This window comes from Manihot esculenta, chromosome 1, assembly GCF_001659605.2.
Source record: "Manihot esculenta cultivar AM560-2 chromosome 1, M.esculenta_v8, whole genome shotgun sequence".
Taxonomy (NCBI): Eukaryota; Viridiplantae; Streptophyta; class Magnoliopsida; order Malpighiales; family Euphorbiaceae; genus Manihot; species Manihot esculenta.
In genome coordinates this window covers 21,089,489-21,161,577 of record NC_035161.2, presented here as the reverse complement: position 1 = coordinate 21,161,577, position 72,089 = coordinate 21,089,489, and the positions used below count along the sequence as shown (strand labels likewise).

At 39.2% G+C, this 72,089-nt stretch overlaps 1 protein-coding gene and 1 long non-coding RNA gene across 3 annotated transcripts in view; one reads left to right on the top strand and one right to left on the bottom strand.

Moving 5' to 3' along the window:
- The window catches only part of LOC110623264, a 2,684-nt gene extending 2,515 nt beyond the window's left edge, over positions 1-169 (top strand). For both annotated transcript variants that reach the window (XR_002489249.2, XR_002489248.2), the window contains exon 2: positions 1-169. This exon is cut by the window's left edge. This is a non-coding gene — a long non-coding RNA (uncharacterized LOC110623264).
- A 35,459-nt stretch (positions 170-35,628) lies between these two features.
- LOC110600598 (methyltransferase-like protein 17, mitochondrial) lies at positions 35,629-41,699 on the bottom strand. Its single transcript, XM_021737466.2, has 12 exons — positions 41,476-41,699; positions 41,133-41,398; positions 40,975-41,048; positions 40,765-40,859; positions 40,107-40,204; positions 39,873-39,956; positions 39,555-39,635; positions 39,328-39,411; positions 39,115-39,210; positions 36,516-36,595; positions 36,264-36,352; positions 35,629-36,083 (listed from the first exon to the last, which is right to left on the bottom strand). Exons 1-12 carry the CDS (start codon positions 41,606-41,608, stop codon positions 35,743-35,745), a joined length of 1,521 nt encoding a protein of 506 aa, XP_021593158.1. The 5' UTR covers positions 41,609-41,699; the 3' UTR covers positions 35,629-35,742.
- Positions 41,700-72,089: the final 30,390 nt, after the last annotated feature.

The window sequence follows — 72,089 nt, the reverse complement described above, 5'->3', positions numbered from 1 at the left end:
AAAAGATACATTTTAAATTGTTCTTTTTTTTTGTGAGATTTTAAATTGTTCTTTAATAGTTCGAAAAGTAGAATCAACTTATGAATATTTGCAAATTATTTTAGAATACGAAATTACTCCTCGGATATATAAACAATCATATAATATAAGATCTGTAATTTATCTGGAAAATTGTATTCCTCTCAATTTTTTTTTTTAAAAAAAGAAAGTATCTTAATCTAGCAGTAAAAGTGTGATATACGAGTGGACGCAATATTTTGAATCTAACTAATTAGTATTTATAAAAAAAAAAAAAAAAAAAAAAAAAAACACATAAGAAATGCATAGATTTCATATGCATGTATGTATTGTACATTTGAAAAATAGCTCCAAAAGTTGAGAGAATGCTTGGATAATAAATTTATAGACTTTTTTCTGGTTGAAACCGAATATAAAAATGACACTGACATAAATTATCAAGGTAATATTTCCATATATATACACATCATAAGATATCTAAAAATTTATCTATTCGACTAATTTAGATTCACGTCACGCAGACTCATTAAGAGAGTAAAAAACATTCTCTTCTAAGTTTTAAAGGTACTCCATATCTAGGGTTCAAACTTGAGATATTTAATTAAGAAAGAGTGGACTAAACTAGAGATGCCACATGTTGCAGCAAAAGATTGTTTATTAGGTTAATTAACTAATCACTATTAATCTTGTTTAGAAAGTATATATCTAAAATTTTTAAATAAAAAACTCACAAAGTTTTTCCTATTTAGTTGATATCCTAATACATATTGAAAAACACTTCTATGAAATTTCACCTCAAACTCCACAACTACTTTTGACACATTTGGTTCGCAAACACTTTAAAAAGTATCAACTCTTAACTCATTATACCACATGCTACTTGCTTTGCAAAAAAACAAAAAAAAAAAAAAAAAATTTAAAAAAGCATACATGCATGAAATATAAACTACCCCTTTGTGTAGCTTTTACATTCACTAATGCTTAAATGCACATGCCAACTCAAAGACTCAATTCCCACCAACTATGAAGTAAATCGACATTATAAGAGTTATGTGTATCACATCAAAATGATGTAATACAGGCATATCTAAGAGTGAGCAGTATTCAGTTCAAATTGAAAAAATCGATCAAATCGAATTAATTTGAAATTTTGGTTCGTTTTTTTATTCATTTCGGTTCGATTCTGTTTTTAATTTTAAAAATTTCAGTTATTTCATTTCGGTTCAATTTTGATCAGAAAAAAATTGAAAAAACCGAACCGAACCGATTAGTGATAATAATATAGAGAAATTAGATCATATTAAGATCAAAATATTTTAATTAAATTTTAAAATACTAAAAATAAAGTGTAAAAAATAAAAATAAAATTCTTAAAAATTAAAATCAATCAAACCGAACTGAATCGAATCGAATCAGACCGGTTCAGTTCGATTCGGTTTCTGACCAAAATCAATTCGATTTGATTTTCATAAATACTGAAATTTCGATTTTCAATTTATTCGGTCGATTCGATTTTGAACCGAACCGATCGAATGCTAAACCCTGGGCATATCTATGTATATTCAAGTGCATATGAAATAAGTTTTCATCGTTTTTTATTATATATGCATAGCCGGTGCTTCACGATTTGTAACATATTCTTGTATTCATATGCATAAATAATAGCTCTATGAACATATATGAAAAATTCATTAATTAATTTTTAAAACTTTTAATTAAATCACAGTGTTGTGGAGGCTAAATGAAAATGTTTTATATATATTTTATGATGGTACAGAAGAACTCCTTATATACACTTGTAAATGAGCTAACGGATCAATCATAATGCTAAGATAAAGGAATCAAAATATATGTTGAAATAAAAATTGATTTTATTCAATTTATGTTTTAAATAGTTCTAGAGTTTTGGTAACAAGAAATATTGCCACTCCATTTCCACACGCTTTCAATGGAGAAGATTTTGATTATTGGAGCAGCAGATTCAAAATTTGGTCGAAAGCATTCGACTTATGGAGTATAGTTGAAACAGGGTTCATTGAACCCGAAAATGAAGGAGCATTAAGTAATGTTGAAAAAAAGATTGTGTCTGAAAATCGAAAAAAGGATACCGATGCTCTAAATCAAATTAATTTCGCAATTGAAAAGGTGGTGTATGAGAAAATTCATAAAGCAACAACATTAAACAAGGATGGGAGATTCTGCAGAAAGCTTACGAAGGAGATGAGCAAGTTAAAAATGTTCGGCTTCAAATTCTGAGATTAGAATTTGAAAAAATAGAGATGAAAGAAAATGAAAGTGTTGCTGATTATTTTACAAAAGTTGGTTCTGTTGTGAAAGCCAACAAAATAACAACCATAAGAACTCAAATTCCAAGCATCAACAAAAAGAAAGGGGTCGAGGATGAGGTTATATTGAGTACAACTATTGTCACAAGCCTAGACATAAAGTTGTAGAGTGCTGGCACAAGCAAAGAGAACAAAAGAAGTGTGGATATATTGAATGTCACTATTGTCACAAGCCTGGACATAAAATTGTAGAATGCTATCATAAGCAAAGAGATGAGAAGAAAATTGAAGCAGGATTAATTCATCAAAGTAATTGTGAAGAAACTTTGTTGATCGCTTCTCATGGCAGCAACGTTAATGAAGTATGGTACCTTGATAGTGGCCCTAGTAAGCATATGACAGGTAATAAAAATTTATTCTGCAATTTATCTAGAGTTGATCATGGTGAAGTAATGATTGGTTATGCCAATACTCATAAAATTGAAGCAGTTGGTGAGATCTCTTTTAAAACAAAATCAGCTGTAAAACAAAATCAGGAGTTATTGAAAAAATATCTAAAGTTTATTTTGTTCCTGGTTTAAAGAGTAATTTACTCAGCGTCGGTCACCTCATAAAGAAAGGTTACAATTTATATATGCATAGTGATGCATGCACTATATCAAAAGGAAATCAAGTTATTACACAGATTGTTGTTGCATCAAATAACTTATTTCCTCTCAATCTTGAGACCATGAAGTTATCTTGTTTTGCTGCTGCTGATCAAAATATTGCCAAGTTGTGGCATGATAGGTTTGGGCATTTGAATTATGAAAGTTTGAAGTTGTTATCAACAAAAAAGATGGTTAAAGGGCTACCCAAAATTGACAAAGTTGAAGAGGTTTTGTGAACCATGTCAACTTGGAAAGCAACACAGGGGTCCATTTCCAAAAAAATCATGTTGAAGAACAAATAGACCACTTGAATTAATTCATTCAAATATTTGTGGGAAAATGCCTATTAAGTCCCTTGGTGGCAGTTGGTATTTTATTACTTTCATCGACGATTTCACCAGAAAATTGTGGATTTATTTCTTCAAAGGAAAATCATAAGCATTTCAGGCTTTCAGAGATTTTAAAGCTGAGGTGGAGAATTATACTGAGCTTCATATTAAAACTTTGAGAACGGATCAGGGTGGTGAATATATTGCAAATGAAGTAGAGAATTATTTCAGAGAACAAGGCATAAGGCATGAGTTGACAACTCATTTTACACTACAACAAAATAGTATAAGTGAAAGAAAAAATAGAAGCATTGTTAAAAGTATGAGATGTTTGTTGAAAAGAAAAAAATTTAAAAATGAGTTTTGGGCAGAGGCAGTTTCTTGTGCAGGCTATCTTATTAATCGTTCTCCAACAAAGTACCTGAATAATTGTACACCACATGAAGCATACTATGGAAGAAAGCTTGACATTCAACATTTAAAGGTGTTTGGAAGTGTTGCTTATTCACTTATTTCACAGCAAAAGAGAAACAAATTTGATGACAAATCAAAAAAATGTATCCTTGTTTGATACAGTGAAAGAAGCAAAGCATACAAGTTGGACAATCACAAAACAAAGAAAATTGTGATAAGTAGAGATGTTTGTTTTGATGAAGCTCAAAACTTCAATGATGAGAAGGTCAAAGAAATGGACATTTCTTCAAATGATCATGAAATATTGGAAGAAGAAAGTCAACTAGGATCTCCATCAACAACTCCTCCAAGAAAAATGAGAAACATGCAAGAGCTGTTAGACTCAACAGAGCCTATTAAGTATGATGATATTCTAATTTTTTGCTTTATTTGCAGGAGAAGATCCAATTTCTTTTGATGAAGCAAATAAGGAAGAGGTATGGAGAAAAGCAATGAAAAAGGAGATCAATGCCATTGAAAAAAAATAATAAATTTGGGTACTTACTCAGCTTCCATCATAGAAGAAATTCATTGGTGTTAAGTGGGTGTACAAGACAAAAATAAATGCAGACAGTTCTATTAACAAGCATAAAGCGAGGCTTGTAGCTAAGAGATACAAGCAAAAAAGAAGGGCAAGGTTTCACTGAAGTGTTTGCTCCTGCATCAAGACTCGATACTGTTCGTTTAATGATTTCTCTTGCAGCACAAAATAATTGGAAGATTTTTCAAATGGACGTAAAATCTGCATTCTTGAATGGTGTACTTAAGGAGGAAGTCTACCTTGATCAACCACCCGGTTTTGTCAAGAAAAGAGAAGAAGATAAAGTCTACAGATTGAGAAAAGCTTTGTACAGGTTAAAATAGTTTCCGAGAGCTTGGTACGATTGCATAAATTCTTACATTGAGAAAAATTAATTTCAAAAATGTCCATTGGAACATACACCCTACACCAAATTCAATGCGGGAGGAGGCTTCATTTTTGTAAGTCTTTATATTGATGATCTGATTTTTACTGGTAATGATTTAAAGTTGCTGAATGATTTCAAGCTTTTGATGAAGAATGAATTTGAAATGACTGATTTCGGTGAATTACATCATTTTCTTGAGATTGAAGTTATTAGATTCAAGAATGGAATTTTTATCATCCAAGAGAGTTATGCAAGAGAAATTTAAAAAAAAAAATTGGAATGGAGAATGCAAATCCCTTTTCAACTCCTTGCATTACAGGATTGAAATTGAGCAAAAAGGGTGAAAGGAAATTATTTGACTCAACTATTTTTTGAAGGTTAGTTGGAGACTTGATGTATTTGATAGTGACGAGGCCTGATATAATGTATGGTGTAAGTCTGATGAGCATGTTCATGAAGAAACCATTTTCAAATCATTGGGAGGCTGCCAAAAGAATTCTCAAATATGTGAAAGGAACACTTGATTATGGTGTTTTTAATCAAGCAGATGTTTCTATTGATCTTATGGGTTATACTGACAGTGATTTAGCAGGCAGTGTTGATGATAGTAAAAGCACCTCTGATTACATTTTTAGTTTGGGATCTAGAGCAATAGCATGGAGTTTGAAGAAGCAACCTACTATTGCACTCTCTACCATTGAATCAGAATACATTGCTGCTTCTTTTACAGGAAGTCACTTACTCTGGTTATGCGGTATTTTAGAGAATCTCAAGCGTTTGAAAAGTGGTCCAACTACCCTGTTTTGTGATAATAGTTCAGCCATCTCAATATCAAAAGATCCAGTACTCCATGGAAAGACCAAGCATATTATATCAAGTACCATTTTTTGAGAGAGCTGGTGAATGAAGGTGCTGTACACATTAAGTATTACATAATAAATGAACAAAAAGTGGATGTATTCACCAAACCACTTGGTGGGACTGTATTCACAAAAATTATTGCTAGCATTAGAGTAAAGAGCAAGTTTGGTTTAGGAGAGACATTGTTGAAATACTAAACCAAAATTGGTTTTATTCAGTTTATGTTTTAAATAGTTTATCATCTAGAGTTAGATTTTGTGATTCATTGAACTGTCTGGTTCATTGAACTTGTTATGTTATTGGCTATATAAGCCATATTTTTCTTTATAAGTAATATATCATATCAAATTTTTTTCATCTTCAAATATATTTTTTTTATGTACCATCAATATCAACATAAATCAATTTGTTACAACAAAATGGATTTGAGATAATATCTTAGTCTAACACTCCATGGAAAGCTGAAGGCGAATGAGAAAGGAGTCGAAGCTTGTCATGATGTTGAGCAAAGAGACGAAACCCTAATGATTTTGTTAAGATATCGGCAATTTGATCTACACTGGATGTAAAGCGAACTTGAATAGCTTTGGACTGAACCTGCTCTCTAGTGAAATAATAGTCTAGGGCAACATGCTTTGTACGTGGATGGAAAACTGGATTTGAACTCAAGTAAATGGCCCCAACATTGTCACACCATATCATGGCAAGTCAGGAAAAAGAAAAACCAAGCTCATATAACAAAGAGCGAAGCCATAATAGTTTAGTCACTGTATTTGCCAAAGATCGATACTCACTTTTTGTGAAAGATCGCACACCCGTGTGTTGCTTGTTAAAGGACCAGGAGATGAGATTATCACCAAGATAAAAAAACATATGCCAATATGGAACGGTGATCATCTAGACACTCAGCCTAATCGCTATCAGTGAAGCACTGAAGAATGAATAGAGAAGTGTTTGAAATAAATAACGCCATATATGAAGCGCCTTTCAAATATTATTGTAAAATGAGTTTAGCAGCTTTCCAATTTTCTTGTGTTGGTGAATGCATAAATTGCTAAATTTTATTAACAAAAAAAGCAACATCCAGTCATGTGAGTGCAATATATTGTAAAGAACCAACAACCTACCAATATTTTACACCATTTGAAATAGGTGCACCTGAATGCTTGGACAAGGGTGAATGTGAGGCCAAAGGATGGAGCATGCATGGATTAGAATCCAACATATTAGTTACATTTAAAAGTTCAAGAATATATTTGGATTGAGAAAACAATAATCCAGTTGGCAGACATTTAACCTCAACTCCCAAGAAATAATATAAGGGCCTAAGATCACGAATAAGAAACTGTATCTTCAACTTATTTAAAAAAACATTCAAGCTTTTTTGAATCAAAATAAGTAAGTGATAGACCATATTTTAGTCCATTTTATCATTATGTTCTTGATGTTTATTTACATCTTTTCTGTCTAATTTTGTGGTATTAATCATGTTTTGCAGATATTAGGTGTAAAGAGACAATCTGGAGAAAATGCTCTTAAAACTGCCAAAAAGTGTCAAATATGGAAAGTTTTCAGAAAATGAAAGTTTTCAAATAAGGAAAGTTTTCAGAAAAGGAAAGTTTTCAAATAAGGAAAGTTTTCAAATAAGGAAAGTTTTCAAATAAGGAAAGTTTTCAAATAAGGAAAGTGCAGAAGCAAAAGCAAATAAGGAAAGCTCAATCAGAAGATTATTTGAAATTCAAAATGCAGATCTTTCTTTCCTTGTTCAATGATGTGCACACACTGCAATAGTCATATCTTCCTATTTAGGCATCAAGGTTTCAAGAAGATGCACTTGCCTCTTCTGCATTCAGCATTCAAAATTCAAACGAAGGCTCCACCTAAAAAGGAAAGACTGGACAGATATCTTTCTTCTTCTGCAGAGCATCCGCGTGCACCCCACCTTCCCACTGAAAAGCATCCGCGCAGCCACCTTCCTTCTGCAGTGCATGCCACACACCTCTTTCCTTATGAATAATTTGCAACGTGATTCTTTCCTTTTCAAACACAACTTGGACAGCAAGTACCTCTAGGGCAGCAAGGTCAGCCTCTAATCCTATTTAAGAAGCTCTTGACCAGCCGAATGACACTTCTTCCATCTTCAAAACATCTTCACGCCTCACCTTGCACAAGGTCGACGCTCCACCTCTCCTTCTTCTTCTACCTTTCTTCTTTTCTTTTATTTTTGGTTTTGGTTCAGCCATGAGTGGCTAAAACCTTTTATTCTAGTTGAAAATTGGTTGAAACTAAAGTTGTTTAATAGATTGTGAGATCTGAACATAAACTATTTGTCTTTGGTTTGTTCAATATTCATACAATTTGATGCTTGAATCTATTATTGCTTTGTTGTTTCGATCAAATTGGCCACTTGATTCTTGATTGCAAGGTAATATATTATTAGTTTGGATAATTTTAAGTTTGTAATTGCTTGGATTGTTTAAACATAAGAACACTTGGTGTAAAAACTAAGGAAATTGTATGATCTAGCAACATCTCATGCGTTTGAGTAGCTAGGATTGGATCTCTCTATCTCTTCATGCAATTAACAATTGTTTTGATGCCTAAGGCCTAAGGACATTCCTTGGCAATTTGTTAATTAGTAATTAATTAGAGGACGTTCCCTAATTGGTTTAATCATAAGGAGAGACATAGTGGTGAGAAGCGTTTTCCATCTCCATAACTAATCTATTGAATCAATTAAAAGAACATAAGTTTCAATGATCAATCCAAACAACTGAAGTGGATCCAACTCTTCAACTAGACCTTTCTCATTATTGATTTCCCTTTTATTTTATTATTCGCTTATTTAATTGCTTTCAGTAGTGCTTAATCAAATCAATCTCAAAACCCCCCATTTTACTTTTACTGCACTTTATTTTCATTCTGCTTTCAGTTGCTTGCTTTCAGTTTCTCATTCAGATTAGTCTTTTGATCTTGTTAAGAAAAATAGATAAGTTTTCAATTCTTTGTGGATACGATCCTTTGCCATTATCTACAGTATTAATATTGTTGATAATCGGAAATGTTATTTTTTACCGGCTTTGACAACCGCAAGTCAGTAAGATATCATCCATATAAATTAAGATATAAAATCTTAAAGTGCCTGATCTCAAAATAAAAAGAGAAGAGTATGCTTTGGAAGCTTAGAATCCAAGACCAAGAATTTAGTTAGCCATTGAAACCAAGCCTATGGGGCTTGCTTGAGACTGCAAAGAGATTTGGCAAGTTTACACACATAACTAGGATAAGAACTATCAACATAACCAACTGGTTGTTCCATGTATATTTCTGCATCAAGGAAACCATGTAAAAATGCATTGGAAATGATAATTTGCCTTATTGGCCATTTAGAGGTTGTGGGTATGGAAAGAACTGTTCTAATGGTTGTTGCTTTAATAGCTAAGCTATGGGTCTTACAATAATCAACTTTAAGTTGCTGAGAATATCCCTTAGCAACCAAACGTGCCTTATAGTACTCAATTTCACTAGAAGGCCTCATTTTGATTCCACTTATTGCCATTAATATTTTCATCCTTTGGTCTTAGCACCAAAGACAAGGTCTGATTTTCAAGTAAGGTATTTAATTTGAACCAAGGTCTGATTTTCAAGTAAGGTATTTAATTTGAATTCCATAGTTGATCTCCATTGAGGAAAAGGATGAGCTTGTTTAAAAGTGTGTGGCTTGTTCAATTTGCAAATAGTTAATGGATTTTTTTACAAGAAGGGCTTGACTAGTCATTGCGAGTTTAGAAGGTTGAAATTTATGAACTCTATCTTCACTTGGACCTCGCATTAGAATCATCTTTGTTACCTGATTCTTAACAACAAAAAAAGATGGTCAAAATTCAAAGAAACAATTATTATCTTTTGTGAATTTTTAAACAGAAAGAAGATTTTTAATAATATCAGGAATGCAGAGAGTATGATTTAAATGAAAAGGACCAGAAGGAGAGGAAAAAAACGTCTTATCAACATGAGTTATATCCAAGCAATTACCATTACCAACATGAAGATGATCCACACCTTGATATTCATTTGTAATGCTTACAGTGGAAAGATGAGATGTACTATAGTAATTAGTGGGAGTATCAAGATACCAAGCCATAGGAGCATGTTATGAGAATAATTTGCAACAAAAGTCGATGGAGTAGATGGTGCAGCTGATGAAAAATTTGCAACAGAGGGCAAAAATTGCTCAGTTATTTGGTGGAGGACTAGGTCTAGAAAATTTTGTATATTTCTTCTACACTTGTTAGTAGTGTGATTTTTCAATCCACATATTTGACATGGTCCATGAAATTTGTATTTTTAAGGAAAGAAATTATTGGTGGGGTCGAAAATAAAGGTGCAGAAGAAGTTTGGCGAGCAATAAAGCTTGCTTGAGGTAATTTACTAATGTAGTGTTTACATGAGTAGAAGTAAAGTACATATTTAATATAATTATGCTAAACTAATTATAATTTAATTAAATATTAATTTATAAAAGGATAATTCTAATTTATTAAATTTGAAATTATTAAATTTTCATTTAATTCGACTAATAAAATATTAATTCTTTTTAAATGAGAGGGCTAAACATAGTGATGCAGCTAAAAATTATGTTATTGGTTAAACTTGCAAGAGAGAGAACGTGAGGTGGTTGGCGTCTACGACAACCACTCTGACGCTTAAGTCAGTAAACTAAAAAATAGGGCGAATGTAGAACTTGAGAGTGGTTGTGTAAGATAATTAAATACATTTGTCTCTGTGATTGTTAACTTTTATATTGTAAGAAAATGAAGTTAGTATGGTATTTTCTGAAAATCCGACGATGATGTGGCCAGCCATCTGATAAGGAATTTCACCAGCTAACGGGTCAGTGATCCCGCAATTATAGGTGTAATGGAGATACGCTGGCTTGTGCCTGTTAACAGTAACTTTATGTCTATGCTCGACCTCTTTAGGGGAGGATGAGTCTTAGTGAAGAATCGGGTGTAACGGTGTTCGGGTCTTCCTAGGACCGTGTACTAGCTCGTCAAATCTTTGCCATGTAGCTCTATTTTGTGGTGACAATTCATGACTCACTTTGGGCAATTCTTGTGTCGCTTCAGAGGTCTCCGCTGCTCTTGAATTCTTCAGATTTGAAAGTGACTATTATATTCGGCCCATTAAAAAGAAAAAAAAAAAAAAGGGAAAGTCAATAAATTTATATAAAAAATTATTAAAATAAAATTAAAAAATATAAATAAAAATAAAAATAAGAAAAATATAATATTAAAAGCTTCCTCCAAAGAAAACAGCGCTTTACTCTATTATTTATAACATCAAAAATTTTCCTTTTTAATCTAAATCTTCTCCTCCTCAACCCAATCAACCTATAAATTTTCAAAATTCTTAGCTAGATTCTTATTTAAACCAATATCTTAACCAGAAATTTAATAATTTTTTCAAAAGTTTCAATATTTAGATAGGTGAGTTTGATCCCTTTTATTCGGATTATTACGATATAATTTATTTTCTTTACCATTAAATAGTGATTTTTATTATTTGAGAATTAAAAGAAGATAAGTTTTAGTTAGATCAATTAAAGAGATTCTATTTTTTTGAATTAGTAATTTTCATATGTTGATCCAATAAAATTTATAGTTTATTGAGTGTTTTTTTTTTTTTTGAGCCTGTATAATTTTGAGATGTTTAATCATGTCAAAAAATTATCGAATTTTTCTTTAAAAAATATATATATATATATGTATTTAATATTTAAAATTCGGCATTTCACATTTTATATTTTCATCCTAGAATATTTATTTATCACTTGATACATTATTTTTCTTCTTAATTTTAGGAGAGGATCCATCTTCTAGTATAAATAATAGGGGTGTTCCTGTAATCTAAATTTATTTTATCATCAGTACAGGTGAGTAGATAAATATATAACATTGATATTTTTCTTAAATATATATTTATATATATGTTATTTTATTTATTTAAAATGGGAATGGATAAAATGAATTCGTATTTCTTAAACTAATAAAAATTGAATTTAAAGTATAGCTGAATAAATAGCCAATTATGCTCTGTATATGCACCGAACAGATAATACCCTGATGACAAGTGATTTATTTTCAGCTTAGCATATATTTATACTATTTTTGGAATAGCGCTTGATATACAGACAGCTTTTGGGACGTATGTCATGTGGTCACCTTTTAGGGGTAGCTCTACACATGTGTATGACCAGTATTTTATTAGCTCTTGGGCCAATATTGTCATCATAGATCCTAAGATGCCAGCATTGCTCTCAGACTGTCATTATTTTATTTTATCACACCTGAGATGCCAGCATTATCCAGAGGGAGCATTTATGAGTGTATGTGGATTTCATTTATCACATTTATAATTTTGGATTCATTATTCGAGCAGTGATATCTTAGCAATTTTTACTCATCTTAATTTATATTAATTGAATTAAATTGTATTTATTCAGCGTACTTATTTTAGCTAAATATTTAATACTATTAAGTATCTAAATTTTATCTTTTCTCCTTTGTTATTTATTTATCCACTCACTGAATAAATTGTACTCACCTTTATACTTTTAATATTATAGATTATTTTTGGTGATCCACTCCTACCAGTCTATATCTTCTAGTTTTGTCCTTTCTTCCACTTCGTCCACTTCAGAGTCTAGTGGAGGTCGAGTCAATTCTAAGTGCTTCGTAACTTTTTATAATTTTGGAGGATAATATATAAATTGTATGTTCAAGTGCTGGATGTATTTTATTTGGTGTAAATATATTATGAATTAACTAGACCAGCTATCAGTCCTCTCTTTCATATTTTAATATTTTAAAATTATAGCAGGTTATATGTATTCATTATATATAAATTCAGGGGAAATTCTATCAATTTTTTGAATCATATCCGTCTCTACAGGTTAGAGAATGGGTGTAACAATTTTTAGTATCAAAGCTTAGGTTTGTAGATTCTGTAAACTTTTCTTAAATTAGTATTCTTAATTATATTCTGATAATTCTTTTAGTATTTTCATTTGTAGGACAATGTCGCCTAGAGTAGATAACAGAAGTCGAGGTCGTGGTGTTTGTGTTGACCTCATAGGGATCCTACAATTGTGTCTTCTAGAAGGGGTGGCAGATCATATTTTACCTGAGAGCGAATAAGGGCATAGAGATTCTGTTTCTCATGGTGTTGAATCAAGGGCATATCCGGTTGCACCACCACCTCCCTCGGCACCCGTAGTTGCACCTCTTGTCGCACCTACAACTCCACCTCTTGTTCCACCTGTAGCACTAGCCATTCCTTTTCAGATAAATACAGACCTAGGTGCTTTTGTGGCACAAGTAGTTACAGTAGCTGTTACAGCTAAACCTAGAGATCCGTGGAAGATAGTGGATCGTACTAAGCGTTTAGGGGCTTATGATTTTGAGGGTTCTTTTGATGCTGATATTGCAAATAAATTGTTAAAGAAAGTGATAAAAGTGTTTGAATTAATGAAGCTGACTGATGTAGATAAGGTAGATAATGTAAATGGATTGTTTCAAGATAAGGCTGATGGTTGGTTTAATGGCATACGTTGCAGACATGGAGTCAGATTGACTTGGAATCAATTTATATACGAATTTCTCCAGGAGTATTTGTCAGAAAGTTACAGGAAGGGAAAACAGGATGCCTTTTTCAGGTTGTTTCAAGGAAGCCTCTCAATAAGAGAGTATATTGACAAGTTTGAGGACCTCTATTGCTTTATTGAAAAGTTTGAGGACCTCTATTGCTTTATTTCAAACATACTGCCTTCTGAGGAAGCTAAATGTGATATATTCAAACAAGGTCTACATGTCAATATCAAATCATCTATGACTTGATTCAGAGGTAATAATTTTAGAGAGTTAATGGAAGCAACATTGAACGTTGAAAAAGTTAAGCAAGAAGAGAAAGAGTATGAGCAGAAGATGAGTAGAAAGTATATGTATGGTTCACAGGGGTTTAGAAAGAGACCAACTAAGAGAGGGGGCAGTTCATTTCAGTCTAAAACTGAATACAGTGGTAGTGGTAGAGGTTCTTTTATCAATATAGAGCAACAAGTTACTCGATCATAATTTAGTCAGAGTTTAGTAGCACAACCAGTGGGTAGTTCCTTTGGGGCACAGAAAAATGGGCAAGGGCAAGGATATAATTTTGGGTTTGAATAAAAGAAGAGACATTTTCCTCAATGTGCTGCTTATGGTAGATATCATATTGGAGAGTGCAGAAAATTTGATAAGGGTTGTTTTGAATGTGGTTCTTTAGGACATTTTAAAAAAGATTGTCCATTGCTAATGGCTAGAGACAGTGGTTATCAGGAAGGATCAGTTGCACCTCAGAATCTAAAGTATGGTATAACACCATCACAGGGTGTACCTACAGCACAAGCTGGCCCTAATGCAACAAAGACAATGGAGCTACTTCATCTTCTCAGTCTAGACCAATGACACAACCTAGTAGACCTCTCACTCAGGCCAGAGTCTTTACTGTGACACAACATGAGGCACGAGCATCTCCAGAAGTGGTGACTGGCATGTTAACTATTTTTGATAAAGATGCACACATTTTTATAAATCCTGGTTCCACTCACTCTTTCATATCTCAATCATTCTCTGTGCATGTTGATAGAGAATTGAAACTGATATGGATCCAATAGAGCATATTTCTAACAATAGTGTGGAGCAAACTTATATCATTCAAATGGATCTAAAAGGAGTTCAAAATCATATCCATATCATCCATATGCATTTGGGGTATGTTTCAACTCATATGGGGCAAATTTGGTGCAACACTTACAATCATAGGCTTAGGGAGCCTAATAAAACCTATGGGCCAAAACTACACAAAGGGAAGCCTAAAGTGAAGATCAAGAAAGGCTTTTGTGAAGATTCAGTTTTGTTATGATGGGCTTGCTATATTTTATTATTTAAACACTTGTTTTATTTTAGTTTTGTTTGGGCTTGCATTCTGGCCATATTTTATCTTTTTAAGTTTTAGAGTGTTGGGCTATGTTTTGGGCTTATGTTTTAATACTTATGTGTTTGATATGTTATTTTAGTGTGTGATTGGGCTTGGGCCTTATATGTGTTTCGACCAGGCCTAAGTAGAGTGTCTTAGGGTTTTATTTGTTTCTCCTTACTCCTTAGATTGTGGATTAGCTATGGGTACTCCAGTTGGGGATTCTGTTGTATGTGAACATGTGTATAGGAATTGTGTTGTTAAGTTGGGCAATCATGAGTTATTAGTGGATTTGATTCCTTTGTATCTACAAGATCTTAGTGTTATCCTAGGTATAGATTGGTTATCCCGTCATCATGCAACAATAGATTGCTTTGAGAAATCAGTGATATTTAATAGTTCAGAAGAATCCAAGTTCACCTTTTTTTGGGAAGAGGCATTTACTCCCTTCTTATGTGATTTTCGCCATGACCACTAGGAAGATGCTTCGGAAGGGTTGTCAAGCATACCTAGCCTATGTGATGGACAGTAGCCTAGAAGGACCTAAATTGGAAGATATACCAGTAGTAAGCGAGTCTCCTAATGTATTCCCTGAAAAGCTTCCCGAGTTGCCTCCAGATAGAGAAATTGAATTCTTTATTGATTTAAATCCATGTACAGCTCCTATTTCTATGGCACCATACAGAATGGCTATAGCAGAATTAAAGGAGTTAAAAGTACAATTGCAAGAATTGCTTGATAAAGGTTTCATAAGACCTAGTGTTTCACCTTGGGGAGTCCCTGTGCTATTTGTAAAGAAGAATGATGGTTCCTTAAGACTATGTATTGACTACAGACAATTAAATTGAGTCACAATGCAAAATAAGTATCCTTTACCCAATATTGGTGATCTTTTTTATCAACTCCAAGGTGCTAAGTTGTTCTTTAAGGTTGATTTGCAGTCTGGGTATCATCAATTGAAGATCAAGGAGTTTGAAATACTTAAGACAACTTTTAGAACACGTTATGGGTATTATGAGTTTCTCGTTATGCCTTTTGGGTTAACTAATGCACTTGCTGCTTTTATGGATCTCATGAATAGGGTGTTCAAGCCTTACTTGGATAACTTTGTTATTGTATTTATTGATGACATCTTAGTGTATTCCCGTAGCAAGGAAGAGCATGAGATGCATTTATGGATAGTACTGCAAATTTTGAGGAATAAGCAACTGTATGCTAAATTGACTAAATATGAGTTCTAACTTGATTGGGTGGTTTTCTTACGACATGTTATCTCAGCAGATAGAGTTTTGGTTGATCTTAAGAAGATTGAAGCAGTAGTCAATTGAGACCTTCCAACTAATGTTACAGAGATTAGGAGTTTTCTAGGCTTAGCATGGTATTATCATCGCTTTGTTTAGGATTTCTCCATCATTGCAGCACCATTGACTAACTTCTTAGGAAGAATGCAAAGTTTGAATGGACAGATGAATGTCAAGAGAGCTTCGAGAAGCTTAAGACATGTCTTACATCAACTCCAGTCCTTACCTTACCCTCAGGTACTAGTGGATTTATGGTGTACAGTGATGCTTCTCGCAAGGTTTTAGGCTGTGTACTCATGTAATATGGGAAGGTGATAGCTTATGCTTTTAGACAGCTTAGACCACATGAATTAAATTATCCTACCCATAACCTAGAATTAGCTGTAGTTGTATTTGCATTAAAGATATGGAGGCATTATCTTTATGGCGGGACTTGCCAGATTTTTACAAATCACAAGAGTTTGAAGTATCTTCTCACATAGAAGGAGTTGAATTTAATGCAGAGACAGTGGATTGAGTTACTTAAGGACTACAACTGTACCATTAAATATCATCCATGCAAAACTAATGTGGTAGCTAATGCCCTTAGTTGCAAGTCCTTTAGTAATTTAGCTTATCTCAAAACAGTTCGGGTTCCCTTGTTACTAGAGCTCAAATCTTTAAGGATAGAACTAGCAGTGGATGATGCAGAAGCATTATTGGCAACTCTTAAAGTTTGACCAGTTTTGATAGAAAAAGTCAAAAAAGCCCAAAATCAAGATGAGCAGTTGAGCAAGATCAATAATGAAGTAAGAGATGGTACCCGTACCGACTTTTCTCCAAGGGAGGATAGGACTTTAATGTTTGGTGATAGATTATGTGTACCCAAAGTGGAAAGCTTGAAGAGAGAGATTATGGAGGAAGCTCATTGTTCTGCTTACACTATGCATCCGAGTAGTACAAAAATGTATAGAGATCTTAAAGAAAATTATTGGTGGCCAGGCATTAAGAAATAGCTGACTTTGTGTCAACATGCTTAGTATGCTAACAGATTAAAGCAGAACATCAACATCTAACAATTAAGCTGCAACCGCTCTCTATTCCGGAATGGAAGTGGGAACACATTACTATGGATTTTATTTATGGATTGCCTCGTACTTCGCATGGACATAATACAGTATGGGTGATAGTTGATAGATTAACCAAGTCAATGCACTTTTTGCTTGTCAGGATGGATTATTCTTTGGATAAATTAGTAGAGATCTATGTCAATGAGATTGTAAGACTCAATGGTGCTCCAGTTCCTATTGTTTCAGATAGAGATCCAAGATTCACTCCTCGATTTTGGCCTAGTTTGCAAAATGCTTTAGGCACTAAGTTGAAGTTTAGCACTTCCTTTCACCCTCAAATAGATGGTCAATCAGAAAGAACTATTCAGACCTTGGAGGATATGCTGAGGGCTTGTGTGATGGAGTTTAGAGAAAGTTGGGATAGGTATGTGTATTTAATGGAGTTTTCTTATAATAATAGTTATCATGCTAGTATCGGCATGGCCTCTTATGAAGATTTATATGGGAGGAGATGTAGAACACTATTTTGTTGGAATGAGGTAGGAGAAAGACAATTAGAAGGTCTAGAATTAGTGCAACACACTACAGATAAAATTCAGACGATCAGAAGTAGATTAAAAGCAGCATAAAATAGACAAAAGAGTTATGCAGATCTAAAGAGAAGGGATATTGAATATAATATTGGTGACAAGGTATTTCTAAAGATCTCTCCTTGGAAAGGGGCTGTACATTTTGGTAAATGTGAAAAATTAAGTCCATGATTCATAGGACCATATGAGATTTTAGAGAGAATTGGACCAGTTGCTTATCGTTTAGCACTACCTCCAGAACTATCACAGATTTATGATGTCTTTCATGTATCTATGTTAAGGAGATACAGAAGTGATCCTTCCCACATCCTTCAGAAACAACCTATCGAGTTGAGAGAAGATTTAACATATGAAGAAGAGCCAGTAGAGATCATTGCCAAAGAAGAGAAGGTTCTAAAGAGTAAGATAATACCTCTAATTAAAGTTCGATGGAATAACCATTCTAATAAAAAAGCCACTTGGAAAAAAGAAGAAGATATGCGAATTCACTTCCCACATTTATTCTCTTCACCAGGTATGTAAAATTTCGAGAATGAAATTTCTCTGAGGAGAGAATTATTATACTCGATCCATTAAAAAGGGAAAGAAAAAAAAAAAGGAAAGCCCATAAATTTATATAAAAAAATGATTAAAATAAAATTAATAAATAAATAAATAAAAATAATAAAATATAATATTAAGAGGTCCCGAAACCAGAGCCCTTTCTTCTTCCTTTCGAAGAAAATAGAGCTTTGCTCTGTTATTTATAAAAAAAAAAATTTCTTTTTAATCCAAATCTTCTCCTCCTCAACTTAATCAATTTATAAACTTCCAAAATTCTCAGCTTAGATTTTTATTTAAATCAATATCCTGATCAGAAATTTAATAATTTCTTTCAGAAATTTAATAATTTCTTTCAGAAACTCTAATACTTGGATAGGCGAGTTTTATCCTTTTTATTTAAATTATTACGATATAATTTATTTTCCCTACCATTAAATAGTGATTTTTGTGATTTGAGAATTAAAAGGAGATAAGTTTTAATTAGATCAATTAACGAAAATCTATTTTTTTGGATTAATTTTCATATGTTGATCCAAATAATATTTATAGTTTATTATGTGCTTTTTTTTTAGTCTGTGTAATTTTAAAAGGTCTAATTATGATGAAATATTGTCGAATTTTTTTAAAAATATATATATATTTAATATTTAATATTTAAAATTCGCATTGCATGTTTTATATTTTCATCCTAGAATATTTATTTATCACTTAATACATTATTTTTCTTCTTAATTTTAGGAGAGGATTCAGCTTCCAGTATAGATAATAGGGGTATTCCTACGATCTAAACTTATTTTATCCTCAATACAGGTGAGTGGATAAATATATAATATTGATATTTTTTTAAAAATATATATTTTTATATATATTATTTTATTTATTTAAAGTGGGAATGGATAAAATGAATTTGTATTTCTTGAACTAATAAAAATTGAATTTAAAGTACAGCTGAATAAATAGCCAATTACGCTCTGTATATGCACCGAACAGATAACATCCTGATGACAGGTGATTTATTTTCAGCTTAGCATATATTTATACTGTCTTTGGGACAACGTTTAATATACACACAGCCTTTGGGGCGTATGTCAGGTGGTCACCCTTTGGGGATAGCTCTGCACATGTGTATGATCAGTATTTTATTAGTTCTTAGGCCAATATTGTCATCATAGAGCCTAAGATGCCAGCATTGCTCTCGAGCTGTCATTATTTTATTTTATCACACCTGAGATGCCATCATTATTCAGATGGAGCATTTATGAGCGTATGTGGATTTTATTTATCACATTTATAATTTTGGATTTGTAACGACCCGAAAATCGGACCGCTACCGGCGCTAGGATCCGGGTCGACTTAAGGCCGCCGGGACCCGTAGCAAGCCTGACATAAAACCTGTAAATCTGTATAATCCCATACATGATCAACAACATGCATAAAAGTTTAGACTTTTCTTTCCATATACATCAACCAAACTCAACCTGAGTAAACATAAACATAATCTTGATCCCTCTGTGGGATCTCATCTGTGCCCCCAATGGGTGACATACATCTGTTGAGTCGGTTTACATAAACATCATCAAAATCTCTAAGATCATGTATTAAAGGGATACAACATTCTATGGTCAAGCACACACTAATCATCCATAAACCTCATTACATAACTATGCTGTACTTTTACATTACAATTTGATCATGCCCATTGCTAGATATTACATAAACAGAACTTCTTACTCTATCCGGACTCCTGCTCTATACTGTACCTGCAAGCCTGGGGGTAAAGGGAGAGGAGTGAGCTAAAAGCCCAGTGAGCTGAACTATAAAACATATTAACACTATGCTTTAATGAAATGCATCATAACACAGACAATTCACATAAGGGTTGGGTGAACTTGTCACCAATTAGTCCAAGTTAACTCTGTGCCAGGCCTGTAGAATGGGGTCCTGGTCTTTCCTGTTAGAACATACTTTACTTACCATTTCCCCAGGGCCTCCTCTGAGCTCCTGGTCTTCGAGTCCCGTAACCGTGCTAGATCATAGGATGGGATCCTGGTCTTTCCTTACTATGTGCCAGGCCTGTAGAATGGGGCCTGGTCTTTCTTACTCTGTGCCAGGCCTGTAGAATGGGGCCTGGTCTTTCTTACTCTGTGCCAGGCCTGTAGCATGGGGCCTGGTCTTCCTGTCATGGACTAATTGGGTCATCCAACATTCACCCACATCAACAACAATCGATGCAATGCGGCATATTCGTGAATACTAATGCAATCATCCTATTGCATAATCATGATGCATGAAACATGATAAAAAATTTAATTTAAAAGATTTAGTTTAGTTCCACTCACCTCTGGCTGACTCTGACAACACCGAAGCAGCTGAACTCACTGCTGGGATCCTCGGTTCCTCGGGTCCGAACCTACACAGGTGGACTCAAATGAGGGACCAAACACACCTGAGCATAACTATAAACTACTCCCCAAAAACCCCCTAAAACATCATGAAAACATCCCATAAAAACATGCAAGAAATGGCTGAACAGGGCACTTTCGGCGGCAGGTTCGGCGGCCGAAAGTCCCTCCAGAGCCGAAAGTCAGGCAGGTTCGGCGGCACCTTCGGCGGCCGAAACTCCCAAACAGAGACGAAAGTCTTCTTTCGGGGGCAAGCTTCGGCAGCCGAATGCTGCCTCCACAAGGGGGTTCGGCGGCCGAAACTCCCTTCGGCGGCCGAACCTGGTTTCTGCCAGAAGGGCAGAAACTTGGTTCACATGAACCCCTTGCCTCCCAAAACCTCAAATCATGCATAAATCTCAACCAAAACATGCATACAAGTTCCTAGGGGTCTCAAACAGTCATATACCCCAACTACAACACTTCAAATACACAAAATCCACACACATTGTTCAAAACATCAACATTAATCCATAACTCAACATATAACCTAACATGCATTTCTACCCATAGATCTTGCATAAAACTTATTTAAAACACATAAGGAGCTTAAGATCGACTCTTACCTCTTGAAGATCGAGAGGGAGACGACCTAAACTTGGAGATCCACGAAAATGAGCTCCTGAGTTCCCAAAGCTCCAAAACTTGGTTTAAAAGCTCAAACTTGCAAAATGTGAGTTTAAAACTCAAGAAAAATGGAAGAGATTTGGAGGAAGAACACAAGAGTTGCAAAGGGAAGGTCGGAAGCTTGCTGTGGCCGAAAATGGGAGAAAACTCGCCCTTTTCGGCTAAGTGCCCCTTTTATAGGTGGCTGGCCAGGCCACGTTCGGGGGCCGAATGCGCTCCCGCATCCATGCAATGTTCGGCGGCCGAACTTGACTTTCGGCGGCCGAACCTGGACTTCCCTAACTCATGCTTTCGGGGGCCTAACGTGCCTCCAAAACGCATGCATGTTCGGCGGCCGAACTTGGCTTTCGGCGGCCGAACCTGGGTTTTCCTCCAAGGACTTTTCATGCAAAAACTCATTTAATTTCATACTTAAAACTATTAAAAACATGAAAACATTTTTCAAAAACATGATTTTACCCTTCTAGAGGTCTCCGACATCCGAGATCCCACCGGACGGTAAGGATTCCGATACCGGAGTCTAGCCGGGTATTACATTCTCCCCCCCTTAAGAACATTCGTCCCCGAATGTTCCTCAACTAGCACATGCATAGCAAACAACATAACATACACATGAAACACATAGAGACTAACCTTAAAAGAGATGAGGATATTGCCGGAGCATGGACTCCCGTGTCTCCCAAGTGCATTCTTCCATATTGTGGTGGTTCCACAGGACTTTCACCATCGGGATTTCCTTGTTCCTCAGCTTCCTAATCTGGGTGTCTAGGATCCTTACTGGCTGCTCAACATAGGTGAGATCCTCTTGGATCTCCACATCAGGCTCACTAAGAACCTTGCCCAGATCTGACACGAACTTTCTCAACATAGAAACATGGAAAACCGGATGGATTCTCTCCATTGAAGCAGGTAAATCCAGCTTGTACGATACACTCCCAATCTTTTGCAAGACTTCAAAGGGTCCGATGTACCGCGGAGCCAGCTTACCTTTCTTCCCGAACCGAACCACTCCTTTCATTGGAGACACCTTAAGCAATACCAGATCCCCCTCCTGAAACTCTACTAGTCTTCTGCGGATGTCTGCATAGCTCTTCTGTCTGCTTGCAGCTGTCTTGATTCTTTCTCTGATTAAGGGTACCACCCTGCTGGTGATCTCTACTAGCTCAGGCCCTGCCAAGGCCTTTTCTCCAACTTCTTCCCAGCAAACAGGTGACCTGCACTTCCTCCCATATAAAGCTTCATATGGAGCCATCCCGATGCTAGCATGATGGCTGTTATTGTAGGCAAACTCCACCAAAGGTAGATGTTGCCTCCAAGAACCGCCAAAGTCCAGCACACACATCCTTAGCATATCTTCTATGGTCTGGATGGTCCTCTCTGACTGTCCGTCTGTCTGTGGATGGAAGGCAGTGCTGAAATCCAATCTAGTACCCATGGCATTCTGCAGACTCCGCCAAAACCTGGAGGTGAACTGGGGCCCTCTATCTGACACTATAGAAACAGGAACCCCATGCAGTCTGACTATCTCATCAACGTACACCTGCGCCAACTTGTCCACAGAATAGCCACTCTTGACAGGGATGAAGTGAGCAGATTTGATGAGTCTGTCCACAATCACCCATATGGAGTCCAATCTGTTGGACGTCGCCGGTAACCCCACTACGAAGTCCATAGCTATATTCTCCCATTTCCACTCTGGAATAGGTAGCGGGTTAAGCATTCCAGCCGGCTTCTGATGTTCCAGCTTCACCCTCTGACATACCTCGCAGGCTGACACAAACTGTGCCACTTCTCTCTTCATAGCTGGCCACCAATAAACTTTCTTCAGATCCTGATACATTTTGGTGGCTCCGGGGTGAATGCTGTATCTTGCATTATGAGCCTCTCTCATAATGTCTCCTTTTAGCCCTATGTCATCTGGTACACACAATCGACTCCCATAGCGGAGGATCCCCTTATTGTCAAATCTGAACTCACTGTCCTTGCCTGACTGAACAGTCCTGGCAATCTTCACTAACTCTGGGTCCTCATGCTGTTTCTGAGCCACCTGCTCCAGAAACACGGGTGTCACTTTCATCTGAGCAACCAAGGCACCTGTACCAGATAACTCCAACTGTAGACCTTCCTCAATGAGCTTGTAAAACTCCTTCACCACTGGTCTCCTCTCTGCCGTGATGTGGGATAGACTGCCTAGTGACTTCCGGCTTAGAGCGTCTGCCACGACATTCGCCTTACCCGGATGATACTGAATCTTACAATCATAGTCACTCAGCAGCTCCACCCATCTCCTCTGCCTCAAGTTCAAATCCCTCTGACTCAAGATGTACTGCAAGCTTTTATGAACTGTGAAGATCTCACATTTAACCCCATAAAGGTAGTGCCTCCACATCTTGAGCGCAAAGATTACTGCTGCCATCTCAAGGTCATGCGTGGGGTAATTCAACTCATGCTTCTTCAGCTGCCTAGAAGCATAAGCAATCACCCTCTCATTCTGCATAAGCACACAACCCAGTCCCACACGGGACGCATCACAAAAGACTGTAAAGTCCTCATCACTAGATGGCAGAGCTAAAACTGGTGCTGAAGTCAACCTCTTCTTGAGCTCTTCAAAACTCTCCTCGCACTGGTCGGTCCACAGAAACTTCTGATTCTTCCTGGTTAGTCTGGTCAGAGGAGCTGCAATTTTCGAGAAGTCCTGAACGAACCTCCTGTAGTAACCTGCCAAACCCAAGAAACTCCTGATCTCTGTTACTGAAGTGGGTCTAGGCCAGTTAGCCACAGTTTCTGTCTTCTTGGGGTCTACCTCTATACCATTCTCTGACACTACATGCCCCAAGAACGAAATGCTCCTTAGCCAGAACTCACACTTGGAGAACTTGGCATACAAGCCATGTTCCCTCAAGGTCTGTAGAACCAACCTCAGATGATGGGCATGCTCCTCTACATTCCTGGAATACACTAAGATATCATCTATGAAGACAATAACGAAGCGATCCAGGTATTGGCTAAACACTCTATTCATGAGATCCATGAATGCTGCAGGGGCGTTGGTTAACCCGAACGGCATCACAAGGAACTCAAAATGCCCATATCTGGTCCTGAAAGCTGTCTTTGGTACGTCCTCTTCCCTGATCCTCAACTGATGATATCCGGACCTCAGATCTATTTTGGAGAAACAACCCGCTCCTGCTAGCTGGTCGAATAGATCGTCGATCCTTGGCAATGGGTACTTGTTCTTGGTAGTGACTTTGTTCAACTGCCTGTAGTCGATACAAAGTCTAAGGGATCCATCCTTCTTTCTCACAAACAAAACTGGAGCACCCCAGGGTGAGGTACTCGGTCGGATGAAGCCCTTGTCTACCAGCTCCTGCAACTGCTCCTTCAACTCCTTCAATTCTGCTGGCGCCATCCTGTAGGGAGGGATAGAGATCGGTCGGGTTCCAGGCATCAGTTCTATCTCGAACTCTATCTCCCTAGTAGGTGGTAAACCTGGCAGCTCGTCTGGGAACATATCTAAGAACTCTCTAACCACTGGCACCGAGGCGGGCTCTCTGACCTGACTGCTAAGCTCTCTCACATGAGCCAAATACCCCTGACATCCCTTCCTAAGCAACCTACGAGCCTGAAGAGCTGAGATCATACCTATAGGTGTACCCCTCTTGTCTCCTCTGAAGACAACCTCTGATCCATCCTGACCTCTGAACCTGACTACCTTGTCCCTGCAGTCCAAGGTAGCACCATGGGTAGATAACCAGTCCATCCCTAGAATGACGTCAAAGTCTGTCAAATCTAGAACCACAAGGTCGGCGGACATGCATCTCCCCTCAACAAACACAGGACTATACTGGCAGACTGACTCTGCCACAGATGGATCACACTTGGGTCCACTGACCCAGAGAGGACACTCTAACCCAGAGATCATCAATCCCAACCTCTCTACGGCCCTCGGAGCAATGAAAGAATGAGATGCACCAGGGTCCATCAATGCATATACATCTAAACAACCAATGACGAGATTACCTGCCACGACGGTGTTGGATGCGTCTGCCTCCTGCTGTGTCATTGTGAAGATCCGTGCTGGGGCTGATGGACCTTCACCTCTGAAACCTGCTGAAGAAGAGGCTGCTCCTCTCCCTCTGCCTCTGCCACTGGCCTGAGTCATGGCTGGAGCTGCTGGTTGCGCTACACTGCCTGAAGCTGTCTGTTGGGACTGAGCCATCGGGGCCGCTCTTGGACAGTCTCGAGCTATATGCCCCTCCTGACCACATCTGAAGCAGGCGTTCGTCCCAAACCGACATACCCCCTTGTGTGGTCTACCACACCTCGCACAAATTACATTATCCGCACCAGAGCTTGAGCCACTCCCAAATCCCAGACTGGACTTGACTTTATTCCAGAACTTGTTCTTCTTACCCTTGGGCTTACCCCATCTCTTACTGCCTGAAGCTGCTGCACTCAAGGTAGAGGGATCTAACCTTCCCCCACCCAGAGTTTTTGAACCGGAAGACTGTGCCACTGACTGCTTAACTGTCCCCTGAACGATGGCACTGGCCTCCATTTTCCTGGCCATATCTACTATGGCATGGAAGCTCTCCCTGTCCACTGACTGAATCAAGGAGGAATACCTGGAATGGAGTTTCATAACATACCTCCTTGACCTCTTCGAATCTGTATCCAGACTCTGCCCAGAAAAAGGCAACAGCTCCATAAATCTGTCGGTGTACTCCTCTACACCCATTTCATCCGTCTGCCTCAACTGTTCGAACTCTATCATCTTCAGCTCCCTTGAACTATCGGGAAAAGCCCATCCTGCAAACTCATTTGCAAACTCTTCCCAAGTCATGCTGTCCACTCTCGGGTTCACATAATTCTTGAACCACTCTCGTGCCTTCTTGCACTTAAGCGTGAACCCGGCCATCTGAATGGCTCTACTGTCATCAGCCCCAATCTCATTAGTGATTACTTTAACCCTTTCAAGATACACAAATGGGTCATCCCCTTTTTCGTACTGAGGAGCACCCAATTTCATGTAGTCGGTCATCCTAACCTTGCTCCCACTAGCTGAGCTAGGTCTAGGTGGCTGAACAACTGGGGCTGCTGGTTCTGCAGGTGGTGGGGGTGGTGCAACATTTTCGGAGGTAGGGTTTGCTGGACTTGGATAGTAGGGTAGAGGTGGATACATTGGGTACTGAGAGTATGGTGGGTAGTATGGTGGGTATGGCATCTGTGTGGGATAAGGGGTAAAGCTAGGGTAATCCGATGTACCTCCCATCGAATACCCGGGGTGTTGTGAGAAATGTGGGTAGTGGGGTGGCTGAACAAATCCCGAGGCCTGAGTGCCTCCTTGGGACTCTCCCATTCCTTCTTCTGACATACTGACTCCCAAATTGCCATCCCTCCTTTGCTCTACATCCATATCATCCCCCATGCCCTTAGACATTCCTCACTGAACTGTTCCCCTCACTGACCTGCTTCTACCCAGATCCAAAGACCTTCTAGGGTCTCTTACTGCTCTTTCCCTGCTGGACCTGCTAGACATTGCCCTTGGCAATGCTGGAGGACGGGCGCTCATGCCCTCATCCTCAGGTGGCACTCCAGTCAATCTCGCTGATCGACGAGTTCCCCTCATCTTGTTTTTCTGAAAAATAGTACACAGCACATAATCATTAGCATCATATGGTTCATGTAGGCACACATGAACCCGCATCACATACATCACATATCATAGCATATCATTAATGTACATGCATAAAATCATGGCATTTCACATCATCATGCAAGACAGGACTCCACATCCTATCCTAGTGGACATGATCTTTCCTATTGTGTTTGACCTTCTATGACATCTATGAGCCCGACACTCTAGGTCCGACCATATGAACCTAGGGCTCTGATACCATTCTGTAACGACCCGAAAATCGGACCGCTACCGGCGCTAGGATTCGGGTCGACTTAAGGCCGCCGGGACCCGTAGCAAGCCTGACATAAAACCTGTAAATCTGTATAATCCCATACATGATCAACAACATGCATAAAATTTTAGACTTTTCTTTCCATATACATCAACCAAACTCAACCTGAGTAAACATAAACATAATCTTGATCCCTTTGTGGGATCTCATCTGTGCCCCCAATGGGTGACATACATCTGTTGAGTCGGTTTACATAAACATCATCAAAATCTCTAAGATCATGTATTAAAGGGATACAACATTCTATGGTCAAGCACACACTAATCATCCATAAACCTCATTACATAACTATGTTGTACTTTTACATTACAATTTGATCATGCCCATTGCTAGCTATTAAATAAACAGAACTTCTTACTCTATCCGGACTCCTGCTCTATACTGTACCTGCAAGCCTGGGGGTAAAGGGAGAGGGGTGAGCTAAAAGCCCAGTGAGCTGAACTATAAAACATATTAACACTATGCTTTAATGAAATGCATCATAACACAGACAATTCACATAAGGGTTGGGTGAACTTGTCACCAATTAGTCCAAGTTAACTCTGTGCCAGGCCTGTAGAATGGGGTCCTGGTTTTTCCTGTCAGAACATACTTTACTTACCATTTCCCCAGGGCCTCCTCTGAGCTCCTGGTCTTCGAGTCCCGTAACCGTGCTAGATCATAGGATGGGATCCTGGTCTTTCCTTACTCTGTGCCAGGCCTGTAGAATGGGGCCTGGTCTTTCTTACTCTGTGCCAGGCCTATAGAATGGGGCCTGGTCTTTCTTACTCTGTGCCAGGCCTATAGCATGGGGCCTGGTCTTCCTGTCATGGACTAATTGGGTCATCCAACATTCACCCACATCAACAACAATCGATGCAATGCGGCATATTCGTGAATACTAATGCAATCATCCTATTGCATAATCATGATGCATGAAACATGATAAAACATTTAATTTAAAAGATTTAGTTTTGTTCCACTCACCTCTGGCTGACTCTGACAACACCGAAGCAGCTGAACTCACTGCTGGGGTCCTCGGTTCCTCGGGTCCGAACCTACACAGGTGGACTCAAATGAGGGACCAAACACACCTGAGCATAACTATAAACTACTCCCCAAAAACCCCCTAAAACATCATGAAAACATCCCATAAAAACATGCAAGAAATGGCTGAACAGGGCACTTTCGGCGGCAGGTTCGGCGGCCGAAAGTCCCTCCAGAGCCGAAAGTCAGGCAGGTTCGGTGGCACCTTCGGCGGCCGAAACTCCCAAACAGAGACGAAAGTCTTCTTTCGGGGGCAAGCTTCGGCAGCCGAATGCTGCCTCCACAAGGGGGTTCGGCGGCCGAAACTCCCTTCGGCGGCCGAACCTGGTTTCTGCCAGAAGGGCAGAAACTTGGTTCATATGAACCCCTTGCCTCCCAAAACCTCAAATCATGCATAAATCTCAACCAAAACATGCATACAAGTTCCTAGGGGTCTCAAACAGTCATATACCCCAACTACAACACTTCAAATACACAAAATCCACACACATTGTTCAAAACATCAACATTAATCCATAACTTAACATATAACCTAACATGCATTTCTACCCATAGATCTTGCATAAAACTTATTTAAAACACATAAGGAGCTTAAGATCGACTCTTACCTCTTGAAGATCGAGAGGGAGACGACCTAAACTTGGAGATCCACGAAAATGAGCTCCTGAGTTCCCAAAGCTCCAAAACTTGGTTTAAAAGCTCAAACTTGCAAAATGTGAGTTTAAAACTCAAGAAAAATGGAAGAGATTTGGAGGAAGAACACAAGAGTTGCAAAGGGAAGGTCGGAAGCTTGCTGTGGCCGAAAATGGGAGAAAACTCGCCCTTTTCGGCTAAGTGCCCCTTTTATAGGTGGCTGGCCAGGCCACGTTCGGGGGCCGAATGCGCTCCCGCATCCATGCAATGTTCGGCGGCCGAACTTGACTTTCGGCGGCCGAACCTGGACTTCCCTAACTCATGCTTTCGGGGGCCTAACGTGCCTCCAAAACGCATGCATGTTCGGCGGCCGAACTTGGCTTTCGGCGGCCGAACCTGGGTTTTCCTCCAAGGACTTTTCATGCAAAAACTCATTTAATTTCATACTTAAAACTATTAAAAACATGAAAACATTTTTCAAAAACATGATTTTACCCTTCTAGAGGTCTCCGACATCCGAGATCCCACCGGACGGTAAGGATTCCGATACCGGAGTCTAGCTGGGTATTACAGGATTCATTATTCTAGCAGTGATATCTTAGCAATTTTTACTCAGCTTAATTTATATTAATTGAATTAAATTATATTTATTCAGCTGACCTATTTTAGCTAATTATTTTTATAATACCCGGCTAGACTCCGGCATCGGAATTTCCACTTTCCGGCGGAATCTCGGATGTCGGAACCCTCTAGAAGGGTAAAATATGGTTTTCTAAAATGTTTTTTTTTTATGTGTTTTATGGTTTTAATAAAGAAGAAAATGAGTTTTTGAAAGAAAAAGACCAAGGAAGAAAACCCAGGTTCGGCCGCTGAACCTCAAGTTCGATCACCGAACATGGGAAGTTTGCGGAAGCACCTTTAGCCCCCGAAGGTGGTCTGGCCAGCCACCTATAAAAGGCCCCTTATCCGAAAATGGGCGAGTTTTCTCTCTCTATTTTCGGGCATAGGTGAGATTTTGCCCTTCCATTGTCGATTTGTTGTTTTCCTTCAAATCCCTTCAAGTTTTAATGAGTTTTTACTTTGTTTTGAAGATTTTGAGCTAAGATCCGAGTTTTGAAGCTTGGAGACCCCCGGAGCTCGTTTTCTTCTAATCTCCAAGTTTGAATCACCTCTCCTCTCGATCTTCAATAGGTAAGTGTCGATCCACGCCTTTTATTATGTTTTAAGTAAGTTTTGAGGGGTTTTGAGGGTGTTTAATGTATGTTTAGAGTAGATGTAAAATGTTAGGGTTTATGTTAGTTAAATGATAAGTGTATGCTAAATGTGATGTTTGTTGGGGTATAGCCTAATTTTATGCCCCTATATGCTTGAATATGTGTATATGTCTGTTTTAATATAGTTGGATGCATGTTGGGGTATTGTGGATGGCTGGAAATGCAAGGCAGAATCGGGTTCTGCCCTTTGGGAGAGCCCAGGTTCAATCGCCGAAGCCAGTTTCGGCCGCCGAACCTGCCTAGAGGCAGCTTTAGGCCGCCTAAACTCGCCCCCGAAAGTTTGAACTTTCGGCTTTGGAGGGGAGTTTCGGCCGCCGAACCTGCCCTCGAAGGTTGTGACTTTTGACTCTGGAAGCACCTTCAGCCGCCGAACCTGCTGCCGAAAGTCCCCTGTTCAGCCTTCCTTTGCATGTTTTCTATGAATGTTTTATGATGTTTTAGGGAGTTTTTAGGGAGTTGTTTAGAGTCATGTTAGAGTTTGTTTGGTCCCTCATTTGAATCCACCTGTGTAGGTTCGGACCCGAGGAACCGAGGAGGCCAGTAGTGTTAGCTGCTTCGGTATTAGTTTAAAGTCAGCCAGAGGTGAGTAGAACATTACTCTCTTATTTATAAAGCGATTAAAATTTTAAGCATGCTCATGTATCATGGATACATGTTTATGGATTAGGTTGTTGCATTAGAATTCACGAATATGATGCATTGCATAATTTGTTGTTGATGTGGATGGATATTGGATTATCCATTAGCTCTCGATATGTGATGATATGATATGGAAAGACCAGGGCTGCCCATTCTACACCCCTGGCACAGAGTAAGGGAAAGACTAGGGTTGCCCATTCTACGCCCCTAGCACAGTTGGACATGTTATGCTATGTTTAAGAGGAAGTTCTGAGGAGCTCCGTCGAGGGCCGGGCATTTGTTGGATCTGTAGAGGGCTATTGGTGACAATACCATCTTGAGGTGACTTACTTGTGTTGTGATGCATTTCACGATGGCATATGTTTATAAAGTGTTTTTATTGCTCTGCTCACTGGGCTCTTGTAGCTCACCCTTTTCCCCTAACCCCCAGGTTTGCAGGTTCAGGATAGACCGAGAAGTCGTCAAGGGTAAAAGCTATGTCTATGTAATAGAGTAGTTATGGACATGATATGTAAAATAATGTAATGTAATGTAAGGTACTGTCCAGTGATGTAATGAGGATTAGTATTGTACTTGGCCCTAAAGTATGGTTAATCCCTTTTTGTACATGATCTTATGTTAACGTTTTAATGATGATATATGTTGAACCAAGCTTGATGTATGTAATGTTGACCCAACTAGAGCATTTGATGAGGGCTCTAGTGTGGGGTTTTATGTTTACAGTATGGTGCATGCACAGGTCAAGCTTGGTATATGGAAAGTTTAAAGTTTTTATGAAAATGTACGATCATGTATGGGATTTTATCAGGTACACAAGATGTATAGTAGGCTTGCTATGGGTCCCGGCGACCTTAAGTCGATCTGGATCCTAGCGCCGGTAGCGGTCCGGTTTTCGAGTCGTTACAATTTTTCTCACTTTCATTTTAGAATAGAGAGCGGTTGCAACTTTCTTGTTGGATGTTGATCTTCTCCTTTAATTTGTGGGCATACCAAGCATGTTGACACAAAGTCAGCTATTTCTTTCTTCATGCCTGGCTATTAATAATTTTCTTTATGATCTCTATATATTTTTATGCTACCCATATGCATAGAGTAAGCAGAACAATGAGCTTCTTCTATAATCTCTCTTATCAAGCTTTCCACTTTGGGTACACATAATCTATCATCAAACATTAAAGTTCCATCCCCCTTTAGAGAAAAGTTGGTATGGGTGCCATCTCTCACTTCATTACTGATCTTACTCAATTACTCATCTTGATTTTGGGCTTCTTTTACTTTTTCTATCAAAACTGATTGCACTTTGAGAGCTGCTAATAACGCTCCTGCATCATTCACTGCTAGTTCTACCTTGAAGGATCTGATCTCTAGTAACAAGGGAAGTCAAACTGTTTTGAGATAAGCTAAATTACTAAAGGACTTGCAACTAAGGGCATCAGCTACTACATTAGCTTTGCCTGGATGATATTAAATGGTACAGTCATAGTCTTTAAGTAATTCAATCTACTATCTCTGCCTTAAATTCAACTCCTTCTAAGTGAGAAGATACTTCAAACTTTTGTGATCTGTAAAAATCTGATAACTCCTACTATAAAGATAATGTCTCCATATCTTTAATGCAAACACAACTGCAGCTAGCTCTATATCATGGGTAGGGTAATTTAATTCATGTGGTTTAGGCTGTCTAGAAGTATAAGCTATCATCTTCCCATGTTGCATTAGTACACATCCTAAACTCTTGCAAGAAGCATCACTGTACACCACAAACCCACTAGTATCTGAGGGTAAGGTAAGGACTGGAGTTGATGTAAGACAAGTCTTAAGCTTCTCAAAGCTCTCTTAGCATTCATATGTCTATTCAAACTTTGCATTCTTTCTAAGCAGTTTAGTCAATGGTGCTGCAATGATGAAGAAATCTTGAACAAAGCGACGATAATACCTGCTAAGCTCAGAAAACTCCTAAACTCTGTAGCATTAGTTGGAGGGTCCCAATTGACTACTTCTTCAATCTTCTTAGGATCAACTAATACTCCATCTAGTGAGATAACATGTCATAAGAAGACCACCCAATCAAGCCAAAACTCACATTTACTCAATTTAGCATATAATTACTTATTCCTCAAAATTTGCAGTACTATGCATAAATGCATCTCATGCTCTTCCTTGCTATAGTAATACACTAAGATACCAACAATAAACCCAATAACAAAACCATCCAAGTATGGTTTGAACACCCTATTCATGAGATCCATAAAAAGCAGTGGGTACATTAGTTGATCCAAAAAGCATAACGAGAAACTCGTAATGCCCATAACAAGTTCTAAAAGTTGTCTTAGGTATTTTAGACTCCTTGAACTTCACTTGATGATACCCAAACTGCAAATCAATCTTAGAGAACACTTTAGCACCTTTGAGTTGATCAAAGAGATCGCCAATGCAGTGTAAAGGATACTTATTATGCACTGTAACTCAATTTAATTATCTATAGTCAATACATAGCCTTAAGGAACCATCCTTCTTTTTCACAAAGAGCACAGGGACTCTTCAAGGTGAAACACTGGGGCTTATGAAACCTTTTATCAAGCAACTCTTGCAATTATACTTTTAACTCCTTTAATTCTCCTAGAGCCATTCTGTATGGTGCTATAGAAATAGGAGCTATACCTGGATTTAAATTAATAGAGAATTTAATTTCTCTATCTGGAGGCAACTCAGGAAGCTCTTCAAGAAATATATCAGGAAACTCGCTTACTACTAGTATATCTTCCAATTTAGGTCCTTTTAAGCTACTATCAATCACATGGGTTAGGTATGCTTGACAACCTTTCCTAAGCATCTTCCTAGCGGTCATGACAAAAATCACATAAGATGGGAGTAAACACCTCTTTTAGACTTTAAAAAATATGAAAAATATTTTTAGTGAAACAAATGGAGTCTTACTATTAGATTAAACTATAATGTAGTAAAATGAAACTATATATTTTTCCATATATTTTAAGAAATCAGCCATTTATCCTATATTTTTTAAAAAACTAGTAACATTTACAATACAGTTGGCAATAAATAATTTTTTTTTTGCAAATCATCAATGACATATTAAATTTATATTTAATCATTATAATTTTTTATACGTTTAGGCTTTAATATGCTACCATTTTTAATTTAGGTGTTAATTAGTTAATAAAAATAGTATAAAAGTGTAAATATATAGAATTGGCAAGTTGATCCTCAAAATTTCATATTCTAATAATTGAGTATCTACAGTTAGGATGAGCATTCGATCGGTTCGGTTCAAAACCATACTGAACCAAATAATTCGAAAATTAAAATTATAGTATTTATAAAAATCGAATCAAATTGATTTTGATTAGAAATTAAATCAAATCAAATCGGTCTGATTCAGTTTGATTCGGTTTAATTTAATCGGTTGGAATTTTTAATAAATTTTTTATTTTTTACACTTTATTTTTAATATTTTAAAATTTAATTAGAATATTTTAACTTTAATATGATATAATCTTTCTATATTATTAAAAATAATATATTATTATCACTAATCAGTTAGATTTAATTTTTTCGATTTTTTATTATCAAAATCAAACTGAATCGAAATAACTGAAATTTCAAATTAATTTAGTTCAATAAATTTTTTCGATTTGAACCGAATACTGATCATACCTGCCAACAGATTACATACAACAAATTTTTCACTAAAAATTAATAAAATAATAGTAACTTAACTATTATTATGGATTTCACTAAACTACTAGACTAATTATACTTTTACCCTTGGACTAGATTGCCATTTAAAGTAAAATTTTATATAGTAAATATGTATTGTTTAATTGTATAAGTATTATAAAATAAGAAAGTAATAATATAGATTCAAAATAAAAATGAAAATAAATCAAATGTCAAGTTTTGTTAAAGCTAAGGGCCTTAATGTAATTTACATTTTTACATTTTTTATTCAAAAGGCAATTATCCCCTAAATATTTTTCCAAAATTTCAAGGATCAATGCCCTTCTACCATTATCGTCAATTTGCATCAATCTGCCACTAATCAGTAGGAATCTATAATCTATCCGTATCAAACTAAAATAACTTAAAATCGAAATAATAAAATTATTAATGATCGAACTTATTTATAAAAATAATTGAATTCAACCTAACTGAATCAATAAATTTCAAATAATTGAATTAAACCTAACTGAATAAACAAATTTCAAATCGTTTCAGTTGATCTGTTCTCCTCACCAAGTAAAAGACAGACACACAACGCTTCAACACTCATAAATCATATTAGAGTACAAACAAGAATACAACACTCATGAATCACATCAGACAGAAGATCTGGGAAAAGGAAATCGACTGTTAAGATCTGGGAGTGAGCAATCAATGCATACATTTGAAGCCCTAACACTTCGCGCATCTATAACTGTGAATGCAACAAAACATCATTGAGGGGTTGGATTGGTTTGAGATGCGACTCCGCAAGGGCAAGAACAAGGTGTGAGAAACAATGGTGAAATCGACGAGGAAGGAGGAGAAGGTGCAATGAGGTATGGTCAGGATTGGCAAAGCAAAAGAAGATACAAGGAAAAAGAGAGCAGAGAAGGTGCTTAGCGAGGTAACAGGGAAAGGAGAGCTTAAAAATGTTTTAAGGTTTTGCGGTTGTACATGGTAAAAACAGCGAGTATAAGCTTTATATCGATGTGTTTCAGTTATTTTGATTTTATTTTGAAAAACAAAGCAAACAGGAAAATGAAAAATTTTATCTTAATAATTAAAACCAAACTGATTAAAAAAATAATAATAAATCAAAACACCGAATTAAATATGTTCAATTTGATTCTCCAGCTTAATTTTTCAATTTAAACCGACAACTGCTAAACCCCAGAACACGTCTCGTTCCTATTTAGGGAAATGGCATCTTCCCTAAAGCTTATACAAGTTCGGTTGTATCTGCAGAAAAGATGAGAAAGCCCAAGTTCTTGATCAAACCATGCCCTCAACCTTTTTGAAGAAAAGGAACCCATAAATACATAAATAAATAAATACAATTGGCATCTAATATAACTATTGGTTTCGATTTAGTTTGTCGTTACAATAAAACTACACGGCTTTCAGCTTAGAATGGCCACAAGTCTCCCCAGAGAGATCTCCGGGCCTGATGATGTAATGAAGGATTCCGACTCTTTGTTACAACTATATGCTCGAATGATCCTTCTGAGCCATCCTTATTGATTGATCGACACACATCCAACGCAACTTGCCTGCCTCTCCTAACAGGTGAGAAGATTATCCTTCCCCAACCACCCCCAAGATTTGCATGGGCTCTTCCTTCTTCTATTTCTTTGTCTTCACTATTATTGTCAACCGTGTCAACTTCATCAGCGTCAGAATCATAGTCAATTGGATTCACTTCTTTATATGGGACAACATCAGCTTCATCTTGCTTGATTATGTCCTCTGCCAAGATGAAGAACAAATTATAAGAGTAGAATTCAAAATCTCGCAAAACTCAGACTAAATTATATAGCAGCTACTCAAATTTGTCAATATCAAGATGCAATAAAATAGGTTCTTTAAAAAAATTACTTCAATATGTTCTTTAAAAATATTATTTCAATATGCTATATTGAAATGTACCATAGTCAATTTCAAGACTGTCGAGATTTCTTTTGGCATGCTGCTCCTTCAAAGTTTCAAATTTCATACCATCAAGAGGCCAGGATACCCTGTTTACACAATGCATACATGCATCATATTGGAATATATACACATTTAAAAATAAAATAAAATTAAACACTTGTTGAAACTCGTTCTTGAAAAGGTTTTCTCCAAACAAATGCAATTCATTGATGAAAATATATTTCTATATATATATTTAAAAATACAAACCGAGGTCGTTGCCCTCGTCTGAAAGCAACAAAGGAAAATTTCTCATCTTCGAATCCACGTAAAGGCTCACCCTTGGACCGCTACAATCATTCATGGACAAAAAAAAAGTCAGTATCATTAATTATATATATATATATATATATATGAAAGTTAAGACTTTAAAATTTTTTGACACGTGGTATGCTCTCAAATAATTCTTAAACTTAATTATATTGTTTAAAAGATTGCGAGTGAAATAAGTTATCCTTACAATTTTTTTGATTACTTTCTATTTAGTTTTGTTGATAATTATATATTTAACTTAAATTTAATATTTCAAATAAAATTTAAAAGATTTGATACAATTAATAGTTTTGGATTTTGAAATATTCTAATTTAACAGTCTTGGATATACAATTATATAGCTTAAACATTCTTATAGGCAGAATTGAAGAATATACAAGTGTCAAGCATTTCATAATAGCTACTTTTACAACTTTCTTTGCTCATCATGGTTAATACATTATATGTGAGTTCTAGGGGTGTAGAAGAACCAAACTATTCATTAACTATTCGAAACTCGGCTCGATAAAAACTCAACCGGACTCGGCTTGTTTTTTAAACAAGTTTACTCAAGCTCAACTTTTTAGGCTCGTTAAGTAAATGAGCCAAGTTTGATCTAAACGATATTCGGCTTGACAAGCATTGTGAGCTCGGCTCATTAAGCATTATGAGCTTGGCTCATTTCTAAGTTCATGAATAAACTCGTGAATAGACTCATTGAGCAGACTTGTTTGTCAAGTTTGTGAGTTAGCTCATGAGCAAGCTCATAAACGAGGTCAAAAAGACGCTCATTTATAAGCTCATTAAATATGCTCATGAGTTGTGATTCGGCCAAATATTTATATTAATTTTGTAATTTATAAATTCAAAGTCACATTTAGTTTAATTATAATTTTTTGAAAGATAATACTATTTAAAATTATAGTATAATCATTAGAAAATATAATTATTTATAATTTAATTCTAAATTTATAATAGAAAAGTATTTCAATGCCATGATTATATGATGAATAAGTATATTAGATAATAAATATGTCCTTAATATAAAATAACAAACACTAGATACCAAATATTGAATAATGTTAAAAATGCTCTTTGATAAAATTTTTAAAAAAAAAAAAAAAAAAAGAGGAGGTTATAGACACTTTTAATCATAATATAAGTAATATTATCTTAATCTTCATTCAATTTTTAGGATATATTTGTATTATTTCTTTCCCTCTCTCACTTTTTAAACTTTAAAAGATTAAGTTATACTAAACTATGTACCTATATATATTGTTAGTTTATATATTTCTTTCCCTTTGATTGAGTAATTATAATATTACTCTATATATTTCCCTTTAAGAATATCTTTCTTACTCTTGCTATCGTTATTGTCACTACTTTCACATGCTTATATATTTGCTTTTATGATCATCTCATATTTATTATTGCCTAATTAATTTCATAATATTAAAGTGTTCCTATAATTTAAATATAAATAAAAATAATAAAATCAATGAAGTTTGTATATAATGTAGATATATGTAATTAAGTTGATTATATTTATATTAATATATTTATTCCATATACAATTTTTTTATTTATATTATATATAGTGATCTTTCATATCATATATAATAATTTAATAAACATAATATATTTAAATTAAAAGTAAATGATAATATATTAAAATTTTAATAATCAATAATTGAACTTGTTTTTAAATTTAGTTGCTTGTGTTATTGGATGGAACTATCCATTGTTATTTGCTTTAAAATTTTGATAAACATATAATTAAATAATATTTTAATACAAAATTTAATTATACTTAATATGAATAATTAAAAAATTACATCATTAGTAAATTTTTCTATTATTATTTTAAAATTAAAATATAAAAAAATAAAATATATTATAAAGTAAAAAAATAAATAAACCGTGTAACGTGGGTGTTACAACCAGTAATTTTCTAATTTAGATCCAGGAAAATAAGGGAGGAAACTCTCCCAACAACGAATGAGAACGACAGGACGCCCAAGCTATCACAAATGTTATCAAGAACAAATAAAACTAAAATAACATGAAAGTACAATAGTGAACACAAAAACATCTTATAATAAACGGGCAACATGAAGAAAGAACTGGAGAGTAGTATAAATGCTAATAAAGCAATTACTGGTAAATTTTTCAATGATCCTGATCACACTAGTCTTTCGATTTACAGAAATCTAACCCATTCCACATCAGTAATTGGGATATGTTTAACACCTCAGAAACAATGATCCATGCATAGAACAAATGAGACATCAACAGATCCTCATTTTTGTAGCTGTGTTTATGGATAAAATAAGAAAGGTCCCACTTGTTCGCTCAGATCTCCCCTTTTACTTCCACTACTACAGACATTTGGTATATGGGTAAAATATTTATAGTCCCCAGCACAAATATTCAAGGATTGAAGATAGTTAACAATGGTGCAAATTTCCTATTAAGATCTCCATTTGCTCCAATACAACATCCTAGAAACATAAATGATCTACAGAATAAAGTAAAGCACAAATAAAACACAAACCTTGTATGCACGTTGTGATGTTGTTCTCTGCAAACGCTGAACAAAATGACAGTATTTAGCAGATTTCTCCAAAGGACAGTGCCCATCATGAGCACACTGCATCAACAATGCAGTTAAGAAAATTAGATAAGAAAATGAATTGCAAATGTTCAGAATTTGTTTGATAGTTTAACATCAAAGGATTGGAAAAAGGACAAAAATTAGCATACTCACAGGAGCAACTACAAAAGCACCACTTTTGACAGACATCAGATCCTTGCAAGCTTCATTGTTTGGCATTTTAGATTTGCGGCATTTCTGAAAGTTCATAATAATTGCATACATGAGAAGAAAAAGCAATGTAAATTAGAAGAAAAAAGAAGCCCTTTTGCTGCTCAAATATTATTGGGCACCACATCAAAACTTTTTCCAAATAAGACCAGAAGGAACAGTGACAGTACCCTTTTCTCCATCCATAATATGTGAGATCGCATCTGAGATATGATATTAGATCCATGTGGTGTTCCTGGTTCAATTAAAACCTGCACCAGATTTGATTTTTCAGAAAAATTCATGCAAACAACATCCAGTTCAAAATTGAGAAAGTTCGTGGATCTGAAGTGCATCCCCCTCCTTCTCTCTCTCTCTCTCTCTCTCTCTCTCTCTCTCTCTCTCACACACACACACACACAGAGTATAATGATATTATCACTAATTCCTCTGCCACATGCATATACATATCGAGACACTAAAACTTACTATCAAGCATAAAATCATACCAAAACATCCCGTGTAAGATCCCAAAGCTGGCGCACCATGGTAATCCTGTCCTTGAGTGACGGTACCTCCCCAAGCACATAGGACTTCATTGAATGAAAATTTAAGCAAAGTTAGTAAGAGTTGAATGTCAAATAAGTTCTATTAACGCAGAGAGAACCAAGAGGACACATAACTGCCCACATGCAGACCAATGAGACAAGTTTACAAAAGAACTATAGAAAAATACAACTTACAGCAATTACAAGGTCATGTTCCCTCTCAGACTTGTTGATACTTTTAGTTAATGCTTGAATGCTATTATAGCTGTGAATAAGTGGCAAATCCTTCAGACCTAGAAAAATTATAAAATATTGATTCAGAATTTAGCTTCAACTATGTGCCTCAGATGAAATAGGGAAGAAAATAAGTCCAGTCAAGTCATAAATGTGTAAAACAGACAGAATTCTTATAATTATTTTCTGACTATAAAAAATATATAAATATATAAAGAATTATTTGGAACAAAGTGTTAAGTTTTACTATAATATAGAGTTGATAGTCTAATGCATACCAATTTTTGTCACCAAATTCATTTAGTTACTACCAAACAGGTGCACCAGTCAGATAATCACCCACTCGTATCAGTTCACAATAATAGTACAATGTAAGATGCCTCAGTTAATTCATGATTAAATTAGAGTATCGCAATATACTCATCCACTAACAATCATTTTTAGATTTTTGACAACCCCACTGATTTCAGTGATAAGAAAGCTAGGTGCATTGCAATGTTGGCCAGCATCCACCCACTTCACTTCTAACCAAAATACAAATTACTTCTTTCATATTAACATTTGGATCAAGTCAAACAAATATATCTAGAAACTAGAAAATAAAGCAGTCCAAAAACACCTTGTATGAGGCTCCGACCAGCCCGTTGCATCGATTGCGATGGCTCCACCAAGTTTACCTTTTCTACCGACTTTGGCCAAACCTCACGCATTGCCCTCAAATTTTTCACAACAAAGATTATCACAATTCAACACCTTCATTATGCTGCGAATCTCACTACACAAATAGATTTAAAAGAAAAACTAGACAGAAGAAGCAGCAGCAGCTCACCAGAAAGCTGATCCAGTACCAGCACCAAAATCCAAGACCTTAGATGGGGAAAAGCCAGGTAACCTTCTTCGGACCTAATTAAATGTCTTTAGCATCTTTAGAAAGGATAAAAAAAGCTGGGTTCAAATAGCGATAAAGAGTAAGAAAGACAACAGTACCTCGCTGAAGACTCTGTGGCAGGCAGAGAAGACAGCAGGCATGCGCGAGGCAACATATGCAACTGTTTCGTCGTCTGTGTATTTGAGACCAATATCACCGTAAGCGCTCTTGATTTTCCAGCGCTTGGAGCGCTCCATAGACTTGAATGGATCCTCAACTAGCTCCTTTGAAGTGGTTGTTGTCAGCATCAGATTCACGTCCTTGATTTCGCTGAACGACTCTGATAATCTCAGCACTTTCCTCTTCATGTGTGGTTCCTCTTGCTCTTCAAATATTTAAAAAAGAAAAATTACATAATGAATAAGTGTGGGTGGGGGAAGAGTCATACATGGGAAGAAGTACCTCGTAGGTATCTTTTGATGGCACGGCGGAGGCGGACGGGGATGACGAGGCATCCCTGCGATTGTTTGGCTGCAGACAGGAGGGTTTCCGGAGTGAAGATCTTTTGGGCGGTTTCGGGAATTAGGTTTGCCATTTTCTTTTGATTTTCCCTCTAAAATGGGAAATAATCACTAGCTACTGCTGGTTTGAAGTTAAACTAAGGGATTTCAGAAATAATAAATTAGGGATGGCAAGAGGGTAATAAAAACCGAATCCAATCCATTTGCACTTTTACCCATTAGAAATCTAAAAAACTAAATTTAGTTATATAAAATCAAATAAATTTAGCGTAGCATAACTTACATTTTCAAATCAAAGATAAGTGTGGGTTTTATTTAACTTTTTATTAATAATTTACAAGTAAATTCAGATTGAAAATTAAAATTTAGTATATTTAATTCTCATGGTAAAATTCAAAGGTAAATTTAATTTGTAAACTAAAATTATATGTAAAAATTAAAAATTATATAAGTTGTTTGTCAAAATTCACACAATTTTTAGTATAACTTGTGAAAATTGCTTACAAGCACTTGAAAAAATAGTTTTAAAAATAGTATAACAAATATGTTAGCTTATTTTTAAAACTTATAAGCTAGTTTAATGGGTTATACAATAAAACAAACACTCCCTCAATTATGGAGCTCTTCTCTCACTAGTAATCTAGAGAGAGGTTTGTTAAGTTTTCTTCTTCAGGTCAATGCTGAAGTTCTGTTTGCCTTTAGGGGTGGAAGCCATGTTGACTGTGCTTTTAAAATGCTGTGAAAACTTTCATAATCCTTTGTTTTAGTTGTGTATAATTTGTTTGTGGTTGTGCAGATCTAGAGTTAAATTTAGGAGGTTTCTTTGGAATCTATTTTGTGATGATAGCTTTGGTGTTCAGCGTTGGCTTTTTCAAAATCAGTTATTGATAGTAAGGGGTCTGTTGAAGGCCTATGGAATAGGCACCAAAGTTTGGAAAACATTAAAGTGGTCCCTCCAATGCTACTTAAGTATTGTGATAATTGTAGTACCGGTCTTCTCCTCTACTATCAATGACTCTTAGCTATGGTTCAACAGATGTCGTTGTTTGATTTTAGTAAGGAGACTTGTTAGACTATGTTTTACCCGATTTCAAGGAAGTCTCTCCCTTTTATTTATTCTTGAGCGTCCTTCTCCATGAGTCTTAGAGTCGACAGGGCAGCATCTCCAAGCATGCAAGTTTCTAGTACTAGCGTCTCCTCAAGTCTCTTGCAAGGTGATTTGCACTTGTGAAACCTTTTTGGTGGTGCTTCCAAGGTGGTTTTTCAAAAGTTAAGTTCTTCATTTCTCTAGAGAATCTTGGGCTTGCTTTGTGGTATGGATTATTGTATTATGGCCTAGATAGGGCAGTGAACTTTGTATCTTTTTGCACGGTGCTCTTTTTAATGTGAGTTCATTTCCATAATAAAAGAAAAAAGAGTGCCAAAATTCATATTGTTAAAAAGAATACCTTAACAAAAATTTAAAACTTTAAAATAATAATAATAATTAAAAAAATTAGTTTACATATTAATTTCATAAATAAACGCAAATAAACAACAAAAGAATGTAAAAAAATCTAAAATCATTAAAAAAAAAAAAGTAAAAATGGAGCCTTATATTTTTTTTTGTGAATTGCTTTTTATGCTGCACAATTTGGTTGGTGTTTGGTGAATGACAATGTGTAGCACATTATAAGAAAATTAAAAAAATAGTTACGATAATTATTGATTAACAAAATTAGATTGATAATTCTCGACATATTTTTTATCATTTTCAAACCAAGATTACATTAAAATGTTAAGCAACACATAACTATCAATTATCGATGAACCATCATAGGAAAATTCACCAACCACATAAATTGGTCAATAATGTGTCCATCTAAAATTTGCAGGCAATTTTGAAAAGAATAACCTATAGACCGAAATAAATCAATAAAAACTAGTGAAAACGGTATGCAGCAATGCAAAGCAGAATGATAGTATTTAGAAATAAGTTATACTACATCATTGTGGCTGAGAGAAATCTAGCATAAGTTATTCACGTTTTTACTCTTCTTTTTTGTTACATATAACTATATATTGCCACCTATATTTTTTTCTGTTTCTTCTTCATTCCAGAAATATCTATGTACATGTATAAATACCCCCCAAATTAATCAATAAAAGTATTATGTGCCTACAAATATTTGTGCACTACACTTTGCATGGTATCAAAGCTATAGTCTGTAAAATTTCTTCTAAGATATTCCTCTTCTTCCAACGTAAGCAGCTATGGTTAAAATAAGTAGAGTTTCGGAAGAATCAGGTTCAGCCACGGCCAAAAGAAGAAGAGTCTTTGGACCTCCTCCAGATGATGGGCTCGACACAGAGGATTGATATTACCATGGTGATAAGGAACGTCATTTTGTCTTGGCAAAGCCACATCCAAGCAGACTAAGCTCGGGCTCTTCACCCGCCCAGCCTTCAGGAAAACACATTCTATGCTAGCGAGCAGCGTATTTTTCTTTTTACCCTTTTATTTTGAAAACTACCTTACTTACTCATCTTTTATTCTATACAGATATGGCCGGATCAAGGAATAAGTTTGCTAAGATAGCATGCGCTGCTCGTAAGGGCAAAGTTGTTGCTGGAACAACCGGTGTGAGCTCATCACGTTGAGGAGATTATCATGCTTACTCATCCACCACCCCCTTCTGCAAATGAAGAAACAAGTCCTACTCAGCCTGAGTCTTCTACAAGGGGCGATCCTGCAGTAGTCCCTATTCAAGCGGACCCATCACAGGAAAAGGCTAGAGCTGTAGCCACATGGCTCAGGGGAATTCAGCATCTAGCACTAGCCCTAACTCGAACAACTTCTTTACTTAAGGAGCCCCGAATTTTAGTCCTCATTGTCAATGTTAGTGTATTTGCTCTAGGCCATTATCTTGGACATTTTTATGTCATTTTGGTTAATAAAAGAGGTTTTATTATCATTATTATTTATTTGCATGTTACATAATAATAATTAAATATCCCTAGTTACTTATTATTATGGTGATAATAATAAAACATGACTAGTATGATTATTGATTGATAATCATGAGATGATTATGTATATGTTGATATAATTCAATAATCATAGATACTTGTTAGAGAACCAAGTATTGGATGGAACCGCATTGAGATCACTACATGGATTATTATCATAAGTGAATCTCAAAGTAGTTATGTCTTAATCCTTTGACTTGATATTGTCATAATTTTCAACATAAGGACTGTTATGTTTTGACATAACCAAACATTATCTTTAATCGGACAATCATAAAGGTTATGATTGAGCATAATAAAAATTATGTAGAGGATATTGAACAATCAAGATAGAATTTGTCCCTCTCTTTGAGAGAGATATCTTCTGGGCCTCTCGATAAGTGAAACTGAGAAATGCATGACCGTGCTCAAATGAATTGATAGTGTGATCAATATCATTTGATTTTATCAGTCTACTTAGTGATCGAGAAATCACAAGTTTAAACATTATAAGTTTGATATTGACCATGACTTATGTTCAAACTAGATATCGTGTGACAAAGAGATTAATACATGTTCTATTTATTAGACTTTATCGGACTATCGATCCTCATATTAGTTGGGTAGTCATAATGTCTTGCTAGAGGCTGCTTATGATTTATGGGACTTGTGGGATTGGGCTTATTGCCAATTAATGTGAGCCTATTGGGTCACAAACAAAAGAACGTTGTTGATGTGCTATATTAGTGGGCTAAACGCTCATCAGTATAATTAATAATAATAAAGATGTTATTATTATTAATATTAATTATTTATTATTATAAGATAATAATATTTAAAAGATCTGCAGTCTATCTGTAACTGTTACAGATAAAAGATTTTTTAGTTTTCCTTTTCAAAACAAATGTCACATAAGATATTTGAGTATATACGAGATTGTGATAGTTGGTTATGAACACAACTCTTTTACGAAAAGAAATGTGGTAAAACAAAAGACTGAAAAACGAATAGAACTCCTGCGAATTGTGGGAGTAAAGTTTTTGAGAAATCGTTTTTGAGTTGCAGATTAAGTAGCACATAGTTTATCCATCTTTGAGAGAGCTAACACTCTAGAAGGATAAAAGACATTCGTGTGGATACCATAGAGGGTGTTCATTTCAAAAGTAGCACCATCAGTCCGGAACTGTATCTTCTCGTCGAGTCCAATAGGTTAGTCTCTTATCCTTTCTTTTGAAATAAACGAAGCACTTGGATCCTGGAAGGAAAAATATAGATTTTATTTTTCCGCTACGCATTTTGGGTTGCAGTAATCTCTGAGTTTCCTAACAGTCAAGAATGCTCTTAGGCCCGGGGACCGCTACCGGTTGAATGAGGATGAGACTGATAATTTTTACGAACAACATTATCCACTCTGTGATGGAGGATGCTCTTTGTGCATACATGGCCAAGGCGCATAATAAGGCTCTGAGGCAAGAGTTTAAAGCATAAGAGATGGACAAAAGTCTCCTGCAAGAGGAGTGCTCAAGGTTGAAGGCTTGAGTTGATGAAGTGGAGGGCACTATGAAAGATACAGTGGAGTCTATGGACAAGCTCCAAGCGGACCTGGATGAGGCCAACGCTTCAAAACTTACCCTTGAGAATCGGGCTAAAAATATCGAGGATTAAGTGGCTATCCTCCAACGGCAAATTTAGGAGTTGCAATCTCAGGCTGAGGAGAACCGGGATGCTTCCACTAGAATTGTTGAACTAGAAGTTGAACTTTAAGAGACAGTAGCCCGAGGAGGGGAGATGTTCATCGAAGACCAAGACTCAATCAAGAAGGAGCTGGTGAAGTGATTTTCTTCTGAGGACTTTGCTTGGATAGATGAAATCTTCCTAGAGGAGGAGGAGAATGAGGACGAGGAAGGGCAGGACGAGGAGAGACCAATAAAAAAAATCCCTCTAACCCGACTTCTAATGTAATAACTATAGACGAAAGTGTAACAGAAGCTTGGGTGGACGTGACTGATGATGTCCCTTCTACCCTGTAATATTTCTTTTAATGGAAAGTCTTTTCTTTATGACTTGTCATTATTTTTACTAAGTGTTTTGTATAATCGGTACATAACCCTCATCCAACTCAAGCCAAATAAGACTTAAATTTCTAAAAAATTGCTAAGTGGGTTAGTACCCAATTAAATGTATGGCAGTCTCTGTATTTTGCTGTAAAATAACTTAAATAGAATCATTAATGGGACTTAACACCTGATCATCGGCTTAGCGGTTGCTCACCTTGTGGCTATGAAGTAAATAACTTGAAAAAATAATCAACTGAACTGGACATTCGGTCATGTCAATGATTTAAAAATTTTATTAATCGAGACAGACACCCAGACCTGAGCCTAGCAGATACCTCTTTTTGATTTAGGTATAAAATGCCTTAGAAATTTTTTATTAGTTGGGACTAATCACTCGGTCGTGAGCTTGACGGATATCTGCATTGTGGCCCAGGCATAAAATGCCTCGAAAAATTTTATTTGTTGGGACTAACACCTGGTCGTAAGCCTGGCGAATACCCGCCTTGTAACCTAGGCAAAAGTGCCTTGAAAATTTGTATTAGTTGAGACTAACACTCGGTCGTAAGCTTAGCGGATACCCACCTTATGGCCTTTTCACAAAAGCACTTTGATTAATACTCTTTAACTTTTAAAGAGGGCAACCCATTTTTCCCCATAACTAAATAACACAATATATGAAAAAACATCTCATTAAATGTTATTGATAAAATTTTCTTAAATTACAAACGTTCCAAGAATAAGGAATGACCTAGCCATCTAACTTGACCAACTTATAAGACTCTGGGTGAATAACCTTTGAAATTCTAAATGGTCCTTTCTAGTTTTCGGCCAACTTACCAGACCCAGTACTACTACCTGATACATTAGTTCTTTTAAGGAATAAATCTCCTATATTAAAGGTACGTGGTTTGACTCTACTGTTGAACTTCCTGGACATCTTTCTCTTATAAACCGCCATTCTAATCGCAGCCTATTCTCATAAAAATTTGGCTTGATCCAGGTTAAACTACGTTTCTTCAAAGTTTCCTAAAATCTCATGGTGTTGTGTTCTAAAACTGCTTACTTGGACTTCTATAGGAATTACTGCCTCAACCCCATACACAAGAGAGAAAGGAGTTTCCCTGTGATTGTTCTGTATGCTTAGATTATGTGAGGCAATTCCCCAACCCAGTTGCCCTTAGCTTTATCTAATCTTTTCTTTAACCCTTGTAGGATCATCCTATTTGTAATCTTAGTCATTCCATTAATTTTAGAATGATATATCGAGCTGAATTTTAAGTCAATCTTCCATTTCCTATAGAAATCTTTAAAATTAGAACTCACAAACTGAGTTTCATTGTCAGTAACTACTACCTTTGGGATTCCAAACCGAGTGAAGATGTTCTTACTGATGAAAGAGATTGCCTGTTGGGTGGTAATAGATTGAACTACCTCAGCCTCAGCCCACTTGCTGAAATGATCTACCGCCACTATCATGAACTTTCTTGACCCAATTTGTAATACCCGGCTAGACCCCGACATCGAAATTCCTACCTTCCAGCGGAATCTCTGTTGGAATCCAGAATTTCTCGGATGTCGGAGCCTTCTAGAAGGGTAAAATAAAAGTTTTCTAAAATGTTTTCATATGTTTTTATGGTTTTTACGAAGAAAGAAATTGAGTTTTGAAAGAAAAGACCAAGGGAGAAAATGCCAGGTTCGGCCGCCGAACCTCATGTTCGGCCGCCGAACATTGGCCTCTTGCGGAGGCACCTTTGGCCCCTGAAGGTTGTCTGGCCAGCCACCTATAAAGGGCCCCTTGTCTGAAAATGGGCGAGTTTTCTCTCTCTATTTTCGGGTATAGGTGAGATTTCACCTTCCTTTGGTCGATTTATTGTTTTCCTTCAATCTCTTCGAGTTTTTGATGAGTTTTACTTAGTTTTTGAAGATTTTAAAGCTAAGATCAAGTTTTTGAAGCTTGGAGACCCCTGTAACGACCCGGAAACTGGACCGCTACCGGCGCTAGGATCCAGATCGACTTAAGGTTGCCGGGACCCATAGCAAGCCTACTATACATCCTGTACATCTGATAAAATCCCATACATGATCAACATTTCCATAAAAACTTAAACTTTTCATACACCAAGCTTGACTTGAGCATGCACTATAACTATAAACATACAAACCCCATACTAGAGTCCTCATCAAATGTTCTAGTTGGGTCAACATTACATATGTCAAGCCTGGTTCAACATAACTCATCATTTAAAAACATTAACATAAGATCATGTACAAAAAGGGATTAACACTACTATTAAGGCCAAGCACAATACTAACCCATAAAGCATTACTTTACATCATTTACATTACATGTCCACTACTAGTCTATTACACTTAATACAACCTTCAAACTTGATGACTACCCGGTCTATCCTGAACCTGCAAGCCTGGGGGTTAGGGGAAAGGGGTGAACTACTAAAGCCCAGTGAGTAGAGCAGTAAATACAATTTATAAACATATGCCATTATGAAATGCATCACAACACAAGTAAGTCACCTTAAGATGGTACTGTCACCAATAGCCCTCTGCATATCTAATAAATGCCTGGCCCTCGACGGAGCTCCTCAGGACTTCCTCTTAAACATAACATAACATGTCCAATTGTGCCAGGGGCGTAGAATGGGCAACCCTGGTCTTTCCCTTACTCTGTGCTAGGGGCGTAAAATGGGCAGTCCTGGTCTTTCCATATCACATCATATCATATCATATCGAGGACTAATGGATCATCCAATAACCATCCACATCAATAATAATTAATGCAATGCATCATATTCGTGAATTCTAATGCAAAACAACCTAATACATATCATGGCATTCGTGATGCATGGATCATGCTAAAAAGATTTCATTGCATTGAAAATAAAAAAGTTTTGTTCTACTCACCTCTGGCTGACTCTGGACTAACTCTGAAGCAGCTAACACTGCGGGCCTCCTCGGTTCCTCGGATCCGATCCTACACAGGTGGACTCAAATGAGGAACCAAACAAACTCTAACATGACTCTAAAAAAACTCCCCAAAAACCCCCTAAAACATCACCAAAATATGTATAGAAAACATGCTAAGGAAGACTGGACAGGGCACTTTCAGCGGTAGGTTCGGCAGCCGAAAGTCCCTCCAGAGCCGAAAGTTAGGCACTTTCGGGGGCAGGGTTCGGCGGCCAAAAGTCCTTCTAGAGCCGAAAGTCACCCACTTTCGGGGGCAGGTTCGACGGCCGAAACTCCCCTCCAGAGCTGAAAGTCCAAACTTTCGGGGGCGAGTTTAGGCAGCCTAAACTGCCTTCCCTAGCAAGTTCGGCGGCCGAACATGGCTTCGGCAGCCGAACCTGAGTTCTCCAATATGGCAGAACCAGATTCTGCCTCATGCATTCAGCCATCCAAAAACCTCACAACATGCATTTAACTATTCTAAAACATACATAAACACTTATTCAAGCATATAGGGGCATAAAACTAACCTATACCCCAACAAACATCACATTTAACATACATTTAACATTTAACTAACAAAAACCCTAACATTCTACAACTAGCCTAAACATGCATCAAAACCCTTAACCCCTTCTTAAAGCTTACTTAAAACATGAAAGAAGAGAAGGATCTACACTTACCTCTTGAAGATCGAGAGGAGGGTGATCCAAACTTGGAGATTGGGAGAAATCGAGCTCCGTGGGTCTCCAAGCTTCAAAAACTTGATCTTAGCTTAAAAAACTTCAAGACAAAGTAAAAACTCATAAAAAATATGAAGGGATTGAAGAAAAATAATAAATCGACCATAGAAGGGCGAAATCTCACCTATGCCCGAAAATAGAGAGAGAAAACTCGTCCATTTTCAGACAAGGGGCCTTTTATAGGTGGCTGGCCAGACCACCTTCGGGGGCAAAAGGTGCCTCCGCAAGAGGCCAATGTTCGGCGGCCGAACTTGGCTTTTTCTTTCCTTGGTCTTTTCTTTCAAAACTCATTTTCTTTCTTCAATAAAACCATAAAAACATGTCAAAACATTTTAGAAAAACCTTTATTTTACCCTTCTAGAAGGCTCTGACATCCGAGAATTCCAGATTCCAATGGAGATTCCGCTGGAATGTAGGAATTCCAGTGCCGGGGTCTAGCCGGGTATTACAACCCTGGAGCTCGATTTCTCCCAATCTCCGAGTTTGGATCATCTCTCCTCTCGATATTCAAGAGGTAAGCGTAGATCTTCGCCTTCTTTTATGTTTTAAGTAAGTTTTGAGGGGTTTTGTGGGTGTTTAATGCATGTTTAGAGTAGATGTAAAATGTTAGGGTTTATGATTAGTTAAATGTTAAATGTATGCTAAATGTGATGTTTGTTGGGGTATAGGCTAGTTTTATGCCCCTATATGCTTGAATATGTCTATATGCATGTTTTCGTATAGTTGGATGCATGTTGGGGTGTTGTGGATGGCTGGAAATGCAAGGCAGAATCGGGTCTGCCCTTTGGAAGAGCCCAGGTTCGGCCGCCGAAGCCACTTTCGGCCGCCGAACCTGCTTGTGGAGGCAGTTTGGCCGTCTAAACTCGCCCCCGAAAGTTTGGACTTTCGTGTAACGACCCGAAAATCGGACCGCTACCGGCGCTAGGATCCAGGTCGGCTTAAGACCGCCGGGACCCGTAGCAAGCCTGACATGCAACCTGTAAACCTGTTTAATCCCATACATGATCAACAACATACATAAAAATTAAAACTTTTCCTTACATTCATACACCAAACTCAACCTGTGCATGCACTAAACATAATCATAATCATGACCCCTCTGTGGGATCTCATCAAATGCCCCAATGGGCGATACAATATATATTGAGTTGGTTGACATAAACATCTAAGATCATGTATTAAAAGGGACACCTTACACATAGAGTCAAGCACAATCTCTAATCCTCAATATCATCGTTACATGACATGACTACATAAGACATTACATTACAATTTCATCATGTCCACAGGGTATCTAGTACAAACACATGACTTCATTACTCTTGCGGACCTCCTGGTCTACCCTGTACCTGCAAACCTGGGGTTAAGGGGAAAAGGGTGAGCTATAAGAGCCCAGTGAGCAGAATAATAAAACATTTATATTAAAAGTTCATGGAATGCGTCACATCACAACTAATCATATCAAGGATGAACTTGTCACCATTTAGCCCTCTACATATTCCAATCATGCCAGGGGCGTAGTGCAGGCCACACCTGGTCTTTCTCTTATACATAACATAACATACATAACCAATGGTGTCGAGGGCGTAGTGCAGGCCACATCCAGTCTTTCTCTTACATAGTGCCAGGGGCATAGTGCAGGCCACACCTGGACTTCCATATCATATCATCACGTCATAACATATGAGGGCTAATGGATCATTCAACATTCATCCACATCAACAACATATTATGCAATGCAACATATTCGTGATTTCTAATGCAAACAACCTAAAATATCACATGGCATCCCTGATGCATGAATATGCTCAAAACTGATTTATTTACTTGAAACATAAAGAGTTATTCTACTCACCTCTGGCTAGCTCTGACACTGATTGAAGCAGCTGACTCACTGCTGAGGTCCTCGGTTCCTCGGGTCCGAACCTACACAGGTGGACTCAAATGAGGGACCAACATACTATAACATAACTCTAAACTACTCCCCAAAAACCCCCTAAAACATCATGAAACAATCATAGAAAAACATGCAAGAGAGGGCTGGATAGGGCACTTTCGGCGGCAGGTTCGGCGGCCGAAAGTCCCTCCAGAGCCGAAAGTCAGGTAGGTTCGGCGGCACCTTCGGCGGCCGAATCTCCCAGACAGAGGCGAAACTCATGCATGTTCGGCGGCACTTTCGGCGGCCGAAACTCCCAGACAGAGACGAAAGTCTCCTTTCGGGGGCAAGCTTCGGCAGCCGAAGGCTGCCTCCACAAGCATGTTCGGCGGCCGAAAGTTCCTTCGGCTGCCGAACCTGGTTTCTTCCATAGTGGCAGAAACTCAGCTCTTCTATGCACATTTGCCTCCAAAACTTTCCAATCATGCATAAACCTATTCTACAACACAAATACACAAGCATACAAGCTCCTAGGGGCTTCAAACTACCTTAAACCCCATCTACAACACATCAAGCATCCACATTGCTCATAAACACATATAAAACCCATAAACCTAATCATGAGCTAAACATGCATTCTACCCCATAGATCTACTTAAAACTTACTTAAAACATGCAATGAGCTTAAGATCGGCTCTTACCTCGTGGAGATTGAGAGAGAGACGACCCAAACTCGGAGATGGGAGGGGTTGAGTTTCCTTGAACCTCAAAGCTCCAAAACTTGCTCAAAACTTGTAAATCTTCAAAACAAAGTAAAAACTCTTGAAAATCTTGAAAGATCTGAAGGAAGAACTCAAAGATTGGTGAGGGACGGCGGAGAGCTCACCTTGGCCGACAATGGGGAGAAAAGCTCGCCCGTTTTCGGCTAAGGGACCCTTTTATAGTGGCTGGCCAGGCCACGTGCGGGGGCCGAACGTGCCTCTGCATGCATGCCATGTTTGGAGGCCGAACTTGAGGTTCGGCGGCCGAACCTGGACTTCCCTCACTTATGCCTTCGGGGGCCTAAGGCACACCCGAAATGCATGCATGTTCGGCGGCCGAACTTGAGGTTCGGCGGCCGAACCTGGGTTTTCCTCCAAGGTTGTTTTCATGAAAAAAAAACTCATTTCCTTTTTACTTAAAACCATGGAATACATTAAAATATTTTATGAAAATATGTTTCTACCCTACTAGAGGCTTCCGACATCCGAGATTCCACCGGACGGTAGGAATTCCGTTACCAGAGTCTAGCCGGGTATTACATTCTCCCCCCCTTAAGAACATTCGTCCCCGAATATTCCTCAACTAGCACATGCAAGGCATACAACATATCATACACATAAAACACATGAAACATATAAGAAACTAACCTTAGAAAAGATAAGGGTATTACTGGAGCATGGACTCCCGTGTCTCCCAAGTGCATTCTTCTAAATTGTGGTGGTTCCACAGGACTTTCACCATCGGGATTTCCTTGTTTCTTAGCTTTCTGATCTGGGTGTCTATGATCCGTACTGGCTGTTCAACATAGGTGAGATCCTCTTGGACCTCCACATCAGGCTCACTAAGAACCTTGCTCGGATCTGACACAAACTTCCTCAACATTGAAACATGAAAAACCGGATGGATTCTTTCCATTGAAGTAGGTAAATCCAGCTTGTACGACACATTCCCAATCTTTTGCAAGATTTCAAAGGGTCTGATGTATCGTGGGGCTAGTTTACCTTTCTTCCCGAAGCGAACCACTCCTTTCATAGGGGACACCTTGAGCAATACCAGATCCCCCTCCTGAAACTCTACCTGTCTTCTGCGGACGTCTGTATAACTCTTCTGTCTGCTTGCAGTAGTCTTGATTCTTTCTCTGATTATGGGTACTACCCTGCTGGTAATCTCTACTAGCTCAGGCCCTGCCAAGGCCTTTTCTCCAACTTCTTCCCAGCAAACAGGTGATCTGCACTTCCTCCCATACAAAGCTTCATATGGAGCCATCCCGATGCTAGCATGATGGTTGTTATTGTAGGCAAACTCCACCAAGGGTAGATGCTGCCTCCAAGAACCGCCAAAGTCCAGCACACACATTCTAAGCATATCCTCTATAGTCTGGATGGTCCTTTCTGATTGTTCGTCCGTCTGTGGATGGAAAGCAGTGCTAAAATCCAACCTGGTATCCATGGCGTTCTGCAGACTCTGCCAAAATCTGGAGGTGAACTGGGGCCCTCTATCTGACACTATCGAAACAGGAACCCCATGCAGTCTGACGATCTCATCGACATACACCTGCACCAACTTGTCCACAGAATAGCCACTCCTGACAGGGATGAAGTGAGCAGATTTGGTGAGTCTGTCCACAATCACCCATATGGAGTCCAATCTGTTGGACGTCGCCGGTAACCCCACTACGAAGTCCATAGCTACATTCTCCCATTTCCACTCTGGAATAGGTAGCGGGTTAAGCATTCCAGCCGGCTTCTGATGTTCCAGCTTCACCCTCTGACACACTTCGCAGGCTGACACAAACTGTGCCACTTCTTTCTTCATAGCTGGCCACCAATAAACCTTTTTCAGATCTTGATACATCTTGGTGGCTCCGGGGTGAATGCTGTATCTTGCATTATGAGCCTCTCTCATAATGTCTCCTTTTAGCCCTATGTCATCTGGTACACATAGTCTGCTCCCATAGCGGAGGATCCCTTTGCTGTCGAATCTGAACTCACTATCTTTGCCTGACTGAACAGTCCTGGCAATCTTCACTAACTCTGGGTCCTCATGCTGTTTCTGAGCCACCTGCTCCAGAAACACGGGTGCCACTCTCATCTGGGCTACCAAAGCACCTGTACCAGACAACTCCAACTGTAGACCTTCCTCAATGAGCTTATAAAACTCCTTCACCACTGGCCTCCTCTCTGTCGATATGTGGGATAAACTGCCAAGTGATTTCCGGCTTAAGGCGTCTGCCACAACATTTGCCTTACCCGGATGGTACTGAATCTTGCAATCATAGTCACTCAGCAGCTCCACCCATCTTCTCTGTCTCAAGTTCAGATCTCTTTGACTCAGGATGTACTGCAGGCTCTTATGATCTGTGAAGATCTCACATTTAACCCCATAGAGGTAGTGCCTCCACATCTTGAGTGCAAAGATTACTGCTGCCATCTCCAGGTCATGTGTGGGGTAATTCAACTCATGCTTCTTTAGCTGCCTAGAAGCATAAGCAATCACCATTTCATTTTGCATTAGCACACAACCCAATCCCACTCGGGATGCATAATAGAAGACTGTAAAGTCCTCACTGCTAGCTGGCAAAGCTAACACTGGTGCTGACATTAATCTCTTCTTAAGCTCTTCAAAACTCTCTTTGCACTGGTCGGTCCACACAAACTTCTGATTCTTCCTGGTTAACCTGGTTAGAGGAGCTGCAATCTTTGAGAAGTCCTGAACGAACCTCCTATAGTAACCTGCCAAACCCAAGAAACTTCTAATCTCTGTCACTGAAGTGGGTCTAGGCCAGTTAGCCACAGCTTCTACCTTCTTGGGGTCCACCTCTATCCCATATTCTGTCACAACATGCCCCAAGAATGAAATGCTCCTCAGCCAGAACTCACACTTGGAGAACTTGGCATACAAGCCATGCTCCCTCAAGGTCTGTAGAACCAACCTCAGATGATGGGCATGCTCCTCTGCATTCCTGGAATACACCAAGATATCATCTATGAAGACAATAACGAAGTGATCCAGGTACTGGCTAAACACTCTATTCATGAGATCCATGAATGCTGCAGGGGCGTTGGTTAACCCGAACGGCATCACAAGGAACTCAAAATGCCCATATCTGGTCCTGAAAGCTGTCTTTGGCACATCTTCCTCTCTGATCCTCAGCTGATGATACCCGGACCTCAGATCTATTTTGGAGAAACAACCCGCTCCTGCTAGCTGGTCGAATAGATCATCAATCCTTGGCAAAGGGTACCTATTCTTGGTAGTGATTTTGTTCAACTGCCTGTAGTCGATACAAAGTCTGAGGGATCCATCCTTCTTTCTCACAAACAAAACTGGAGCATCCCAAGGTGAGGTACTCGGTCGGATGAAGCCCTTGTCTACCAGCTCTTGTAACTGCTCTTTCAACTCTTTCAATTCTGCTGGTGCCATCCTGTAGGGAGGGATAGAGATCGGTCGGGTTCCAGGCATCAATTCTATCTCGAACTCTATCTCCCTAGCAGGTGGTAAACCTGGCAGCTCGTCTGGGAACACATCCAAAAACTCTCTGACCACCGGCACCGAGGTGGGCTCTCTAACCTGACTGCTAAGCTCTCTCATATGAGCCAAATACCCCTGACATCCCCTCCTAAGCAACCTACGAGCCTGAAGAGCTGATATTAGACCTTTAGGTGTACCCCTCCTGTCTCCTCTGAAGACTACCTCTGACCCATCCTGACCTCTGAACCTGACTACCTTGTCCCTGCAGTCCAAGGTAGCACCATGGGTAGATAAGCAGTCCATCCCTAGAATGACGTCAAAATCTGTCAAATCTAGAACCACAAGGTCGGCGGACAAGCATCTTCCCTCAACAAACACAGGACTACACTGGCAGACTAACTCTGCCACTGATGGATCACACTTGGGTCCACTGACCCAGAGAGGACTCTCTAACCCAGAGATCATCAACCCCAACCTCTCAACGGCCCTCGGTGCAATAAAAGAATGAGATGCACAGGGTCCGTCAAGGCATACACATCTGAACAACCAATGACTAAGTTACCTGCCACCACGGTGTTAGATGCATCTGCCTCCTGCTGTGTCATTGTGAAGATCCGTGCTGGAGCTGATGGACCTTCACCTCTAAAACCCGCTGAAGAAGAGGCTGCCCCTCTCCCTCTACCTCTGCCACTGGCCTGAGTCGTGGCTGGAGCTGCTGGCTGCGCTACACTACCTGAAGCTGTCTGCTGGGACTGTGCCATCGGGGCTGCTCTTGGACATTCTCGAGACATATGCCCCTCCTGACCACATCTGTAACAGGCTGTCGTCCCAAACCGACATACTCCCCTGTGTGGCTTACCACACCTAGCACAAACTGCATTATCCGCACCAGAGCTTGAGCCACCTCCAAATCCCAGACTGGACTTAACCTTGTTCCAGAACTTGTTCTTCTTGGACTTCCTAGAGCCTCTATCCCACTTTTTACTACCTGAAGCTGCTGCACTCATAGAAGAAGAGCCTAGGGTCTTAGAACCAGAAGGCTGTGCCACTGACTGCTTGACTTTCCCCTCGATGATAGCACTAGCCTCCATCCTCCTAGCCATATCCACTATGGCATGGAAGCTCTCCCTATCTGCGGACTAGATCAAGGAGGAATACCTGGAGTGAAGTTTCATGATATACCTCCTTGACTTCTTCTGGTCTGTGTCAAGTGTTTGCCCTGCAAACGGCAACAGCTCCAAGAATCTGTCGGTGTACTCCTCTACACTCATTTCCTCTGTCTGCCTTAACTATTCAAACTCAATCATCTTCAATTCTCTTGAACTGTCAGGAAAAGCCCATCCTGCAAATTCATTTGCAAACTCCCCCCATGATAGGCTGTCCAACCTCGGACTCACATAGTTCTTAAACCACTCACGGGCCTTTTTGCATTTTAATGTGAACCCAGCCATCTGAATGGCTCTACTATCATCCGCCCCTATCTCATCTGTAATGGTTTTGACCCTCTCAAGATACACAAACGGGTGATCACCGGTTTCAAACTGGGGAGCACCCAGCTTCATGTAGTCGGTCATCTTGACCTTGCTCCCACCAGATGAGCTAGGCTTAGGCATATGGGTTGCTGGAACTGTGGGTTCTGCTGATGGTGGAGGAGGTGCAACATTCTTTGAGGTAGGGTTTGCTGGATTTGGATAGTAAGGTGGGGGTGGATACATTGGGTATTGTGAATATGGTGGGTAGTAGGGTGGGTATGGCATGTGTGTGGGATAAGGGGTAAAGCTAGGGTAATCCGATGTACCTCCCATCGAATACCCGAGATTTTGTGAGAAGTGTGGGTAGTGGGGTGGCTGAACAAATCCCGAGCCCTGAGTGCCTCCTTGGGACTCTCCCATTCCCTCTTCTGACATGCTAACTCCCAGACTGCCATCCCTCCTCTGCTCTACATCCATCTCATCCCCCATGTCCTCTGACATTCCTCCCTGAACTGTTCCCCTCACTGATCTGCTCCTACCCAGATCTAGAGACCTTCTAGGGTCTCTTACAGCTCTTTCTCTGTTAGACCTGCTAGACATTGCCCTAGGCAATGTAGGAGGACGGGCGCTCATGCCCTCATCCTCAGGTGGCACTCCAGTCAATCGTGCAGATCGACGAGTTCCTCTCATCCTGTTTTTCTGAAAAACAACACAAAACACATAAACATTAACATCATATGGTTCATGTGGGAACACATGAACCCGCATCACATACATCACATAGCAATCATAACATTAATGCACATGCATATTATCATGGCATTTCACATAATTATACAAGACAAGACTCCACATCCTATCCTAGTGGACATGATCTTTCCTATTGTGCTTGACCTTCTATAACATCTATGAGCCCGTCACTCTAGGTCAAATCATATGAACCTAGGGCTCTGATACCACTCTGTAACGACCCAAAAATCGGACCGCTACCAGCGTTAGGATCCAGGTCGGCTTAAGGCCGCCGGGACCCGTAGCAAGCCTGACATGCAACCTGTAAACCTGTTTAATCCTATACATGATCAACAACATACATAAAAATTAAAACTTTTCCTTACATTCATACACCAAACTCAACCTGTGCATGCACTAAACATAATCATAATCATGACCCCTCTGTGGGATCTCATCAAATGCCCCAATGGGCGATACAATATATATTGAGTTGGTTGACATAAACATCTAAGATCATGTATTAAAAGGGACACCTTACACATAGAGTCAAGCACAATCTCTAATCCTCAATATCATCGTTACATGACATGACTACATAAGACATTACATTACAATTTCATCATGTCCACAGGGTATCTAGTACAAACACATGACTTCATTACTCTTGCGGACCTCCTGGTCTACCCTGTACCTGCAAACCTGGGGTTAAGGGGAAAAGGGTGAGCTATAAGAGCCCAGTGAGCAGAATAATAAAACATTTATATTAAAAGTTCATGGAATGCGTCACATCACAACTAATCATATCAAGGATGAACTTGTCACCATTTAGCCCTCTACATATTCCAATCATGCCAGGAGCGTAGTGCAGGCCACACCTGGTCTTTCTCTTATACATAACATAACATACATAACCAATGGTGCTGGGGGCGTAGTGTAGGCCACATCCGGTCTTTCTCTTACATAGTGCCAGGGGCGTAGTGCAGGCCACACCTGGACTTCCATATCATATCATCACGTCATAACATATGAGGGCTAATGGATCATTCAACATTCATCCACATCAACAACATATTATGCAATGCAACATATTCGTGATTTCTAATGCAAACAACCTAAAATATCACATGGCATCCGTGATGCATGAATATGCTCAAAACTGATTTATTTACTTGAAACATAAAGAGTTATTCTACTCATCTCTGGCTAGCTCTGACACTGATTGAAGCAGCTGACTCACTGCTGAGGTCCTCGGTTCCTCGGGTCCGAACCTACACAGGTGGACTCAAATGAGGAACCAACATACTATAACATAACTCTAAACTACTCCCCAAAAACCCCCTAAAACATCATGAAACAATCATAGAAAAACATGCAAGAGAGGGCTGGACAGGGCACTTTCGGCGGCACGTTCGGCGGCCGAAAGTCCCTCTAGAGCCGAAAGTCAGGCAGGTTCGGCGGCACCTTCGGCGGCCGAAACTCCTAGACAGAGGACGAAAGTCTCCTTTCGGGGGCAAGCTTCGGCAGCCGAAGGCTGCCTCCACAAGCATGTTCGGCGGCCGAAAGTTCCTTCGGCTGCCGAACCTGGTTTCTCCCATAGTGGTAGAAACTCAGCTCTTCTATGCACATTTGCCTCCAAAACTTTCCAATCATGCATAAACCTATTCTACAACACACATACACAAGCATACAAGCTCCTAGGGGCTTCAAACTACCTTAAACCCCATCTACAACACATCAAGCATCCACATTGCTCATAAACACATATAAAACCCATAAACCTAATCATGAGCTAAACATGCATTCTACCCCATAGATCTACTTAAGACTTACTTAAAACATGCAATGAGCTTAAGATCGGCTCTTATCTCGTGGAGATCGAGAGAGAGACGACCCAAACTTGGAGATGGGAGGGGTTGAGTTTCCTTGAACCTCAAAGCTCCAAAACTTGCTCAAAACTTGTAAATCTTCAAAACAAAGCAAAAACTCATGAAAATCGTGAAAGATCTGAAGGAAGAACTCAAAGATTGGTGAGGGACGGCGGAGAGCTCACCTTGGCCGACAATAGGGAGAAAAGCTCGCCCGGTTTCGGCTAAGGGACCCTTTTATAGTGGCTGGCCAGGCCACGTGCGGGGGCCGAACGTGCCTCCGCATGCATGCCATGTTCGGCGGCCGAACTTGAGGTTCGGCGGCCGAACCTGGACTTCCCTCACTTATGCCTTCGGGGGCCTAAGGCACACCCGAAATGCATGCATGTTCGGCGGCCGAACTTGAGGTTCGGCGGCCGAACCTGGGTTTTCCTCCAAGGTTGTTTTCATGAAAAAAAAAAACTCATTTCCTTTTTACTTAAAACCATGGAATACATTAAAACATTTTATGAAAACATGTTTCTACCCTACTAGAGGCTTCCGACATCCGAGATTCCACCGGACGGTAGGAATTCCGATACCGGAGTCTAGCCGGGTATTACATTTCGACTCTGGAGGGGAGTTTCGGCCGCCGAACCTGCCCCCAAAAGTGGGTGACTTTCGGCTCTGGAAGGACTTTCGGCCACCGAACTCTGCCCCCGAAAGTGCCTGACTTTCGACTCTGGAGGGACTTTCGGCCGCCGAACCTGCCGCCGAAAGTGCCATGTCCAGCCTTCCTTTGCATATTTTCTATGAACGTTTTATGATGTTTTAGGGGGTTTTTTGGGAGATATTTAGAGTTATGTTAGAGTTTGTTTGGTCCTTCATTTGAGTCCACCTGTGTAGGATCGGACCCGAGGAACTGAGGAGGCCAGCAGTGCTGGCTGTTTCAGAGTCAGCCAGAGGTGAGTAGAACTGAACTATGTTTTAAAGTAAATGAAATTTTTAGCATGTTCATGCATCACGAATGCCATGATATGTACTAGGTTGTTTTGCATTAGAATTCACAAATATGATGCATTGCATAATATGTTGTTGATGTGGATGGATATTGGATGACCCATTAGCCCTCAATATGATATGTTATGATACGGTATGGAAGTCCAGTGAGGCCCATTCTACGCCCCTGGCACAATGTGAGAGAAAGACCAGTGAGGCCCATTCTACGCCCCTGGCACATTGGATATGTTATGTTATGTGATGTTAAAAGAAAGACCAATGAGGCCCATTCTACACCCCTGACACAATTGGACTATGTGAGGGTTATTGGTGACAAATCCATCCGTGATGTGAATTGTTTGTGATGTGATGCATTTCATGATGGCATATGTTTATAAACTGTATTTATTGTTTTGCTCACTGGGCTCTTGTAGCTCACCCCTTTTCCCTAACCCCCAGGTTTGCAGGTTCAGGATAGACTGGGAAGTCGTCAAGGGTAAAAGTTATGGTTATGTAATAGATTAGTAGTGGACATGGTATGTAAAATGATGTAATGTAATGTAAGGCTTTGTCTAGTGATGTATTGAGGATTAGTATTGTGCTTGGCCCTAATGTATATTAATCCCTTTTGTACATGGTCTTATGAAATGTTTTAATGATGAATTATGTTGAACCAAGCTTGGCATATGTTATGTTGACCTAGCTAGAGTATTTGATGAGGGCTCTAGTATGGGGTTTGTATGTTTAATATTATGGTGCATGCTCAGGTCAAGCTTGGTGTATGAAAAGTTTAAAATTTTTATGTAAATATATGATCATGTATGGGATTTAACAGGTATGACAGGTTGTATGTTAGGCTTGCTACGGGTCCCGGTGACCTTAAGTCGATCTGGATCCTAGCGCCGGTAGCGGTCCGATTTCCGGGTCGTTACACAATTGATTTTGTAAAAGGGCCAAGGATGTCTAGCCCCCACTAGAAGAAAGGACAGGGGCTTCCGATTGCTGCTTGCATATCTCTGAGAGTCCTTGAAATGCTTGCATGCACCTCATATCAACGATACTTCTGGACAAGTTCTTTTGCATCTTGCATTATCATTGGTAGTAGTATCCTTACCTGAATATTTTTTGGGCGATTGTTCGAGTACCTTCATGGATTTTGCAATCTCCCTCATGGAAATCTTTAATTATTTCCCAGCCTTTATCCTCCGTTAAGCATCGTAGCTATGGTTGAGTTGATGACCTCCTACACAAGCAACCATTAATTAGTGCATATTTAGAGGACTTTCTTATTACCTGTTTAGCCGATAATTTATCAGCCAGCAATTCATCCTCTATTAGAAACTTGTACACAAGTGTCATTTACGTTTCTCCTTCCACGGTAGGAAAAGACTCCTCCTCATCGAGTGTAGGAGTGTGCAGATCTTTGAATTGAAATGGTTGGATCAAGTGTTGTTCATCCATCGCCGCCATTTTAGCCAGATGATCAGCTTCTTTATTGTCACATCTAGCCACCTGGTGAGGCTCACAATTACCCCGCTTATCTTTGATCTTTGCCATTAAGAATGGACCTTCTCTTCGTATTTGACAAGGTTAGGCTCTCGGACTTTAAACTATCCCTAGCACTAATGAACAAGCAACTGTGAGTTATTAAAAATAATAGAATTCTGTGTACCTATTTTTGCGATGATTTTCAACACCATAATATAGCCTTATACTCGGCTATGTTGCTGGTAGCATTGAAGGCGAGTTTTGCTGCATAACGCAACTTTATCCCGATTTGACTCTGCAAGAGGATTCCAATTTCGGAACCACCAGCTCCACAAGCACCATCCACCTAGACTTTCCATTTCTCAATAGGTGATTCAGAAGTCTCTAGAGTCGAAGTAATCTTTGCAATGAAATCGACTATAGCCTGGACTTTCATCACATTCCTCAATACATATCTGATATCGAAGGTTGATAGTATTACCGCCCATGTGGGTAGTCGCCCTGATAGCTCTGGCCTATGGAGCACCTTTCGAAGGGATAATTTGTTCTGACCTCTATAATGTGTGACTCAAAATAGGGACGCAACTTTGTGGTAGACATCAAGACTGCAAATGCCAATTTCTTAAGAGGGGGATAATTCAACTCTCTCCCCTTCAAGACTTGGCTGACGTAGTAGACTGGGCTTTGCTCCTAGCTCAGACCAACTTACAATCAATGTCCTTTAGAGTCTCATCTGACAACTTCTCATCCTTCAGCTTGGCCTTTCTTTTGGACTGCGTTTGGATTGCTTCCATCCTAGTCCTTGGGATCTCGATGGAGGCTTTCCCCCTTATTCTGGGAGCCATAAGTGAAGCCTTCTACTGAGTCTTATATTACTCGAGAGTGACCTGCAGCCTTTTGATATACTAGAGCATTTGCTTGTTGTTCAGATTACTGAGATCAGCCTCATTGACCATAGAGGGTGTGTTTTGCCTACTGTCAAGGATGGAAGAAATGATGGCCTTTTTGTTGGTAGCAATCTTAGAAGCAATTCGTGAATTATCAGCCATTTAGAGAATGGAAGGAAAAGAGAAGTGTTTTTAAAAGAAAATAAACAAAAGATCGATTTTAATCCAAATGAACAGGGAGAATTCAATGGATTTTCTTCAGATGGAGTCGCGTATTAGATTATTAGACTCTTACCAAGTGATCCTATTTTATAGTGACTGAGTTAATAGCTTATTTTGAGATTGTTATGTCTCATCAATTTTTAATAATAAAAATATTTTTAATACGATTTTTTTAAAGCAAAACTACTGATTGTATTAATAAAATTTCATCAAACAGAGAGGGATATCATCCTAAACAGAGAGACTATCATGCCTAATAGATTCTCTAGCCAAAATATGAGCAGGTAGAGTAGCATGAGGATGAACCCATCTAACAGAAATATCAGTTCTAGAGTCTAACAAAGATTTACAATCATTCAAAATCAAAACCAATTCAAAAATTTCTAAATGTATAGACTGAAGAGCTTGAACTACCTACAAATAGTCCATAAGAATGCAGCCATTAAAAGGAAAAAATCCAGTCGCAAAGAGCAAACAATGACGAAGAGCTAAAGTTTCAACAATTACCGGCATATCATTACCTTCCGAGAAACCAGAAACACCACGTTGAAATATACCCTCAGAGTTTTCCACAACAAAACCATAGCCAATAAAACCTTGAGCTTGAAACAAAGCCCCATCAACTTGACAAAGCCAACTGAAATTGTTCAAGCTTAAAGATGACGCACGAATTTGGAGAGGAATGGCTTCAGGATCACGAGCAGGGTTGGAGGAATAAAATAAGTTCCTGCCCTGATATAAAGTAGCTATGGTATTTCCATGCAAAGCACCAGCACGTTGAGCAGCTTCCCAATCCAAGATATGATGCATGACGTCTTCCACAAGGTGAACTACTGAATTTTGCACTTGGTTCCATAATAATGAGTTCCTTGCTGACCATAATCTCCATGCACAGACCATTACAAAGATTTTTCAAACCTTATCTTGGGACTTCAAAATCTGTAGTAAAAAATTAGAAAAATTATCATTAGGCTACAAATCTCCCACTCCACCTAACATCCAAACTTTCTTAAACACAGGACAATGCAACAAAATATGATTGACACTTTCATCTTCATGGCACCAAAGACATTTAGGATCCACATCTACACCCTTTTGCCTTAAGTTATCTTTTGTAGGCAATATATTTCTATAAGCTCTCCAACAGAAATTGTAATACCCGGCTAGACTCCGGTATCGAAATTCCTACCGTCCGGTGGAATCTCGGATGTCGGAAGCCTCTAGTAGGGTAGAAACATGTTTTCATAAAATGTTTTAATTGTTTTCGATGGTTTTAAGTAAAGAGAAAATGAGTTTTTGAATAAAAACAACCTTGGAGGAAAACCCAGGTTCGGCCGCCGAACCTCAAGTTCGGCCACCAAACATGCAGGCATTTCGGGTGTGCCTTAGGCCCCCGAAGGCATAGGTTGAGAAAAGTCCAGGTTCGGCCGTCGAACCTCAAGTTCGGCCGCCGAACATGGCATGCATGCGGAGGCACGTTCGGCCCCCGAACGTGGCCTGGCCAGCCACTATAAAAGGGTCCCTTAGCCGAAAACGGGCGAGTTTTTCTCCCCATTGTCGGCCAAGGTGAGCTCTCCGCCGTTCCTCACCAATCCTTGAGTTTTTCCTTCAAATCTTTCAAGATTTTCACAAGTTTTTGCTTTGTTTTGAAGATTTTCGAGTTTAAAGCAAGTTTTGGAGATTTGAGGTTCAAGAACTCAAAAATCTCCCACCTCCGAGTTTAGGACGTCTCTCTCTTGATCTTCAAGAGGTAAGAGCCGATCTTAAGCTCATTTCATGTTTAAAGTAAGTTTTATGCAAGATCTATGGGGTAGAATGCATGTTTAGCTCATAGTTAGGTTTTTGAGTTAATGTTATGTTTTGAGCAATGTATGTTGGATTTGTGTTGTTGTTGTGTGTTGTAGTTGGGGTTTAAGTTAGTTTGAAGCCCCTAGGAGCCAATGTATTTATATTTGCATGTTTTGGTTGAGCTAAATGCATGATTGGAAGTTTTGGAGGCAAATGTGCTTAAAGGAGCCAAGTTTCTGCCCTTTGGCAGAAACCAGGTTCGGCAGCCGAAGGAACTTTCGGCCGCCGAACATGGCTGGGGAGGCAGGCCTTTCGGCTGCCGAAGTTGCCCCCGAAAAGAGAATTTCGTCTCTGTCTAGGACTTTCGGCCGCCGAAGGTGCCGCCGAACCTGCCCTGTTCTGCCTTCCTTTGCATGTTTTTGCATGATTGTTTTGAGGTGTTATAGGGGGTTTTAGGGGATGTTTTTTAGAGTTATGTTCTAGTTGTTTGGTCCCTCATTTGAGTCCACCTGTGTAGGTTCGGACCCGAGGAACCGAGGACCCCAGCAGTGAGTTAACTGCATAAGTCTTTGTCAGAGCTAGCCAGAGGTGAGTAGAATAAACCTTATGTTTTTAAAGCAAATGAATTATACAGTTGAGCATGATCATGCATCATGGATGCCATGTGATGAAATAGGTTGTTTGCATTAGAATCCACGAATATGTTGCATTGCATTTATGATGTTGATGTGGATTGGTTATTGGATGACCCTTTAGTCCTCATATGATACGATGATGCTACGGCATGGTATGGTATGGAAGTCCAGGTTGTACCCATTCTACGTCCCTGACACTATGTAAGAGAAAGTCCAGGTTGTACCCATTCTACGTCCCTGGCACATTGGTATGTTATGATATGTTATGTTAAGAGAAAGACCGGTTTCGGCCGCCGAAGGTGCCGCCGAACCTACCCTGTTCTGCCTTCCTTTGCATGTTTTTGCATGATTGTTTTGAGGTGTTTTAGGGGGTTTTAGGGGATGTTTTTTAGAGTGATGTTCTAGTTGTTTGGTCCCTCATTTGAGTCCACCTGTGTAGGTTCGGACCTGAGGAACTGAGGACCCCAGCAGTGAGTTAGCTGCATAAGTCTTTGTCAGAGCTAGCCAGAGGTGAGTAGAATAAACCTTATGTTTTTAAAGCAAATGAATTATACAGTTGAGCATGATCATGCATCATGGATGCCATGTGATGAAATAGGTTGTTTGCATTAGAATCCACGAATATGTTGCATTGCATTTATGATGTTGATGTGGATTGGTTATTGGATGACCCTTTAGTCCTCATATGATATGATGATGCTACGGCATGGTATGGTATGGAAGTCCAGGTTGTACCCATTCTACGTCCCTGGCACTATGTAAGAGAAAGTCCAGGTTGTACCCATTCTACGTCCCTGGCACATTGGTATGTTATGATATGTTATGTTAAGAGAAAGACCGGTTGTACCCATTCTACGTCCCGGCACTTTGGAATGTAGAGGACTATTGGTGACAATACCATCCGAGATGTGATTTGTTGTGATGTGTTGCATTACATGATGGCATGAGATTTTAAATGTTGTTTTCTATTATTCTGCTCACTGGGCTCTAGTAGCTCACCCCTTTTCCCTAATCCCCCAGGATTGCAGGTACGGGCTAGATAGAGAAGTCAAGAAGAGTAAAGTCTTATGTTTGTAATAGATAGATAGTGGACATGGTAAATTGTATAATGATGTAAAGTTAAATAGTTATGTTATGCATAATGATATTGAGGTTTAGAAGTGTGCTTGACCATAGTTCATTGTAATCCCTTGTTGATGCATGATCTTAATGTTTATTGATGTTCATGTTTAACCAACTCAATTTATGATGTATCGAGCATTGGGGCATTGATGAGATCCCACAGAGGGGTCAAGTTTATGATTATGGCTATGTTTAGTGCATGCACAGGTTGAGTTTGGCATATGAGGAATGAATGCCAGAAAAGTTTTAATTTTTATGTATGATTGTTGATCATGTATGGGATTGAACAGGTTTACAGGTTACATGTCAGGCTTGCTATGGGTCCCGGCGGCCTTAAGCCGATCTGGATCTTAGTGCCGGTAGCGGTCCGATTTTTGGGTCGTTACAGAATGGTATCAGAGCCCTAGGTTCATATGGTCGGACCTAGAGTGTCGGGCTCATAGATGTTATAGAAGGTCAAGCACAATAGGAAAATCATGTCCACTAGGATAGGATGTGGAGTCCTGTCTTGTTTGATGATGTGAAATGCCATGATTTTATACATGTGCATTAATGCTATGATATGAATGTTATGTATGTGATGAGGGTTCATGTGTGCCTACATGAACCATATGATGCTAATGTTTGCTTGTTATGTGCTGCCTTTCAGAAAACAGGATGAGGGGAACTCGTCGATCAGCAAGATTGACTGGGGTGCCACCTGAGGATGAGGGCATGAGCGCCCGTCCTCCTACATTGCCTAGGGCAATGTCTAGTAGGTCTATCAGAGATAGGACTGTAAGAGACCCTAGAAGGTCTCTGGATCTGGGTAGGAGCAGATTAGTGAGGGGAACAGTTCAGGGAGGAATGTCAGAAGGCATGGGCGATGATATGGATGTAGAGCAGAGGAGGGATGGCAGTTTGGGAGTTAGCATGTCAGAAGAGGGAATGGGAGAATCCCAAGGAGGCACTCAGGCCTCGGGATTTGTTTAGCCACCCCACTATCCACACTTCTCACAAAATCCCGGGTATTCGATGGGAGGTACATCGGATTACCCTAGCTTCACCCCTTATCCCACACAGATGCCATACCCACCCTACTACCCACCTTATTCACAATACCCAATGTATCCACCCCCACCTTACTATCCAAACCCTACCTCAGAAAATGTTGCCCCACCTCCACCACCTACAGAACCAGCAGCCCTAGTTGCTCAACCTTCTAGACCTAGCTCAGCCAGTGGGCGCAAGGTCAAGATGACCGACTACATGAAGTTGGGTGCTCCCCAGTATGAAAAAGGGGATGACCCATTTGTGTATCTGGAAAGGGTTAAGGTGATCACGGATGAGATTGGGGCTGATGACAGTAGAGCCATTCAGATGGCTGGGTTCACTCTTAAGTGTAAGAAGGCACGAGAGTGGTTCAAGAATTATATGAACCCCAGAGTAGACAGCATGTCTTGGGAGGAGTTTGCAAATGAGTTTGCAGGATGGGCGTTCCCAGATAGTTCAAGGGAGCTGAAGATGATAGAGTTTGAGCAGTTGAGGCAGACCGAGGATATGGGTGTAGAGGAGTTCACAGATAGATTCTTGGAGCTGTTGCCATTTGCAGGGCAAAACCTTGACACGGATCAGAAAAGATCAAGGAGGTATATCATGAAACTCCACTCTAGATATTCCTCCTTGATCCAGTCAGCAGATAGGGAGAGCTTCCACGCCATAGTGGATATGGCCCGGAAAATGGAGGCCAGTGCCATCGTTCAGGGAACAGTTAAGCAGTCAGTGGCACATCCTTCTGGTTCCAAGACCCCAGGCTCTTCTTCTTTCAGTGCAGCAGCTTCAGGTAGCAAAAAGTGGAGTAACACCACTAGGAAGCCCAAGAAGAACAAGTTTTAGAACAAGGTCAAGTCTAGTCTGGGATTAGGGAGTGGCTCAAGCTCTGGCGCGGATAATGCAGTTTGTACAAAGTGTGGTAGGCTACACAGGGGAGTTTGTCGGGCTGGGACATCAGCCTGCTTCAGATGCGGGCAAGAGGGACACATGGCTCGGGAGTGTCCTAGGGCAGCTTTTGGAGCACAGTCTCAGCAGACAGCTTCAGGTAGTGTAGCTCAGCCAGCAGCTCCAGCCGTGACTCAGGCCAGTGGCAGAGGCAGAGGGAGAGGGACAGCCTCTTCTTCAGCGGGTTTCAGAGGTGAAGGTCCATCAGCTCCAGCACGGATCTTCACGATGACGCAGCAGGAGGCAGATGCATCTAACACCGTGGTGGCAGGTAATTTAGTCATTGGTTGTTCAGATGTGTATGCCTTGATGGACCCTGGTGCATCTCATTCTTTTATTGCTCCGAGAGCCGTTCAGAGGTTGGGTTGATGATCTCTGTGTTAGAGTGTCCTCTCTGGGTCAGTGGACCCAAGTGTGATCCATCAGTGGCAGAGTCAGTCTGCCAGTGCAGTCCAGTCTTTGTTGAGGGAAGATGCTTGTCCGCCGACCTGGTGGTTCTAGATTTGACAGATTTTGACGTCATTCTAGGGATGGACTAGTTATCTACCCATGGTGCTACCTTGGACTGCAGGGACAAGGTAGTCAGGTTCAGAGGTCAGGATGGATCAGAGGTTGTCTTCAGGGGAGACAGGAGGGGTACACCTAGAGGTCTGATATCAGCTCTTCAGGCTTGTAGGTTGCTTAGGAAGGGATGTCAGGGGTATTTGGCTCATGTGAGAGAGCTTAGCAGTCAGGTTAGAGAGCCCGCCTCGGTGCCAGTGGTTAGAGAGTTTCTAGACGTCTTCCCAGACGAGCTGCCAGGTTTACCACCTGCTAAGGAGTTAGAGTTCGAGATAGAATTGATGCCTGGAACCCGACCGATCTCTATCCCTCCCTACAGGATGGCTCCAGCCGAGTTGAAAGAATTGAAGGAACAGTTGCAAGAGTTGGTAGAAAAGGGCTTCATCCGACCGAGCACTTCACCTTGGGGTGCACCAGTTTTGTTCGTGAAAAAGAAGGATGGATCCCTTAGACTTTGTATCGACTACAGGCAGTTGAACAAAGTCACTACCAAGAATAAGTACCCATTGCCAAGGATCGACGATCTATTCGACCAGCTAGCTGGAGCAGGTTGTTTCTCCAAAATAGATCTGAGATCGGGGTACCATCAGCTAAGGATAAGGGATGAGGATGTGCCGAAGACAGCCTTCAGGACCAGATATGGGCATTTTGAGTTCCTTGTAATGCCGTTCGGGTTAACCAACGCCCCTGCAGCATTCATGGATCTCATGAACAGAGTGTTTAGCCAGTACCTGGATCACTTCGTTATTGTCTTCATAGATGATATCTTAGTGTATTCCAGGAATGCAGAGGAGCATGCCCATCATCTGCGGTTGGTCTTGCAGACCTTGAGGGAACATGGCTTGTATGCCAAGTTCTCTAAATGTGAGTTCTGGCTGAGGAGCATTTCGTTCTTGGGGCATGTAGTATCAGAGAATGGGATTGAGGTGGACCCCAAGAAGACAGAAACTGTGGCTAACTGGCCTAGACCCACTTCAGTGACGGAGATCAGGAGTTTCTTGGGTTTGGCAGGTTACTACAGGAGGTTCGTTCAGGACTTCTCGAAAATAGCAGCTCCTCTGACCAGACTAACTAGGAAGAATCAGAAGTTTCTGTGGACCGACCAGTGCGAAGAGAGTTTTGAAGAGCTTAAGAAGAGGTTGACTTCAGCACCAGTTTTAGCTCTGCCATCTAGTGATGAGGACTTTACAGTCTTTTGTGATGCGTCCCGTGTGGGACTGGGTTGTGTACTGATGCAGAATGAGAGGGTGATTGCTTATGCTTCTAGGCAGCTGAAGAAGCATGAGTTGAATTACCCCACGCATGACCTTGAGATGGCAGCAGTAATCTTTGCACTCAAGATGTGGAGGCACTACCTCTATGGGGTAAAATGTGAGATCTTCACAGATCATAAAAGCCTGTAGTACATCCTGGGTCAAAGAGATTTGAACTTGAGACAGAGGAGATGGGTAGAGCTGCTGAGTGACTATGATTGCAAGATTCAGTATCATTCGGGTAAGGCGAATGTCGTGGCAGACGCCCTAAGCCGGAAGTCACTAGGCAGTCTATCCCACATCACGGCAGAGAGGAGACCAGTGGTGAAGGAGTTTTACAAGCTCATTGATGAAGGTCTACAGATGGAGTTGTCTGGTACAGGTGCTTTAGTGGCCCAGATGAGAGTGACATCTGTGTTTTTGGAGCAAGTGGCTCAGAAACAGCATGAGGACCCAGAGTTAGTGAAGATTGCCAAGACTGTTCAGTCAGGCAAAGACAGTGAGTTCAGATTTGATAGTAAGGGGATCCTCCGCTATGGGAGTCGATTGTGTGTACCAGATGACATAAGGCTAAAAGGAGACATTATGAGGGAGGCTCATAATGCAAGATACAGCGTTCACCCCGGAGCCACCAAGATGTATCAAGATCTGAAGAAGGTTTATTGGTGGCCAGCGATGAAGAAAGAAGTGGCACAGTTTGTGTCAGCCTGCGAAGTG

What these genes read in the sequence shown, in the direction of transcription:
- LOC110600598 (XM_021737466.2), bottom strand. Translation starts at nt 41,608, where the DNA reads ATGGCAAACCTAATTCCCGAAACCGCCCAAAAGATCTTCACTCCGGAA. An exon ending in TGGTCGGAGCCTCATACAAG is followed by an intron (nt 40,205 to 40,764) that starts GTGTTTTTGGAC and finishes TAATTTTTCTAG; the next exon opens with GTCTGAAGGATTTGCCACTT. An exon ending in CATCACAACGTGCATACAAG is followed by an intron (nt 36,596 to 39,114) that starts GTTTGTGTTTTA and finishes GAATGATTGTAG; the next exon opens with CGGTCCAAGGGTGAGCCTTT.